The sequence below is a fragment of the Dipodomys spectabilis genome, unplaced genomic scaffold (assembly GCF_019054845.1).
Source record: "Dipodomys spectabilis isolate Male_0828 unplaced genomic scaffold, ASM1905484v1 ptg000517l, whole genome shotgun sequence".
NCBI lineage: Eukaryota > Metazoa > Chordata > Mammalia > Rodentia > Heteromyidae > Dipodomys > Dipodomys spectabilis.
The window spans coordinates 735,894-806,631 of record NW_024871194.1 but is presented as its reverse complement, the minus strand read 5'-3'; the positions used below and the strand labels follow the sequence as shown (position 1 = coordinate 806,631).

The window sequence follows — 70,738 nt, the reverse complement described above, 5'->3', positions numbered from 1 at the left end:
TCCACCCTTGCTCATCACCCCACTCTGGGCTGCATCTTGGGGTTCACTCATCAAGACATTGTCAGAGCTGCGCAAGGCATTTTCCCTTCCCCCACACTGACACAGCCCCAGCCCTGCATTGTCCCAAGCTGGAGGACCCGTGAGAGGCCACGGCCGCCATCTTCCCTCTCATCTTGGTCCTGAGGTTAGGGGGCCATACAGACTCGGGACAAGTAGGTTTGTTTGCATCCATCCATCCATTCATCCATCCACCCATCCATCCACCCACCCACCCACCCATCCATCCATCCACCCATCCATCCATCCATTTATGCATCCACTCATCCATCCACCCATCCACCCATCCACCCACCCACCCATCCATCCATCCACCCATCCATCCATCCATTTATCCATCCACCCATCCACCCATCCACCCACCCATCCACCCATCCATCCATCCACCCATCCACCCACCCATCCACCCATCCATCCATCCATTCACCCACCCATCCAAGTGTCCATACATTCACCCACCCACCCACCCACCCATCCATCCATTCACCCATCCATCCATCCATTTATGCATCCACTCATCCATCCACCCATCCACCCATCCACCCATCCACCCACCCATCCACCCACCCATCCATCCACCCATCCACCCACCCATCCACCCATCCATCCATCCATTCACCCACCCATCCAAGTGTCCATACATTCACCCACCCACCCACCCACCCACCCATCCATCCATTCACCCACACATCCATCTACCCATCCACTCATCCATCCATCCATCCATCCCTCCATCCACCCCCCCATCCATCCATCCACCCACCCACCCATCCACCCATCCATCCATCCATCCACCCATCCATCCATCCATCCACCCACCCACCCAACCATCCATCCATCTGTCCATCCATCCATCCACTCTTCCATCCATCCATTTACCCATCCACCCCACCCACCCATCCACCCACCCACCCATCCACCCACCCACCCATCCACCCATCCATCCATCCACCCACCCACCCACCCACCCATCCATCCATCCACCCATCCACCCACCCATCCACCCACCCACCCATCCATCCATCCATCCATCCACCCATCCATCCATTTATCCATCCGCCCATCCATCCACCCATCCACGCATCCATCCATCCATCCACCCATCCATCCACCCATCCACCCACCCATCCACCCACCTACCCACCCACCCATCCATCCATTCACCCACCCACCCACACATCCATCTACCCATCCACTCATCCATCCACCCACCCATCCATGCATCCATCCATCCATTCATCCATCCATCTATCCATCCAAGTGTCCATCCATTCACCCACCCACCCACCCATCCATCTATCCACCCATCAGCCCATCCATCCATTCATACATCCATACATCTATTCTTCCTTCCACTACCCATCCATCTATCTACCCATCCACTCATCCATCATTCTATCCTTCCATCCATCCTTCCATCCATCCTTCCTTCGTTCCATCTAACCATCTCTCCTTCTTCCTTCCTTCCTTCCTTCTATCCATCCATCCTCTATCCTTTCATCCATCCTTCCATCCATTCATTCATAGTTCTTTTCTGCCTTTCATCTGTCCATCCACACATTCTTCCTTCCTTTCCTCCTTGGCTGTTGCTCTACTACTTGAGCCACAGCTCCATGTCTGACTTTTTGCTGACTAATTGGAGGCAGGAATCCCCCAGACTTTCCCATCCAGGCTGGCTTTTTGAACCACCATCCTCAGATTTCAACCTTTTGAGTAGCTGGGATTACAGGCGTGAGCTACCAGCACCCAATGTCAACTTGATGCATCGGATCCCAAAGGCAGAGCACATGGGTGGGGCTACCCAGGGGAGAGGTGGGGGGATTCATGGGGGGACTGGCAGGCAAGCGTGGGGTCCCTGTGGGCTAGAGGGGCTCTGGCTGGGCTGCAGAGTTCATGAGGAGGTTACAGCTGGAGGACGTGGGGGAAGGCAGGGTGCCATGAGCCCACTTGGGGAAGAGCTGGGTTCAAGTCTCACGTGTGTGGGTAAGTTCGAGTTCAATGATAAGCATACAGGGGAACATACATGTTAAACATGAATGAAGATACAATCATGGTCTAAAGTATGGGGTGCACAGGGCGATCACAATGGTGAGACACCTTTGAACAGTGAGCTCATAGTTCAACAAGAACTCCAGGCTGGGCGCTGGTGGCTCACGCCTGTCATCCCAGCTACTCAGGAGGCTGAGATCTGAGGATCATGGTTTGAAGCCAGCCCTGGGCAGGAAAGCCCGTGAGACTCTTATCTCCAATGAACCACCAGAAAACTGGAAGTGGCGCTGTGGCTCAAAGTGGTAGAGCGCTCGCCTTGAGCTGAAGAGCTGAGGGACGGCGCCCAGGCCCTGAGTTCAAGCCCCACAACAGCCAAAAAACAAATGAAGAAAAGGATTCCAGGAAGCTGAGTCGTATGTTTTGGGGGACAGGTGAAGGGGAAAAGGGAGGTTGGGAGAACATAGTCACAGTACTCAATGTGCACATAGAACTAAGTACTTTTTTTTTAATTATTCAAGATCAGAACTTGAACTCAGTACCTGACTAACTTGGTAACAGTTATTTCGTTTGATTAGTTCTTTTCTTTTTTTTTGGAAACATTTTCTTTTTCTGGTGCTCTACCACTTGAGCCACAGCTCTATTTCTGGCATTTTGCTAGTTAAGTGGCATTAAGAATCTCATGGATTTTTCCTGCCCAGGCTGGCTTTGAACCTCCATCCTCCAGGTCACTTGAGGGGAGGGGTGAGGTTGGGAGACATGGGGGGGGGGGGAGGATGGAAGCGGGGACTTGGATCAGGATGTACTGTGCTCATAAACTGGTATGTTGAATTATAAACCCCACTGCATAACTACTTAAAGATAATAAGAAGTTTGTTTTTTAAACTGTCTTGGCTCACGCCTGTCATCCTAGCTACTCAGGAGGCTGAGATCTGAGGGTCATGGTTCAAAGCCAGCCCTGGGCAGGAAAATCCATGAGACTCAAATCTCCAATGAACCACCAGAAAACCGGAAGTGGCGCTGTGGCTCAAGCGGTAGAGCGCTCGCCGTGATCACAGAGAGGCTCAGGGAGAGTGCCCAGGGCCTGAGTTCGAGCCCCACCACCGACTAAATAAACAAATGGATAAATAACAAAATGTCTCCAGTCTGTTGCTCTCGGAGTTAACAATGTGGGGCAGGTGGCCTCCCTGTGACCCCAATTTCATTACTTCTAGAATCCTCTTGAGTGATGCTCACAACTTACACAAAATAACAGCAAATAACCCAGCAGGATGCTGGAGGATAAATAGCAATTTGTCTTTTCTCTGTCTCTCTGCCTCTGTCTCTCCTTCACCTCTGGTTCCTCCCCTCCCTCTTCCCCATACCACCCTCCCCCCCCCCCCCCCCAGGACCCACACCTAATTCATGGAGCTGTTGCCTTGGGGACAATGTAAGGCTGGCTGGCATTCCGTGTCCGGTGTTTATTACTGACCCCAGGACCTTTGCACCAGCAGTGGCCTCTGCCTGGCGCTCCTCCCTACTACCTCTCCCTGGTCATTTGGTCACAGGATCTGCAGGGACCTTCCCCCTCCCCCTCCCCTTCCCTCCCCTCCCCTTCCATATGCTCAACTTTACCCTGCGCCCTGTGTTTCCCACCCTGCGTGCGCTGAGAGGAAGCAGGAAGAAAGAACAGGAAAGAGGGAGGAAGTAGAATAAAGGAGGGGGGAGGGTCTTCAGAGATCCCAGAGGGGGTAAGTAGAGGCAGCGGAGCCCATCCAGGGTCAGTGGAGCGCTGGCCAGTGAGTGAAAGCGCCAGGTACTGAGTTCGAATCCCAGTCCCAGACCCAAAAGTAAAATAGAGAAAAGAGAGGGTCCTCTGCTGCCACCTGCTGGGTGCCGCGGGAAGGGCTGGCGGCCGGGGCCTGGACATGGCCAGCCAGCCAGCGCAGGCCGCGGCCACACACACACACCCCGGCACGAAGCTGAGACTGCACGCAGCACTTCCCACACCAGTCTCTTCAACAGCTTCCCAAAGTTTTTTGTGCCGGTCCTGGGCTCTGTCCTTGAGCTTTGTCACTCAAGATGGTGCTCTACCACTTGAGCCACAGCGCCACTTCCGGCTTTTTCTGCTTATGTGGTGCTGAGGAATCGAACCCAGGGCCTCATGCATGCAAGGCAAGCGCTCTACCACTGATCTCTTCTCTCTCTTCTTCTTCTTCTTCATCTTCTTCTTCTTCTTCTTCTTCTTCTTCTTCTTCTTCTTCCTCTTCTTCTTCTCCTCCTCCTCCTCCTCCTCCTCCTCCTCCTCCTCCTTCCCCTCCTCTTCCTCCTCCTCCTCCTCCTCCTCCTCCTCCTCTTCCTCCTCCTCCTCCTCCTCGTCCTCCTCCTCCTCCTCTTCTTCTTCTTCTTCTTCTTCTTCCTCTTCTTCTTCTTCTCCTCCTCCTCCTCCTCCTTCCCCTCCTCTTCCTCCTCCTCCTCCTCCTCCTCCTCCTCCTCGTCCTCCTCCTCCTCCTCTTCTTCTTCTTCTTCTTCTTCCTCTTCTTCTTCTCCTCCTCCTCCTCCTCCTCCTTCCCCTCCTCCTCCTCTTCCTCCTCCTCCTCCTTCACAGCACTATTGAAGTGTGACCTCAGGGCTTCAAAATCTCACTCGGTTGTGTTGCTCACTTGGCTTTGTCACTCTGCTGCTTGGACCACACCACTACTTCCAGCTTTTTTTTATTCTTTTCTTTTCTTTTCTTTTCCGGTCGTGGGGCCTGAACTCTGGGCCTGGGCGCTGTCCCTCAGCTCTTCAGCTCAAGGCTAGCGCTCTACCACTTGAGCCACAGCACCACTTCTGGTTTTTTTCTTTTTGCTTATGTGGTGCTGAGGAATCGAACCCAGGGCCTCAGGCATGCAAGGCAAGCGCTCTACCACTGATCTCTTCTCTCTCTTCTTCTTCTTCTTCTTCTTCTTCTTCTTCTTCTTCTTCTTCTTCTTCTTCTTCTCCTCCTCCTCCTCCTCCCCCTCCTCCTCCTCCTCCTCCCCCTCCTCCTCCTCCTCCTCCTCTTCCTCCTCCTCCTCCCCCTCCTCCTCCTCCTCCTCCTCTTCCTCCTCCTCCTCCTCCTCCTCCCCCTCCTCCTCCTCCTCCTCCTCCTCCTCCTCCTGCTCCTTCCTCTCTTCTCTTCTCTCTCCTCCTTCGTCCTCTTGCCAGTCGTAGGGCTGGAACTCGGGCCTGGACACCGTCCCTTAGCAGTTTTGCCCTCACTCGCGAGCCACACCTCCACCTCAGGCTTCTTACTGGTTCTTTGAAGGTGAGAGTCTCACGGACTTTCCTACCTTGGCTGGCCTTGAACCGTGATCCTCAGATCTCAGCCTCTCCAGTAGCTGGGATGACAGGCGTGCGCACCAGCGCCCGGCCTGACCCTTAGTGCCTGTCTGGCGCCTCAGGGCCCTGTGGATGCGCACCTGAAGAGCTTCGGTGCTCAATCCCATTCTGCAGAGGGGTAAACTGAGGCTGGGACAGGAGGAAGGCGCTGGACCACAGAGCTGGAGCTCAGTGCTACCTACCAAGGCATGCAGTGCCGATGGCCGAGCCTGCCACCCCAGGCAGCCATGACTGCCGAGTGCCGAGCTCACCGCTGGAATCCAGCCCAGGGAGAATCTCTCCATCTGTTATTAGGCCAGCCTAACCTTCAGGCTCGGGTCATAGAAACCGGGGTTCAAGTCTACCTTCCATGAGTTCCTGTGTCCCCCAAGCCAGCATGCCTGGAAAACCATAGTCTTGATTTTCCATCTTGTGTGCCTCAGTTTCTCCAGCTGTGGTCTTAGAGGAAGGTTTGCGTGCTTAGAGAAACCAAAGAAATATCCCAGGGAAGGGAAAGCCTGGAACAGCAAGGGATGGAGTCATACAGGGTGGATGGGGTCCCTAAGATTTCAGAGTCCCTCCTTCTCTGCTTCCCCCACCTGCTGCCTCTGCCCCTCTCTCCAGGCCAATCTCAGCCTCGCCCTGAGGCCGGAGAAGCCTGGATTCCAATCCATTCCTTAACGGGAAGACTAAGCTCTTTCCCCTGAGCCTCAATTTCCTCATCTGTGTGTCTGCACATGGAGTAACTTCAGCGTGCGTCAAAGCTGTTGAAGAAGCAAGGCACCCATGGCTCATACCTGTCATCCTGGCCACACAGGAGGCTGAGGTCTGAGGGTTGCGTTTCAAAGCCAACCCCGGGCAGGAAAGTCCATGAGACTCCTCACCAAACAAGCCAGAAATGGAGTTGTGGCTCAAGTGGTAGAGCACCAGCCTTGAGCAAAACTGCTAAGAGACAGCACCCCGGCCCTGAGTTCAAGCCCCAGTGTGCACATACACACATACCCCAAAAAGAAATAGAGAGTGTGGGGCCCCCCCCCCACACACACAGACAGGCAGAAGCCATGCCTGTCTCCTCTCTGCTGGATGCCCTCAGAAAGTTCTGGATCTCTGGGCATCCTGGAGCCAGAGTTGGAGAAGATACCCCAAGTGCAGGAGAGGATCAGAGGTGCAGCCAGAAGCTCTGCACATCCACCTCCCCAGGCCTGGGACCTACGTGTGTGTGTGTGTGTGTGTGCGTGTGTGTGTGTGTGTGTGTGTCCTTGGGCTTGAACCCAGGGCCTGGGCACTGTCCCTGGGTTTCTTTTGCTCTACCACTTGAGCCACAGCGCCACCCACAGCCTTTCCTGTGTCTGTGGTACTGAGGAATCGAACCCAGGGCTTCATGCATGCTAGGCGAGCACTCTACCACTGAGCCACCTTCCCAGCCCCTCTTCTCTCAATTTCTTAGTAAGATTCACAGGCCCCGGTGGCTCACGCCTGTCAACCTATCTACTCAGGAGTCTGCTCTGAGGATCCCAGTTCAAAGCCAGCCAGGGCAGGAAAGTCTGTGAGACTCTTCTCTCCAATGAACGAATCAGAAAAAGCTGGAAGTGGCGCTGTGTTCTCTCAAGAGGTAGAGCGCTAGCCTGGAGCACAGAGAAGCTCAGGGACAGCGCCCAGATCCTGAGTTCAAGCCCCGCAACTGAAAGACATAAAATAGAAATAAAAATAGTTCAGTGAAACTCACGCTTAGATCTCTCTTTTGGAGACAACGTCTCACCATGCAGTCCATGCTCGCTACCACTAGAGGGCGACAAGCCCCTGTCCTCTGGGAGGAAACCTCTTTGGGGCCTGCGGGGCCTGGCCATGGGGCATGGCCGGCTCTCCATGGCCTTAGCTGGGGAAGGCCTGGCCCTTCCCACGCCTCTCCTGGAATGCAGGGCGGCTCCCAGGAGCCCAGAGAAACTGTCGCTTCCCCTCTGCAGTTGGAGGTCACCCAGCTTCTTGAGGCCCTGGGCCAGAATTCCTTTTGTTTGCTTTGGGGCTTTGAACCCAGGACCTGGGGTGCTGTCCCTGCACCTCTCTGGGCTCATTATTAGTGCTCTACCACTTGAGCCACAGCTCCACTCCTGGCTTTGGCTGGTCTGTTGGAGAGGAGAATCTCCCCCCAAACGTTCCTGCCTGGGCCGGCCTCCAACCTCGATCCTCAGCTCTCAGCCTCCTGAGGAGCTGGCATGACAGGCAAATGCCACGGCACCCAGCAAGCTCCAGTCTTTTGTACACTGGATACAGACAGGCTCACGCCTGTCATCCCAGCTACTTGGGAGGCTGAGAGCTGAGGATGGAGGTTCGAGGCCAGCCCGGGCGGGGAAAGTCTGGGAGACGCTTCTCTCCCATAAAATACTCAGAAAAAGCCAGGAGTGGAGCTGTGGTTCAGGTGGTCGAGTGCCAGCTTTGGGCATAGAGAGGCTTGGGGACAGTGCTCAGGCCCTGAGTTCAAGCCCCAGGACTGGCCCAAGAACCCCCTCCCCCCCGAAGTCCAGCAAGTGAACGTTAGAGTGAGCTTGAACCCCCCCACAGGCCACGGGCTCCCCTCATTCCCCACCCCCCCAGCCGAGCTGGACAGGGAGATAGCTCAGTGCTGTGAGCTGAGCAAAAAAGGCCTTGTTCCAGTCAGGACCCCAGTTTTTTTTTGGGGGGGGTATGAGGGCTGCAGGAGAGCTCAGATCTGTCCAGCCAACCCCTGGGCCTGCTCCCTGCTGCCCAGGCCCCTCCTGGGTGTGCAGGCTGAGGGTCCTGGGCTTCTGTGACCCCCGGGGGTGAACACAGTCGTCTGGAAGCTTCTGGAAGCTTCTCCCAGGCTGCGGGAATGGCCGAGGTGGGGTTCTGTTCCCAGAGGTGGAGTACTCATGCTTTCCAGGGCCCTGTGTGGAAGCCAAAACCAGCTTCCGAGAGCCTGGCGAGGGGGGAAAGGGGGGGCTGCGCCCCAGGGCAGAGACACACGGACGGTTCGTGAGTTCAAGACCCAGCGGGTGGCTGCGCTCGGCCCTTCTGTGTGCTGAACCTGGCTGATCCCCCTCCTCCTCCTCCCCTCCCTCCTCTACTCCTCCTTCCCTCCTGCTCTTCCTCCTTGCCCTCCTCCTCCCTCCCCTCCCCTCCCTCCTTTCCCTCCTCTCTTCCTCCTCTCTCCCTTCTTTCCTTCTCCTCTCCCTCTCCTCCTCCCCTTCCTCCCCTTCCCCTCCCTTTCTCTTCTCCTCTCTACCTCTTCCCCTTCCTCCTCTCCCCTCCTCCCTTTTCTCCTTTCCTCCTCTTCCTCTCTCTCTTTCTTCCCTCCCTCCTCTTCTTCCTCCCCTCCTCCCTTCTTCCTCCTTTCTCCCCTTCCGCCTCTCTTCTCCTCCTTTCCCTTCCCTCCCTCCTCTTTCTTTCTTTCCTCTTCTCCCCTTCCTCCTCCCTCTCTCCCTTCTTTCCTTCCATCTTCCCTCCTTCTCCCTTCTCCTCCCTCCCTCCCCTCCTCCTCCTCCTCTTCCTTTCCTTTTCCTCCCCTTCTCTTCTCCTCACTTCCTCTCTTTCTCCCCCTCCTCCCCTTTCTTCTTTCTCCTCTTCCTCTCTCCTCTTTCTTCCCTCCCTCCTCCTCCCTCCTCCTCCACCCTCCCTCTCCTCCTTTAGCCTCCATCCTCCTCCTCTTTCCTCCTTTTTCCCTTCCCCTGCTCCTCTCTCCAGCTAGAGGGAGAGTGGGGGCTGGGCTCACTCCTGGCTCCCAGGCTGTGCTGTGTGTTTCGGGGCCAGGCCTTGGCCTCTCTGATCCCACGTCCCTGGTCTGTCACAGGGGACCTGACCAACACCTGGCCTGGGCTGAACTCCAGCTCCGGATCCATTCTCCCTGGCGCTCCACCGCGTCCACCGAGGGGAGACATTGTCTCTCCCCTCAACTCCACCAGCTGACCCGGCCGCTCCCCAGAGCTGGTGCCGATGCGGTGATGCCACACGCATGCCCAGCTTTGGTGGAGGATGGATTGTCCTGCAGGAGCCCCCCCCCCCCCCCCCCCGGCACCGAGGAGGGGGTCCCCAGGCTGGGGTGCCTTGAAGGTGCACCGCAGAGCATGGGTGGGCAGTGTGGCCCGTGTGGAAACATACATGGTCAGGAAAAAGGACACCAGTGTCACCCCTGGGCCCCCCGAAGCCTCAGAGCCGTGCTGGCTCCAGCACGTCTATTTTGGGGTGTTGAGGGGTCCCCCTCTCTGGGGAGACTTTGAGAACAGAGGCTGCGTCGCCCGTGGCTGTGACTGGCTCAGGGGCTGGGCCGCTCGCTCCAGGGGACTGGAAGGACCAATACGAAGATAAGATCCTTTTTTTTTGTCTGGAAACTTCTGGGAAGATGTAGAACAGTGACACCATGTAAGTTAGGAGGCACAGCGGCCATCTTGATGGACACAGAAGGAGAAGCTGGCCAAAGGGCCACAAGCCAGAGCAAAGAGCTGAGAGACACAGGGAGAGGCAGGCGCGAGAGCAACCCAACGCCCAACGCCCAACGCCCAGCGCCCAACGCCCAGCCACCCTGACAGCAAACCACTTCCTGGCCTGAGCCAACGTTCTCCCCGCCCCCACCTTCCACCTCTGCCTTCCTCCCTCCCTCCCTCCTTCCCTCCCTCCCTCCTTCCCTCCCTCCCTCCTTCCTTCCTTCCTTCCTCCCTCCCTCCCTCCCTCCCTTCCTTCCTTCCCTCTCTCCTCTCTCCTTTCTTCTTCCTTCCTTCCCTCTTTTCCTCCTTCCTTCCCTCCCTCCCTTCTTCCTTCCTTCCCTCCCTCCTTTCTTTCTTCCTCCCTCCCTCCCTTCCTTCCTCCCTTCCTTCTTTCCTTCCTTCCTCCTTTCCCTCCCTCCTTCCATCTCTCCTTCCTTCCTTCCTCCCTTCCCTCCCTCCTTCCTTCCTTCCCTCCCTTCCTCCCTTTCTTCCTTCCCTCTTTCCCTCCTTCCCTCTTTCTCTCCCTCCTTCCTTCCCTGCTTCCTTCCTTTCCTCCCTCCTTCCTTTCTTCCTCCCTCCCTCCCTCCCTTCCTTCCTTCCTTCCTCCCTTCCCTCCCTCCTTCCTTCCTTCTCTCCTTCTCTCCTTCCTTCCTTCCCTCTTTCCCTCCCTCCCTCCCTCCCTTCCTTCCTTCTTTCCCTCCCTCCCTTTCTTCCTTCCCTCTTTCCTTCCTTCCTTCCCTCCTTCCTTCCTTCCCTTCCTTCTCTCCCTCCCTTCTTTTCTCCCATCTTGTCAGTACTAGGACTTGAACTCAGGGCCCTAGCTTAAGTCTGGTGCTCTACCACTTGAACCACATCTCCACTTTCAGCTCTTCGGTGGTTAGTTGGAGAGAAGGGTTTCTTGGGTTTTCCTTCCCCGGCTCGCCTCCAGCTGCGCCTCGCAGGGCTCAGCCTCCTGAGTAGGTAGGGCACAGGCCTGGCCCTTTCCCTTTCCCTCTCCTTTTTCCTCCCAGTGCCAAGCCAGCCTCGTGAAAACAAACCAACGAGCAGATGAAAACCTCTGGGGAATTCTGCCTCCCGGAAGGGAGGCTGAGCTGGGGGGGGGGGGGCAGGCTTGTGATCCCAGGAACCATGGGAAGGAAAGATGAGAACCCTAAAATTAGGTGGAAAACCAAACTCCATCTTAAGCCGAGCGCCGGTGGCTCACGCCTATAATTCTAAATACTCAGGAGGCTGAGATCTGAGGATCACAGTTTGATGTCAGCCTAGAGAGACTTCCTGCTCCAATTAGCCACCAAATACAATAATAACAATAACAACAATAACAATAATAGTAGTAGTACAACTGTGGCTAGCCTTGAGTGAAGAGCTAAGGGACCGTGCCCAGGCCTGACATAGAACCCCAGTACTAGCACAACAACAAAAATCCTTATCCTAAAAATAACCACCAAAAAGCAAGGCTGGGCAGCTCCTGAGTGAGCGGCCCTGAGTTCAAATCTCTACTACCTTAAACAAAAAGTGGCTGGGTGGTGGCGGCTCACGCCTGTCATCCTAGCTACTCAGGAGGCTGAGATCTGAGGATCTTGGTTCAAAACCAGCCCAGGCAGGAAAGTCTGTGAGACTCTGATCTCCAATGAACCACCAGAAAACCGGAAGTAGAGCTGTGGCTTAAAGTGGTAGAGCGCTCACCTTGAGTGAAAGAGCTCAGGGATAGCTCCCAGGGCGTGAGTTCAAGTCCCATGACCGACGCCCCCAAAAAAGGAGTAAGAAGCCTGGTGCATCATGCAAAGGATACCTCATGTGAGCAAGAAATGAGCCTTGGTCTTGAGGGGGCTTTGCCCCTATGTAAGGCCTTGGAGGACAGCACTGTTTCTTTTTGTTTGTTTTTTGTTTTGCCAGTCCCGGGGCTTGAACTCAGGCCCTGGGCGCTGACCCTGAGCTTCTTTTGCTCAAGGCGAGCACTCTACCACTTGAGCCACAGTGCCACTTCTGGCTTTTTCTGTGTCTGTGGTACTGAGGACTCGAACCCAGGGCTTCATGCATGCGAGGCCGGCGCTCTACCACTAAGCCACCTTCCCAACTGTATCATTGTTTCTGATACTCAGTGCCACCAAGACTGAAGTCTGGGAAGTGAGGAAGAACAGGCTTTTTCTTCTTCTTCTTCTTCTCTCCCATTCCGGAGCCAAGAGTTGAAGCTCTACCCAGGAATCTGGGCCTTAAAAATCCTGGCCTGGAAGAGGCCCAAGCCCATCGGTCAGCCTGGCCTGGCCTCTATTAGGCCACTTAGAACTCTTATCTCCAACATGCCTAAATTTGGACCTCAAACCCACAGACAATCCGCCTGGGAATTCCTGACAGAATTCCAGCCAGGGCCAGCTGTTGGCGTTCATTTTCTGCAGGGCAGAGAGAGAATTCCTTTTATTTTTATTTTTTTCTCCTACCCCCTAAGTCCCAAGTTGAAATGACCGTTCATCCAGACTCGTTGTAGACAATGTTAAAAACAAAACCCACAAGAACATTACCCACAAGCCACTGCTCATACCACACCCATGATCTCTGCTGGTTTCCTGGCTGTTCTTTACCACCTATGGTTGGTCACTTTTTTTGTTGTTGTTGGTCGTGGGGCTTGAACTCTGGGTCTGGGCGCTGTCCCTCCACTCTTCAGCTCAAGGTGAGCGCTCTACCATTTGAACCACAGCCCCACTTCCGGTTTTCTGGTGGTTTATTGGAGATGAGAGTCTCATGGACTTTCCTGCCTGGGCTGGCTTTGAACCGCGATCCTCAGATCTCAGCCTCCTGAGTAGCTAGGATGACAGGCGTGAGCCACCAGCGCCCAGCTTCATGAGACTCTTATCTCCAATTAACAACCAGAAAAGCTGGGATTGTGGCTGTGGTTCAAGTGGTAGAGTGGTCGCCTTGAGCAGAAAAGCAGGGACAGCATCCAGGTTCTGAGTTCAGGTCCTAGGATCCCATTCCCACCTCCATTTCCTCCTCATATGAGTTAGCATTTTCATCTATGTATGTATGTATGTATGTATATTTAGAGAGACAGCCATTTTCAAAGCTCTGTAGACACTTATTTAAGGCCATCATTTGGTTCCCACACTTCTTTCCCCCAAATTGGATGATGCCAGGAGGATTTTAAAAATTAGGTTCTGAGCCATGAGCTAGTAGCTCACGCCTGTCATCCTAGCTCTTCAGGAGGTGGAGATCTGAGGATCACATTTCAAAGACAGGCCCAGGCAGGGGAAAAAAAAAAAATCCACAAGGCTCTTATTTCCAATGAACCACCACCGAAAAGCTGGAAGTGGAGGCGTGACTCAAGCAGCTGAGCACCAGCCCTGAGCGGAAGAGTAAGTGTGCAGGCCCTGGGTTCGAAGCCCCAGTACAAGCGAAATAATAGCTCACTTAAATGAAATGAAGAAGCAGCCCCAGCAAAAACTGAGATCAGAACAGATTTTTTTTTTTAAACATGTCCAAGTTGTATTTGTTTTCCAAACAAGAAAATGATGTTCATAGAAAACAGATTAAAAACAGAACAACAAAAAAATCAGAACACACAACACACAAAAGCACAACACACCCAGGCCAGGGCCAGCCCTCCCCAACCCGTTTCCCCCCCCAGGTGTAAAACTTGTTTTTATTGAACCTTATTACAGGTGTCCCCAAAGATTAGACTGGTTTGGTGAGGTCAGAGGTCACAGCAGGGTTTATAAAGGTCGGTACGCAGGTCCCCGGGAGTCACCCGGGAGTCAGAGTGGGGAACCGACCCTCCACCACCTCCCCAACTGCAAGGCTTTTTTTCTCTTTTTTGCAAGAGTCAGTGATTTCACCTCAGGTTTTTCTAGAACCTTCCATGTCAGCTGGCTCCCCTCCCCCGTGGTCCGCTTGGAACATTTGCTTTTGTGTGAAGAGGATAGAAAGCCAAGATGCTTTCATTAAGGCACAGGCAGATGGTTGTAGGGGTCATCTCGGTAGGAACTTGGGGGGGTGGGGGGCTAAGGAGGGCAGGAGTCTGCGTGTTCCTGAGCCGGTTTACTCCGGAGGGGGGCGAAGGAGGGGGGCAGTGGTGGGGGTATCATCACCTCTCCATCTTTGTTGTTTTTGTTTTTTCCTTACAGTCCTGGGGTTTGAACTCAGGGCCCTGGGTGCTGTCCCTGAGCTTCTTTTGCTCAAGGCTAGCGCTCTACCACTTGAACCACAGCGCCACTTCTGGCTTTTTCTGTGTCTGTGGTGCTGGGGAATCGAACCCAGGGCCTCAAGCGTGCTAGGCGAGCGCTCTACCTCTGAGCCACAGGCCCAGCCCCTCTCAATCCCTTTTTTTGCCTCTCATTTGCTGAGTCTTAGCTCCGCCCCATTTTCCCCTGGAGCAGGCTGGCCAGGGACTCCCTGGGGAGCAGGTGGCCATGGGTTACCCCGGCCCCCCCCAGGGAGTGGGCAGGGGTGGGCGGAGCCATTTTGCCCACGTTCAGAACCCACAAGTTGGTTGAGTTGCTAATGTAGAGTGAGTTCAAAGCACTTGGAAGATTCTAGGCCAGGAAAGAATCGGTTTGGACCTCCAGAGATCCAAGCTAACAGGCTGGCCAGGAAAGCCCAGGAGAAGCCGGGTGCTGGTGGCTCACGCCTGTCACCCTAGCTACTCAGGGGGCTGAGATCTGAGGATCGGGGTTCAAAGCCGGCCAGGGGCAGGAAAAAGTCCGTGAGACTCTTCTCTCCAGTGAACCACCAGCAAACCAGGAGTGGTGCTGTGGTTTAAAGTGGTAGAGCACCTGCCTTGCATGAAAAAGAACTCAGGGATAGTGCCCAGGCCCTGAGTTCAAGTCCCACTACCACCACCCCCAACAACAACAAAAGAAAGCCCAGTAGATCCCATGCTTAAGCTCCGTTACCCTCTCTAGTTACCACGTGTGTCCTGAGCTGGGAGTGGGGGGCACATCTTCTTTGGTCAGCCTCCCAGGACCCCACAGCTGGTGGCTTGTAGAATGGCTCTTCGTATTTTTTATGGTGTGGTTATTTCAGATCCTTAACACATGGATGATCTGGCTTCTGGTATCTTCTACCATCTTTTACTGAGCACCTACCATGAGCTAGCCTAGGACCTGACCCGAGGTCGAGCAAGCAGGGTTTCTAGCCCCGCTGTCTCCTCCAACGTGAGGCCTTTGTGGGCTTTGATGGAGGTCCTGGTTTTGAACCCAGAGCACAGACCCATACTGGTGAGGGACCGCCCGATCGATCCTTACCAGTATGTGGGCCGTGGAGCTCAATCCCAAGAGTCTCACTCTAGAATGAGCTGCGAGGTGCTGCTAGTGCACACCTGTAATCCCAGCTACTCAGGAGGCTGAGAAGGAAGGATCATGGCCTGAGGTCAGCCTGGACAGCGACGTCCGTGGGACTCTTATTTCCAATTGGCCAACCACAAGCCCGAAGCGGAGGTATGGCTACAGAGCTGAGTTTTGAGCAAAGACAGTGTCCGAGGCCCTGAGTTCAAGTCCCAGTACCAGCACAACACAAAGGAGCTCCCTGGGCCTTCAAGCCTGCTGTTTTCCAGGGTGCTCTGAGTGGACAGGAACAAGACAACAAACGGGGTATCTTCTGGTCTCCCCGATTCTGCCCTTGAGGTGGTGGCCACAGAGCTCAGGAAGGTAGGATGAGGTCCCCAGCCCCTCGGGAGGGCACCCCATCTAACAGAAAACATGGGGCTGCAGCTACCACTTAACCCAGCTTGGAAAGGTCATTTGGTCCCTCCAGGGGGCGTAGAGAACCTTCCACACAGGTACAGGCCCCCAGTGTCTAGAAACCGTCCTGCTGGCACACCCTGGTGTGGCAACCTAGGGTTACTATTGGCAGTGTTTTCTAGGCACCACAGGACAGAGTCTTAGAGGCGGAGGGTTTTAGATGGGGTCCTGAGGCCTTGTAAGACCTGCCTCGGGGTTTGACGCATGCTCGGATGGTAAGGCACTTAGTTAGGTGCAAATAAGACACTGGTTCCTTTGTCTGTCCTGCCTGCTTCCCCAGAACCAAGCTGTTGCTTGAACCTTACCCAGGGCTGCAGCAGGAGATGGAGGACTTTTCCCACCCCAGGCTTCTGCTCTTTTCGGCTTGTCCCCAGGACTATGTCTGGTCCACTCTCCCCAAGGGCCCTCAGTCAGTGACAGCAATGGAATGGTCAGCCTGAGGCCAAAGCCTTGGGGAGGAGCCACGGCCCTTTGCCTTGGCAAACATTGAGAGGCCGGTAGCTTCTTAGAAGATTCAGCTACCAGCCGGGCACTGGTGCTGACGCCTGTAATCCTAACGATTCAGGAAGCTGAGGGCTGAGGATCACGGTTGGAAGCCAGCCCCAAGCAGGCAAGTCCGTGAGACTCTTCTCTCCAATCAACCAGCCAAAAACCAAAAAGCCAGGAGTTGGGGGGCATGGCTCAAGGTGGTAGAGCGCCAGCCATCCGAGAGAAAAGCCAAGGGGAGTCCTGAGTTCAAGTCCCAGTACTGGCACCAAAAAAATAAAATTCAGCTACAAAGTTAAAAGGAGATCATCTTTCCTGAATTCACCAGGGAAAATCGAGCGATGGAAGGTTCTAGGTGGGGTGAACACCAGGTCAGAACACGGTGACACTTACAGCAAGAGAATCATTTGGCTGGAGACCATCCCAGGGTGAGGGGCCTAGTGGGGCTTGACCTTGGAAGGGGTTGCACCCTGCAAAATGATTTATTACTTGAATCCATAACCCCCTGAGAATTTTCCTCCCCCCTCCCCCCCTTCTTTTTCTCATCTCCGAGCAAAGATGGGTGAATTGACTGTGAGCAAAAACAAAAAAAACAAAAAAAAACGAACACAAAAACAAGTGTTCTTATTTCTGCTCTGATCCAATGGAATGGAAAAACAGAGAGGCCAAGGAACTCCCTTAAATGGATCAGCAGGGAGTGGGGAGCTGGTGGCTCGTGCCTGCCATCATCCTAGCTACTCAGGAGGCTGAGATCTGAGGACCCCAGTTTGAAGCCAGCCTGGGGGCAGGAAAGGCTGGCAGACTCATCTCCAATTTAACCACTAGAAAACCCGAAGTAGCAGCTGTGGCTCAAAGTGGGAGAGCCTTGGAGTTGAGGAAAAATAGCCCAGGGACAGAGCCAGGAACAGCAGGGGGTAGGAAGAGGTGGAGCTCTTTAAGGGGCTCCAGCCAATGAGGAACGAGGCAGTGGGTGGCCAGGCCAGGGTCCTGGGACAAGCCAGCCAATAGGCGCAGGGGAGGGGAGGAGCCCCAGAGCCTTCACACACTTAGCAACCAATCAGCTCAGGCCTGTCATCCTAGCTACTCAGGAGCCTGAGGTCTGAGGATGGTGGTTCAAAGCCAGCCTGGGCAGGAAAGTCTGTGAGCCTCTTACCTGCTGTGAACCACCCCCAAAAAGCTGAAAGTGGATCTGTGGTTCAAGTGGTAGAGTGAGCAAAAAAAAAGAACAAAGAAAGCTCAGGAACAGTGCCCAGGCCCTGAGTTCAAGCCCCAGGACACACACACACACACACACACACACACACACACGCGCGCGCGCGCCATCAGCATGGGGTAGGGTCTGGAATACTGGAATCAAATGATTTGATGGATCATGATGGGGGGGGTTCTCCTGGGAACACCCTCAGTCCTCCTGTTCTTTGGGGAGCCCCCACAGATGAACGCAGCTTTTTATCGGGGCTCTGCAAGTGGCCTCTGTCCAGCCCAAGTCTTGGTCAGCCACCTGCTTCCCTCCCCCAGGAAAAGAGGAGGGCTCTGGCCTTTTTAGCTGGAGAGCAAGAGAGCCCTTCGGGCAGGCCTGCAGCACCGAGGGGGCGGGGCTGGGGGCGGGGCCGGGAGGAGGAGGGCCCCCGTGGCCCGTCCTGGGGGGTGAACCAGCCATCAACACAAGCCTCCAAGTCTGAGTAAGAACTGAAAATAGCCAGTTGTTCTCCGCCCATTCGGAGCTGTAAACAATGAGTTATTTTTTGCCTTCTCTTTAGAGACAATCTGCCTGCCCCCCCCACCCCCAATCTGCCCCCCTTGTGTCCCCCCTACACCATCCAAGGGAGTTCTGGGTAGGTTCAGGCCTTGTACATTCAACCCCCCCCTCCCCAAAACCTAGCGTTATCTCGGAAAACCACATCCCAGAAAGTGAGCAGGTTGCTGCTGCTGCTGTTTTCTAGTGGTGTCAACATCTGGAGTCTGGCTTGTGCATTCCAGCGAGGGAACAGCTGGAGCCCCGCATCTCTGCCCCTTCCTCCTTCTGCTCCCACTCCACTTCAGAAAGAAGCATTTGCACAGATGAGAGGACGCTGTCTCCCCAAAGTGGGCCTTTTGGGGTGTGTGTGTGTGTGTGTGTGTGTGTGTGTGTGCGTGCGCAAAGCACTTAGGAGCCACAAGCAATCCTTGCCTGGCCTGAGCTCCCCGGGGCCTCGCCTCTGCACCTGCCACTGCTGTGTCCGGCCCAGGAGAGCTGGCTTGTGCCCTCTGCGCTCCTTGGCGACCAGGGGTGTCCTCTTCCCAGCGGTGAGCTTGCTGGTGGCCGGGCTAGGGCCTGTAGATCTTGATGACGTCTTTGATGGGCCGCCGGCAGATGGGGCAGCAGGCCCGCGCCTGCCTCTTGAGCCGCAGGCCGCAGCTGTGGCACAAGCACATGTGTCCACACGTGTAGATGACCGTGTCCACCTCGCCGTCGAAGCACACGGTGCACTCGCCGTTCTTGCTGGCCGCGGGCTCGGGTAGGGAGAAGGCTGGGGACACCAGGGGACTCAGTGGGGAGCTGGGGGCTGTCACTGCCAAAAGGGAAGACACCACACCCCTTAATGCATGAATGGTGGAGCTACCAGGTGCATTCTCTTTCTTCTTCTTCTTCTTCTTTTTTTATTTCCTGCCAGTCCTGGGGCTTGAACTCAGGGCCTGGGCGCTGACCCTGAACTCTTGCTCAAGGCTAGCACTCTACCATTTATGCCACAGGGCCACTTCTGGCTTTTTCTGTGTATGTGGTACTGAGGAATGGAACCCAGGGCTTTGTGCATGCTAGGCCAGCACTCTACCACTAAGCTACATTCCCAGCCCCACCAGATTTTCTGCGCGACTCTGAGAAGGTGTCACTTCTAGAGAAACTGGTGTTTTGGGGTGAGGGATCTGAGGAGATGCCAACTGTAGTTTAACTTTTTTTCTTTTTTTAATGTGGATTCTGGGACTTGAACTCAGGGACCTGGATGCTGTCCTTTAGCTTTCTCACTCAAGGCTGATGCTCTACCACTCGAGCCACAGCTCCATTTCTGGTATCTCTTTTGGTGGCTCATTGGACATAAGTCTCACATTTCCAAGGCTGGTTTTGAATCTAGATCCTCAGATCTCATTCTCTTGAGTAGTTAGGATGACAAGCATGAGCCACCAGCTCCCTGCTTGGCTTAACTTTTTTTTTGGGGGGGTCTGGTTGTGGGGCCTGAACTCTGGGCCTGGGCGCTGTCCCTCAGCATTTCAGCTCAAGGCTAGCGCTCTACCACTTGAGCCACAGCACCACTTCCAGCTTTTTTTCTTTTTGCTTATGTGGTGCTGGGAAATCGAACCCAGGGCCTCAGGCATGCAAGGCAAGCGCTCTACCACTGAGCCACCTTCCCAATCCCATTGGCTTAACTTTTTGAAACAGGTTTTGTGCCTGGTGCTGGTGGCTCATGCCTATCATCCTAGCTACTCAGGAGGCTGAGATCTGAGGATTGAGGTTTGAAGCCAATGGCAAGAAAGGCTGTGAGATTCTGATCTTAAGCATAACAGTTCAAGGATAATACCCAGGCCCAGAGTTCCAGCCTCAGGACTGGTGCGCGCACGCACGCACACACACACACACACACACGCACACACACACACACACACACACATTTTTGTATCTTTCTTCCTTTGGTATGCCATGTCTTTTGTGTTTCCACCGCTCCCTGGGTAGAGAGGAGGCCAGGCATCGATGCTGGCATGCGTCAGGCCTACCCCAGGTCCCCGAGCCCTTGCTGGGGTCCCCTTTTCCTTACCCAGGGATGACTCTGACTCAGAGGAGGACTGATTGACACTGAAGGCCATGTCGGAATCGCTATCGTCCTGGGAGCCGCTGAGGGATCCGGATGGAGTCGTGGTTGCAGGACTGGACTGTAGCGTACCTGGGACACAAGGAGCCTCCGTCAGGGGCAGCAAGAAACTGGCTTGGGTGCCATTTTGCACCTCAGTTTCCCCATCTGTCCAGTGAGAGGACATGAGTCACCTCCCAGGGTTCTGTGGAGGACCAAGGAGCCCGTACAAGTCATTGTTTCTGCATCTGGTCTCCACCCCAGTGAGAACTTCCACGCCTTAACACCACTATAGTGGTCCAAGGAGGAGCCTGAATCTAAGGAAGCCCATTGAGGTCAATTCTATAATGTCCAGTAGCACAATCGGGACCCATTCCCCTGGGAGGCGGGAGCCACCCCAGTGGGTGGCCTGCCGGCCTACCTGAGCGTGCAGCCAACACAGGGCTAACTTGAGTGTGGAGACTGAGAGCTAGGCGTCTCATGCTATCAACACCTAGATCCAGCTGTTCCTGAATCCCTTCAATACACTTCCAGACTTCTGAAGTTCTAGTTGCTTAGGACACTGGGTATCTCCTCCTCCTCCTCCTCCTCCTTCCTTCTTTTTTGGGCATAACTCCCTGATCCTGGACTGCTAGTATAGTCCATATTGAAGGAGTTTTCTTTCTCAAGCTCTTGTGATGAGTTCAGGCCCTAACAGCTTCTTGCTTAGCATGAAGACAGCTGCATCTCTTTTAGGTTACCGAGGAAGGATGGTGGTCAGAGAATGGGGTGCAGGGTGGCTCTGAGATTCAGGATCAAATGAACAGCTTTCTGGTCTTCAAAAGCAAGGATTTTCCTTCTTTTTCTTCCTGACCATTTGAATCTCTTTCTCTTACTCAGGGAGCGCAGGGGTGGGGTTGGGTGAGGAAAGGTTATAGACTTAGTTTCTGCAAAGCTGAAATTGTGGCTGTGCCTGATCGTTCTCCAGACACCCCAAACCAATATATAAGAAGAACCCAGCAGATAACCACCCCTGACACCCTGTTCCTCCTCAGCCTGTGTCAGATGCCCAGTGGCTGCTTTAACTATGGTTAGCACGCCCAGGAGAAACTGAGGCTCAGGAGGGTCTGGGATTTGTGTCACATCCCCATGGCTAACCAGCTATGGATGCGATTCTGGATTGTCACACAATCAGATTTTTAACTGTCTGTGGATAGGAAGAATGACATCAATCTCCTTGGGAGCATACAAGGAGAGGAGGCAATGCATGAAGTGTTGGCCATTTTTGCTAATAGCTGGGCCTTGTCTTGGGGACCCTGACAGGAGATCTGTGCTCTCTGGGATGACTCATGCCCCACAGCTGGAGGAGAAGGTTGGCACGGCGGCCCTACCCGGCGTCTATGAATTCCTTCCATAGAAAGGTGGGGGCCCTATTCTTGGTATTAAGAGCCAAGGGAGAGTCCTATCAAAATGGGATGGCTCAAGGCTCCACGATGATATTTCGATTCTTTTTTGCATCTGCCATTGAATTTACTTCCTACGCTTGATATTATGCATTGCATCTGAATACAGCAAACTGTAACAAGGGGAGTAATCGTGGCGTTCTCCGCCACCCCCTCCCATTTACAGACAGCCTTTCTAGATTGGTGGTTTACTAAGTGTGGCATATGAAGCGCCAGTATCTTGGGGCACCCGGGGTTGCGTGAGTGACAGGTGCTGGAGGCTGAGACCCTCAGGCCTGGGGGAGAGACTTGAATAGAGGCAGGGTCTGGAATGGAGAAGTGTGCAGAGGGGCGGAGGTGGGGGCTGGATGGGGGCGGTACCAGGATGAGGAGGGGTGGAGTCTTCGGCGGGGCAGGGCCAGGCAGGGGCGGGGCCTGTGGAGGGCCAATGATGGGGTGTGTAGGGAACGCGGAGGGGCAGGACCAGGGTTGAATCTATAGGAAGGCATGATGTGGGCGGGGCCTGGGGTGGAGAGGGAGGGGCAGGGTCTTCTTCGGGGTGCAGGGGGGCGGGGTCTGTGGCAGGGCCGGGTTACACCGGGTGTGACTTCTGCAGGGGTGTGGGGGCCTATAGTGCGATGAACTCTAGCATGGGGTGGGGCACGAGGAGGGGCGGGGCATGGTCGGGAGAGGGGCGTGGCCTAGTGTGAGATGAGGCCTGGGTGGCAAGGGGGGAAAAGGGGCGTGGCCTAGAGTAAGAGGAGGCCTGGTACGGGGTGGGGCATGGAGAGGAAAAGGGGCGTGGCCTAGAGTAAGAGATCTGGTATGGGGCGGGGCATGGTGGGGAGAGGGGCGTGGCCTAATGTGAGATGATGCTTGGGTGGCATAGGGAGGAAAGGGGCGTGGCCTAGAGAGGAGGCCTGGCATGGGGCGGGGCATGGAGAGGAAAAGGGGCGTGGCCTAGAGTCAGATAAGGGCCGGTGTGGGGCGGGGCATGCTGGGGAGAGGGGCGTGGCCTAGCGGAGGCCTGGCACGGGGCGGGGCATGGAGTAGAAAAGGGGCGGGGCCTAGAGTGCGATGAGACCTGGCGTGGGGCGGGGCGTGAGGAGAGGCGAGGCGTGGGGGGGGGGGGGGGGTCCCGCGCAGGCGCAGCGGGGCAGGACTCACCGAGGAGGCGCAGCTGGCCCGCGGCGCCGCCGCGCACGGCGAAGAAGGCCCAGAGCGCCTGCGAGGTGTCCACGCACAGCAGGCGGCCGCGCGGGCGCCCGTTGACGCCGAGCAGCACGTCGCCGCCGGGGCGCAGCGTGAAGCTGAGCGCGTCGCCGCCGCAGGGCACGGGCCCGGCGCGCGCCACCACCCAGTACTCCTTGCGGTCGAGCAGCGCGTCGGGGTCGGCGGGCAGCTCGGCGGGCCGCAGCGCGCCGGGGTCGCACGAGGTGATGCCGAAGGCCACGGCGCCGGGCGCCGCCAGCCCCGCGCGCCCCACTTCCACGCAGAGGCTCTCGCCGGGCCGCAGCGGGCGCTCGCAGAACACGAGCGTGCGGCCGCCGTCGGGCCGCGGCGCGCACGCCAGCTTGCGGTCGGCCGACAGGCTCACGTCGGGCCCGCGCGTGGCGTGGAAGCGCAGGTCGGCGTCGAGCAGCGCGGGCGAGGACGCGGGCCGCGGGCGCTCGCGGGGCCCGCACGGGATGGCGGGGGCCGGCGGGCCCGCGGCGCGGCCCAGCGCCAGCTGCCCCAGCTTGGCCACCACCTGGCTGTTCTCCAGCTCGTTGTTGTCGAAGTTGGCGGCGTCGTGGCTGCCGGGCGGCGGGCAGGCGCTGAAGCGGGCCTGGCCCAGGCGCGCGGGCGGCAGCGTGTCGGCGAAGGCGCTCTCTGCGGGACGGGGGGGGGGGGGGGGACGGGGTGACAGGTGAGGATCGGGGGGTGGGGGGAGGATCGGGGCTTCGCGCGCCCTCCCGCACCCCGGCAGGGACCCCGCCTCCCCGCACTTCCGGGACCGGCACCCCCTCCCTCCTCTCAGCGCCCCTCCATCCCGCCACTTCCGGGGCAGTGACCCTCCCACCCTGCAGTGGTTCCCACCTCCCCACACTTCCGGTGTAGTGACCCCCCACCTCTGGGTTCCCATGCACTTCCGGTACTGACCCCCCCCCCCCGCCGTGGTTCCCACCTCCCCACACTTCCGGTGTAGTGATGACTCCCCACTTCCGGCACAGTGATCCCCCCCACCCTGCAGTGGTTCCCACCTCCCCACATTTCCGGTGTGGTGACCCCCCCACCTCTGGGTTCCCATGCACTTCCGGTGTGGTGACCCCCCCCCTCTGGCGCAGTGACCTCACCCTGCGGTGGGGTGCACTGGTTCCCACCTCCCTGCACTTCTGGCGCAGTGACCTCCCACCTCTGGGTTCCCATGCACTTCTGGCGCAGTGACCAGTGGTTCCCACCTCCCTGCACTTCCGGTGCAGTGATTCCCCCCACCTCTGGGTTCCCATGCACTTCCGGCGCAGTGATCCCCCCCACCTCTGGGTTCCCCGCCACCCCTGCACTTCTAGTACAATGACCCCACTTCTCAGTCTCCCCCCTCCCCTTCCCCTGCCCTTCTGGTGCAGTGACCCCCGCCTCTCGGTCCCCCTCCTGCACTGCACCTCCGGTGCTGACACTCCCCCCCCCTTCACCTCCTGCCCCCCCCCCCCACCCTTCCTGCACGTCTTGTGCAGTGCTGGACCTGGGGCTGGAACTCAGGGCCTCGCGCTTTTGCTTAGCATTGGAAGGCCTAAGGCTGGTGCTCTACACTTGGGCCACACCTCCACCTCCAACTTTTGTTGGTTAATTGGGGATACAAATTTCACAGACTCAAATCCAGGCTGGGATTTGAACCTGGATATTCAGTCCCCTGAGTGGCTAGGATGACAGGCCACTGGATGGTGTAAAATGTTCTTGATATGATTGTGGTGTTTTTGTCTCATTTTGTTTTTTGGTCAGGCCCGGTGCAAGTGGCTCACCCGTCATCCTGTCTGCTCAGGAGGCTGAGATACGAAGATCTCAATTTGAAGCCAGGGCTGGCAGGAAAGTCTGAGAGTCTTTATTTCCAGTTAACCACTAGAAAACCAGAAGTGGGCACCATGGCTGAAAGTGGTAGAGCTCTAGCCTTGAGCCCAAAAGCTCAGTGACTGCAGCCAGGGTTGTGAGTTCACGCCCCAGGGCCGACACACACACACACACACACACAGCAAAATACTTGTTAGTTTGATAGTGCAGATCTCCACACTTTAGTGGGTTATTTCTTTTCTGTCTCCCCAACTAGACTGAGTCTGGGGGGGGGGGGTCAGCATTTGCACCTCACCCTGTGTTCAGGGTTCAGGAGAGGCAGGCCAATCAGCCTTCAGCAGTCACACTGTACTGGATACATTAATGGGAGAAGTTTCTAGAAAACCCAGAGGGCCACACTGCATAACAAACTTATCAGGGAAACAGTCATCCAAAATATTTGGAAGGGTTTATAGTGATAAAACATATTCTTGTTAAGCATGATAAATACCCAAGAAAACATGTTTCTCCAATTTTTCATGCTGATCTCTCTAGCCAGCGCTTTGTTACATATTACTAATCTGTAGTTTGTGTCATGGGAAAATTCTTCCTCTTTAGTTTTCTAAATATACACTGAACTCATAATAATGGATAGGTTTAGCTGGGCACTGGTGGCTCATGCCTGCAATGCTACTTACTCAGGAGGCTGAGATCTGAGGATGGAGGTTCAAAACTAGCCTGGGGTGGAAAAGTCCATGAACCACCAAAAAGCCAAAAGTGGAGCTGTGGCTCAAGTGGTAGAGGGCTAGCCTTGAGCAAAAAAGCTAAGGACAGTGCACAGGCCCTGAGTTCAAGTCAAAACAAAAACAACAAAAAACATGCTTATTCAAACCCTGTATGTCCCTTAGATGTCCACTTCTCAATGTAGGGAAAACTAGAAAAGGCCTGAGCTCTGGCATACTTGCACAGGGCTAGGGCAGGTTAGAACCAAGTACAAAATTCATAAGTGAGGTTCTTGTTTGTGGGAAACTGATGCATAGGAAAATACTAGAAAGAAATAGATAATTTGAACTGGGCACCTGTGGCCCATGTCTGTCAGCCTAACTACTCAGGAGGCTGAGATCTGAGGATTGCGGTTCAAAGCCAGCCTGGGCAGGAAAATCCTGTAAGCCTCTTATCTCCAATGAACCACCAGAAAACTCGATGTGGCTCAAAATGGTAGAGTGCTCACCTTGAGCTGAAGAGCTCCGGGACAGCGCCCAGGCCCAGAGTTCAAGCCCCACGACTGACAAAAGAAAAAAAAAATTGAAAGTAGCTGGTTGTTGAGGAGAAACTTCTAGATTTCTGATGTTCTCGTTTTTTTTTTTTTGTTTGTTTGTTTGTTTTTCTTTTCTTCTGTTAGATGTATACTGGTTCTGAGATCAGAAAAAAAAAATCTCACTTTTCTGAAGTTTTCGAGCTGTGTTTGTGGGAGCCTCTTGGTGTAGTGAACTTTCCCAGCGCCTCTCCACCCAAAGTTGTCCTGCCAGACCAAGCCCTGGGGCGTTGGCCCGGCGGTGCCGGGGGGCCTCCACCCGCCCTGGCCCTGGCCACGTCCCTCAGCGCCTCCCGCCTGCTCCCATCGGGTCCTGCCAGCCTGGGCCTGGGCTCAGTGCGTGGCAAAGCTCGTGGCCTGCGTGGACGGCCCAGCTTCGCCCTTCTGAGCCATGTGACTTTGCATACATCATTTCCCTTCGTGATGCTGCAGCTGCACATGGAGTTACAGGGGTAGCTGGCTCCCCAGGCCTCTAACGGAGATTCCATACTCCATGCACATTGCCCAGCGCATGGCACCGATCTTGACACCAAGGCTCAGTTCCCAGAATGCCCAGAGTGCTGCCCCCCCCCCCCCCCAGAGCATCCTTTCCAGTGGGAGACGGAAACCCACGAAACTTCCTGCAGGAAACCAACAAGCTCCCCTCAGAGCCAGCATCCCGGCGCAGCGCTCCTGGCTCACGGCCTGTCAGCCTACCTACACAGGTGGCTGAGATGGGAGGATCCCGGTTCAAAGCCAGCCTGGACCAAGAAAGTCCGTAAGACTCTTTATGTCCAATTAACTAGCAAAAAATAAGAAGCAGGAAGTAGAGGGTGGCTCAGCTTAGCATTGAGCATAAAAGGGAATCAATTCGGGCAGAACAAATGGGGCCGCTTGGCATCAAGCACAGAGTAGGTCTTCAGGAGCTCTTGGTAGGACAGGCTGGTGGCTAGGGAGAGGAGGGCTCACCCCAGATTGATGGGTGCACAAAGGTCCTCCCACGGAGGCACCCCTAAGCTACTGGTCATCAGACTGAGCCCGCAAGCCCCTGCTCCCATCTCTGGCCTTGCCTGCTGTCTGCTGTGGGGCACCGGGGCCAAGCTGTGTGCGCAGAGCCAAAGCTTCAGCTTTGTTACCAGTTCTAGAGCCACTGTTATGGGGGCCAGGCTGTTCCCCCTCATGGCCAGCCGGCACCTGACGATACTGTCCTGATGGTGCAAACATCACCCCCCCTCCCCCCCAAAAAAAAACGTTATCTGAGGCCCGGTGAGGTTGTTTACTCCAGTAAGTGAAGATCAGGGATCACAGTACCAGCACCAAAGTTAGGGAGACTACATCTCAGTGGTGGGTATTGTGGTACAGGCCTGTGGTCCTAGCCAGGTAGGCGGCATAGCTTGTGTGTGTGTGGGGGGGCAGGGGGTGTCACAATGGAGGCTGGTCCCTAGCAAAAAAATTCAAAATGCTATTTGAAATATAAGAAAAAAAGCCAGGCGCCAGTGGCTCACACATGTCATGCTAGCTACTCAGGAGGCTGAGATCTGAGGATCACGGTTCAAAGCCAGCCTGGGCAGAAAAGACCATGAGACTCTGATCTCCAATGAACCACCAGAAAACCGGAAGTGGCGCTGTGGCTCAAGTGGTAGAGCGCTCACCTTGAGCTGAAGAGCTGAGGGACAGCACCAGGCTGAGATCAAGCCCCACCACCAACACATAAAAAAATAAGACTAGGAGTCATGACTCAAGTGGTGGAGCATCTGTTTAAGAAGTGCAAGGCCCTGAGTTGAAACCCAGGGTGCCCCCCCCCCCCCCCCGTACCCCATGCCCAAGGTGGTTTCCCAGTTGGATAAACAGCATCGTGCCAGGTCCTTGGAGGGCTGTGTTTTCTGCCTGCCTGGCACCCACTCCCCCGTGGATACCCACATCGAGTTTTCCGTTCCAGGTTCGGGCTTAGGTTGGCTGGAAGGCTACTGGTCCTGAGCCTTGGGGGGAAGCAGCCATGTTTCTGGGTGGGTCATGCTGGCAGGACTTGAGGCTGGAGCAGATGGTGACCTGTCCCTCACTCCCAGGGCACAGTATGGCCCAGGAGCCAGCCCATGAAGTCAGCAGCCAAGCAGCAGTGTGTGTGTGTGTGTGTGGGGGGGGCGTTGGACAGCTGCTCAGCAGTTGCTCCCCGAAATTCAGTGCACCACACACGATGCCCCCTTAACACTCTCCAAACAAGGCACCTCGGAGTTTCTGTCACTTGCGACCACAGACCTCTGCGAGCTGCGCGGGATCCACTGAGAAGAGGAAGGAAGCAAAGCCTCTAGCCTCTGACTGCGTCCAGGAATTTCCTTCCTTCCTTCCTTCCTTCCTCCCTTCCTCCCTTCTTCCCTCCCTTCCTTCCTTATTCCCTCCCTCCCTCCCTCCCTCTCTCCCTCCTTTCCTTTTTCCTTCCTTCCCCCTTTCTTTTCTCCTTCCTTCCTTTCCTCCCTCCCTCCCCTCAACTTCCTGTCCCCTTTCCCTTCTCCTTCCTTTCTTTCCTTTTTCCTCCCCCCCTCTTTCCCTTCCTTCCCCTCTTCATTTTTCTTCCCTCCTTCCCTCTCCTTTCTTTTGTCTTCCTCTTCCCCTTCCTTCCCTCACTCCTTTTTTCTTTCCTTCCTTCCCTCCCTTCCTTCTTTGCTTCCTTTCCTCCTCCCTCCCTCCCTCCCTTCCTTCTCTTTCTTTTCTCCTTCTATCCTTCTTCCTTTTCCCCTTCTCTTCTTCCCAGCAATGGAACCCCAAGCCTGCTGTCTATTCAGCAGGTGCTGTACTCCTGAGCCACACCCCCTCTCCTCCTCTTATTTTATTATAACCTCCCCATCCCATTTGTTTCCAAATCCTTATCTTGGGAGGAGCAGCAGAAAGAAAAATCGCCCCTCATCCTTCTACTCTGATGTAACCAAAGTCAACTTGCTTTTCCCTGTGAAGGAAACATGATCAAATCCCAGTTACATGTCAGGAACTTCTCATAGCTTTCTGAAAATAAGTTTATTATTCTGACTGTAAAATGTGTATGTGTGTGGGAAGGGTGACTCCAGGTTTGAAGCCACTCTAGGAAGAAAAGTCCGTGAGTTGGGTTTTCACAGCTGTCATCCTAGCTACTCAGGAAGCTGAGATCTGAGGATCACAGCCAGGGAAGGAAAGTTCATGAGACTTTTTTTTTTCTTCTTTTTTTCTTTTCTGGTCCCCGGGCTTGAACTCAGGGCCTGGGCGCTGTCCCTCAGCTCTTCAGCTCAAGGCGAGCGCTCTACCACTTGAGCCACAGCCCCACTGCTGACTTCTTCTGAGTAGTTTATTGGAGAGTCTCATAGACTTTGCTGCCTGGGCTGGCTTTTAACTGTGATCTCAACTTCCTGAGTAGCTAGGATGACAGGCGTGAGCCACCGGTGCTGGGCCAGCAAATTAGCGAAAAGAAGCCAAAAGGGGAACCGTGGCTCAAGTGGTAGAGTGCTAGCCTTGAGCAAAAGAAGCTCAGGGACAGCGTCTAGGCCCTGAGTTCAAGCCCCAGGACTGGTACCCCCCTCCCCGCCAAAAAAGATCATGAGCCAGGTATCTCCAATGAACCAGCAAAAAGCTGGAAGTAGAGCTGTGACTCGAATAAGAGCGCTACTAAGTCTTGAGTGAAAAAGTAAAGAGACAGTGGCCTGGCCCTAAAGACCAGGACCGGCACAGGGTGTGAGCGTGTGCATGCATGTGTGTGCATGTGCACACACACACACACACACACACAATGTCCAAGAAACCCTCCATCTTGGAGCATCCAATCTGCACAGTCTGACCTGCATGAGCCTAGGATCCACACACCTGTGCTGCCCCCTTGAAACGACTTCTTAGCTATTTTTCAATATGCTCGGCCCTGTGTGGCACCCCATTTTATACATAGCCTCTTTTAATCCTGCCACAAACCCTGTGATGGGAGCTAGCGTGAACTCATAGATGAAAAAAAAAAAATCGAAGGCACCGAGAGGTTCTGTCACCTGGCTAAAACCACACAGCAATTGGAAGTGAAAAGCCAGGTCTCTAGAGAAAGGTCTTGGTGTCTCCCAAGCCCTCAATGGCGCTGAGCCATGAGGAAATTTTTCTTTGGGGGACATGGGGGCAAAGAGAGCTTGGCTCTGGGAATCTTCTCTCAGGCCCAGTGGTAGGGCCGAAGGGCAAGGAGCCCAAGCCAGGCTTTCCCCTCAAGATCCAGGGCCAAGAAATCAGAAATGGTCCAAACATTCACAAACACAAACCATGGGGTCCATGATGGAATTTTACTCAGCAACGAAAAAGGAACAAACTACCGAAAAAGACGCGGCAAGCACGTGGATGAATCTCACCACGGTTAAGCGGAGGTGCGCCATGCACAGGTGCGCACACCCATGGCAGGATTCTCCTTGCACGAAGTTCAGTGACAGGTAAAAACAGCCTATGGCCCAAGATGAGAACGGCCCGTGCTGCATGCCCGTCGTGCCTGTACGATCTTAGTTATGCAGGAGGTTGAGATCGGAGGTTGGCCCCATTCCCCCATCTCCAGGGCGCATAGGGACCCCATCTGTCCCTTCCCGATCGGCCCAGTGTGCCCCTCCCCACGGCGGCGGTGGCGCGGCGCGCGCGCAAGACCCGATCTTCCCCTCCCTGGGGCGCAGGGGACCGGATCTGCCCCCTCCTGGGGACCCATGCTACCGGATCTGTCTCCTCCTGGGGCGCACAGGGCCCGATCTGCCCCTCCCAGGGGCGCACAGGACTCAATCTGCACCCCTCCCCACAAACCGGTGCACAGGGCCCGATCTGCCCCTCCCCAGGGCTCGCAGGACCCGACCTGCCCCTCCCCAGGACTCGCGGGACCCGATCTGCCCCTCCCTGGGGCACACAGTGCCTGATCTGCCCCTCCCCAGGATGCACACGACTCCATCCCCCTAGGTGCCTGTCTCCAGGGTGCACAGGGGCCGATCTGCCCTTCCCCAGGGCGCACAGGACTCAATCTGCACCCCCCCCCCCTTCCTCCCAACCCAGTGCACAGGGCCTGATCTGCCCCTCCCCGGGGCAAATGGGACCCGATCCGGACGCGCACAGGCCCCCGATCGCCCCCGGAGCCCCTTCCCGGGGCGGATGGGACCCGATCCGGACGCGCACAGGCCCCCGATCGCCCCCGGAGCCCCGCCCCGGGGTGGATGGGACCCGATCCGGACGCGCACAGGGCCCCGATCGCCCCCGGAGCCCCGCCCCGGGGCGCAGGGCCGCGGCCTACCGAGCAGCTGCACCTCGTCGGTGATGCCGTAGACGTCGATGAGCGCCCAGAGCGGGCCGCCCACGGCCACGCCGCAGTGGAAGAGCACCGGCTCGCCGTCGTTGACGCGGTAGAAGACGCGGCCGTGCCGGTCGGCCCAGTAGGCCAGCACCGTGTCGCGCAGCGCCAGGCTCTCGGGCAGCGCCTTGGCCCAGTAGCCGGGCCGGGTGACCAGGTCCGGGCAGGCGTACTTGGGGATGTCCTGCGCGCTCATGAGCGAGGGGTCGTGCGCCGTGAAGCCGAAGCGCAGCGCGCCGCTCCAGCCGGGCCGCACGGCCACCAGGCGCAGCCGCACCTGCTCGTACAGCCGGATCGGCCGCTGCGTGAACGTCACCCCCGTTGCAGAAGCTGTTGCGCCGCGTGGCTCGCCGCGAGTGGCCGTCCAGGCGCACGTTCTTGCCCTTGGCCTGCGCGTGGAAGCGCGGGGCTTCGCCCAGCACCGGGTGCCGCTGCGGCTGCTGCTCGAAGCCCGGGCCGCAGCACGGACGCGGGGTCAGGAGGCGCGTCGGGGGGCTGGAGTCTGTGGAGAGACGACAGCGAGGGGTCAGGGGAGGGTCCCCCCCACCCCAAGAAACAATCCAGCATCCACACATCAGCTTTTCTCTTACGGTCACTTTGTGCTCTTCGGCTGGTGCTCTACCACTTGGGCCACGGCTCCACTCCAGGCCTTTTAAATTTTTGCTAATTAATTGGACATCAGAGTCAAGCCAGACACTGGGTGGCTCAGGTCTGTCATCCCAGCTACTCAAGAGGCTGAGATCTGGGGACCCCAGTTCGAAGACAGCCCGGACAGGAAAGTCCGTGAGATTCGTATCTCCAATGAACCAGCAAACTTGAGAGCAAAGTGGAGGTGTGGCTCAAGTGGGAGAGCGCCAGCCTTGAGTGAAAAAGCTAAGGAACCGTGTCCTGAGGCCTGGATTTGAAGCCTCAGGGCCGGTGCACACGCACACGCATGCACACACACACACACACACACACGCACGCACACACACATCTCAGATTCGTTTGCTGAGCCTGGCTTCAAACCGCAATCCTCCTATCTCAGCCTCCCGAGCAGCTAGAATTACAAGGGTGAGCCACCAGCACCTGCCTCACAATTCTTCTTCTTACTGAAAATGCCATCTTAATCAGAAACCAGTTTATCAAGGATAACCTGTGGAAGCTTCCATGCTCCAGCCAAGGGGAGATTTCCCACCCCCTCCATCTCCTTGTCGCAGACGACTCTGTGTACCCATGTCTCAGGTTATGCAAACTGAGGCTTCACTTGGTGTACGTGTGTGTGAATGCCATGCGTGCACACTGGAGCTGTTCCTCTCTCCATAGCCAGCACTAGTGAGCTTATCAACGCTGTCCTGAGGTTCCCACGACTTCTGCATCTCCATCGGAGCTCTCCACATCTAGGAGCTTCCTTCTAGGGCAACAAGGACCCCTGGATTCTTGGGGAGGAGGGTGTTGGTGGAGGGGTGTGTGGCTGCTGTTCTCGGGGTCATGCTTGTTTTCCTTTTCCCTCTCTCCCTCCCTCCTTCCCTCCCTCCCTCCCTTCCTTTTTTGGCCAGTCCTGGGGTTTGAACTCAGGGCCTGGACTCTGTCCCTGAGCTTCTTCTGTCCCTGAGCCCCTTTTGCTTAAGGCTAGCACTCTACCACTTAGGCCACAGTGCCACTTCTGCCTTTTTCTATGTAAGTGGCACTGAAGATTCGAACCCAGGGCTTCATGAACGCGAGGCAAGCCACCTTCTCAGCCCTGGGTCATGCTTTCTCTTGGCGGGGGGGTGTCTCTCAGGTGAGCCAGGGGACCCTGTTTTGTGGCTCTTGCTGGTTGGCGGTGGTAGGTTTGGTTCCCTGGCCAGTACAGAGGGCGGTGCCAGATGATCACGTGGACGAAACGCTTAAACAGCATCACACGGTGTAGTTGGTCACTAACAATCTGGTGCTGTTATTCGCTGAGGGTCCAAAACACAGCCAGGCCAGGCCTCTGGGACTCCCCTCCCCTCCCCCAGCCAGAAACACAGGTCTTGGGCACCAGATGACTTTTCCAGAACCTTTCCCCCCCCCCCCGGGGGCTCATGTCTATGGAAAGGTCCCAGCAGTGGACGTAGCTGGGAGAGAGCGAGGAGAGGGGTGACACTGTCCAAAAAGAAACGCGCTGGTTCCCTGGCCTATGTCATGGAAACCCTGCTGCACATCACCTTTAGCCCAACAATCAAAAATTCACGAAAAACAGTGACACCAACGGAATAAAGTGACTTGATCACAGGTAACTGGACATGCGGGTGTCACGGAGGGGGAGGGCGTGGAGCTCACGCCTGTAATCCCGGCCACCCAGGAGGGGCGCCTCCTGGTTGCGAGCCCCCCCCTCCTCACCCCTGCCCATCCCGGGGTGCAGTTCTGGGGAGGTGTGGCGGGGGGGGGGGGGTTCACTGCCCACATCCGGGCTGCTAGAGCGCCTGAGCCCACTGTCATCGCAAGTTCCACCCCAGGACGGGGTGTGTATGTCCCCTTCCCTGCAGGGAATGGGGGCCACTGTGTGTGGGGGTCACCCTTCCTGTGACAGGCACTGGGGGCCCTGGGCACGGCAGGGATGGAGGGGACAGGCTGAGTAAACCCAGAGGCGCGCAGGAGTTCCGTCTGGGCATGCAAGCCACGCCCCCGGAAGACAAACCACTCAGAGACAAGCCACGCCCCCGGGAGACAAGCCACTCAGAGACAAGCCACGCCCCCGGGAGACAAACCACTCAGACAAGCCACGCCCCCGGGGGGGACAGGCAACACCCGACAAGCCACACCCCCGGAAGACAAACCACTCAGACAAGCCACACCCCCGGAAGACAAACCACTCAGACAAGCCACGCCCCCGGGAGACAAGCAACATCTGACAAGCCACGCCCCCGGAAGACAAACCACTCCGAGACAAGCCACACCCCTGGGAGACAAGCCACGCCCCAGAAGACAAGCCATGCCCCCGGAAGACAAACCACTCAGACAAGCCACGCCCCCGGGAGACAAACCACTCAGACAAGCCACACCCCCAGAAGACCAACCACTCCGATGGACAAGCCACGCCCCCACAGAAAAGCCACACCCCCAGAAGACAAGCCACGCCCCAGCAAACAACGCCCCGACAGGCAAGCTCTGCCTCCAGAAAACAAACCACACCTCAGACAGAGCCACGCCCCCGGCACACAAGCCACACCCCTACAGGCAAGCCACGCCCTCTCCTCCCAGGAACCTTTAAGAGGGCTTTTCCATCTCTGAGGAAGGCAATGTATGGGTGGAGGGGCCCAGAGATGCGCTTTAACTTCATCAGGAAGCACTGGGCCCTTGGAGGGTAGATTGTAACCCCTTGCACAACTCGTGAAGTTCAGAAAACATAATAATAATAATAACCCCAGAAGACACTGACCCACAAGACACAAAGCATCTCAAAGATCACAGCCCCGCCGGGCGCTGGCAGCTCACGCCTGGCATCCTAGCTTCTCAGGAGGCTGAGATCTGAGGATCTGGGTTCAAAGCCAACCCCGGGGTGGGAAAGCTGTGAGACTTTATCCTCAAAGAAGCACCAAAAAGCCGAGTGGAGTTGTGGCTCCAGTAGTAGAGTGCCAGCCTTGAGCACAAACGCTTAGGGACAGTGCCCCAGGCCTTGCTTTCAAGCCTCCAGGATTGGTACTAAAGAAAGTAAATAAAGAACAAGCCAGGTTTCCACAGTGGAAAAAGACCTCCGGGGACCTCAATCATTTAGTCACTTAACAAACATCCGATCACTGAGCAAAAATTAAGTGCAGCCAGCCAGGTTTAGTTTTTGCAGCTCAGGGAGATTCTGGCTTCTAAGCCAGGGTGAGCTGGGTTTCTTTTCTTTTGTCAGTCATGGGGCTTGAACTCTGGGCCTGGGCGCTGTCCCTCAGCTCTTCAGCTGAAGGTGAGCACTCTACCACTTGAGCTACAGTGCCATTTCTGGCTTTTTCAGAGTAGTTTATTGGAGACAAGAGTGTCATGGACTTACTTGCCTGGGCTGGCTTTGAATCATGATCCTCAGATCTCAGCCTCCTGAGTAGCTAGGATGACAGGCGGGAGCCACCAGCATCTGATTCTCTGGTCATTTCTACACATCAGAAACAGCCCAATCTCTGGCGGGGGGGACCCCCTCAGGTCCACCACAGCGGGCACACAGGGGCTGGGGTGGGTTAAGAGGCAGGACCCTGCTAGAGAGGAATTCCAGAAGGCAAGAACCCCATAAGTGGACTCCTATGTCCAAGCTGTGGGCAGAGGCGGCTGCGGCGGTGGGTGGAGGCTGGTGTGTCTGCAGCGTCACCTTGGAACAAGTTATGGCTTCTTCTGCTGCCCATAGGCCAAGGTCCCTGCCTCTAGCGTGGCCTCCAGGAAACATTAAACAGGCCCAGAGATCAAAGCCTCAGCTCCAAAGTACCACATAATTACCATTTTGTGTGTGTGTGTGTGTACTCGAACTTGAACTCAGAGCCTGAGTGCTGTCTCTTAGCTTTTTAATTTATTCTGGCTCAAGGATGATGTTCTACCACTTGAACCATACTCCTACTTCTGGCTTTTTTTTGGTGGTCCGTTGGAGAGAAGAGTCTCAAGAGATGCTCCTGCCTGGATTGTCTCCAAATGAGGATCCTCAGATCTCAGCCTCCCGAGTCGCTGGGATTCCAGGCGTCTGCACCATGACTTGTATCTCCCCTTCTGGTTAAAGGTGGCACCCCATCTCTCTCTGTCGGTCTCCTTACCCAGATTGTGGGTGCATGGTGGGTGGGGTGTAGGCAGATACCTGCTTACTCTAAGGGGAAGTTTCCTGCAAAATTGGCTGTAGGGAACTGTGGTGAAATTGGCATACTTGTTTAATCTCCATTCTATGATTTGATTTCCTTCAGGAAGTCAGGGTTGGGGGGGGGGGAAATAAGCCATTATTTCTCCCGGCTGTGGGTTAGAGTCCTGGTGGAAGCTGCTGGAAGATCAAAGATCAGCCAGTGGTTCTGGCGTGTCATCCTAGCTACTCAGGAGGCTGAGATCTGAAGATCGAGGTTCAAAGTCAGCTCAGGCAGAAAAGTCGGTGAGACTCTGATCTCCAAGGAAACACCAGAAAACCGGAACTGGCGCTGTGGCTCAAGTGGTAGAGCGCTCGCCTTGAGCTGAAGAGCTGAGAGACAGCGCCCAGGCCCAGAGTTCAAGCCCCATGCCTGTGGGGGTGGGGATGGGGGTGGGTGGGGAGATTTACTGCGGGGAGAGAGGTGTGCCAGTGACCCTGGCTTCTGCCAGCAGCTTTTCCTCTGTATCCAAGGACAGAGACCTATTTTTAAGCCATTCTAACAGACGGGTACTGTGCCCCCCCCATCTCTTCCTTTGATCTGAAAAGGGCTGGAAAAAGTGACATTTCCTGCCAGGTGTGCAGGGCCACCAACCATGGCGCTTTGGCTCTGGTCTGCAGCCCGTGGGGGGAAGGGTCTGGCCTCTCTCCCCCGCCCCTCCCTCCAATAGCCACAGGCTACCACCTGCTGGCATCTGGCAGAGTTCTGGGTGTGCTTGAGGCCTAGAATTTCAGCGCTGGGGTGGGGGTGGGGTTTAGACTCTGGGATCACCCTCTAGGGTTGGCTTGTTGGATGAGTGAGGACCTTGGCTTTCCCCAGACAGCGGCTGGGACTTTGGGTCAAGGTGGGGGTGCAGGAATAGCTTGCTCAGGGCGCTGAAGGCAGAACACAGACACACTTGGGCTCCATGCGCATAGCCCTGCGCTCCATTTCGGGGTGTTCAGGACCCTTAACTCCACTATCCTTGAATTGTAGACTCTGAGTGGGGAACTTCTGCTTCCAGAGACAGAGGCGATAACACAGTGTGTGTGTGTGTGTGTGTGTGTGTGTGTGTGTGTGGTGTAGACTGTGTCTGGTGGTCTTGGGTGTGTTTCAGCGTGTCCTGCATGCATGTTCCCCTTTGCGTTGCAAACAACCCCCTCAAGTGCATGGGGATGGGAGGTCGCCCTCTGCTGGCAGGGGGAGGGAACGCAGGGAGCTGCAGCCTTTAGGGCCCTGATGGGGGGCAGGGGTTGTATTACCAAGGGTCTAAAGGGCTAGGCAGGGGAGGTTAAAGTCCTCTAGCAGGCTCGGGAGACGGCCGAAGGGTTTGGAGCTGAGATTCACCCCTCTGAAAAATGGCATTCGAACTCCAGGTCTGGCACTCAGGAGCGTGTGTGTGTGTGTGTGTGTGTGTGTGTGTGTGTGTGTGTGCCAGTCCTGGGGTTTGAACTCAGGGCTTGGGTGCTGTCCCTGAGCTTCTTTTACTCAAGGCTAGCGCTCTACCACTGGAACCATAGCTCCACTTTGGGCTTTTTCTGTGTATGTGGTACTGAGGAATCGAACCTGGGGCTTCGTGCATGCTAGGCGAGCACTCTACCCCTGAGCCACCTTCCCAGCCCTGTTTCACACTTTTGTCTCAGAGGAGGGAATTTTGGGGAATCTTAGACCCCTGGATCCCCTCTTACAGGGTGTAGTACAGGGGTACGTGTGTGTGGGGGGCTGCTTTTGCTCCAAAGCAGAAGAACTTTTGCCCCCACATTCCCCCCAGTACTCAGGACTGGGTGATTTCTGGCAAGTGGAGAGCTAGGTAAATTCAAGTAGCAGTAGAAGCTAGTTTCCAGCAAGGAAGATTCTGGAAGGAAGGCTGTGGTTGGGGGTGGGGTGGGTAGACCCTGGCCATCGTGTTTGGAACTGTGAACAAACTCTACTTTGGGGGGGCCCTTGGGGATGGATAGAAAGCAAAGCAGGTGCCTGGTCACTGCTGTTTTTTGGGGGGTGGGGAGTTGAACCCATAATAGCGGTTCTGAGATGGCAGGAAAGCTGCCACACAGCCAGGAAGTGTTGGTGCTGGCATGGAAGGTCAAGGGTGAGAGCGGAAGATGCCACGGCTGCCCCAGGCACAGAAACAACAATAATAATAAGACAACAACAACAACAACAAGACAAACAGAGGCGGGAGCCCAGCACACAGTAGGTCTGCTGAAGTCCTACTGTGTGCAGCTCTGAAGCCCCGGGGATGATTCTGGATCGTCTCTATCTGACACAGCTTGCTCTCCTCTCCCCATCCATGTATTTTTTTTTTTTTTTGGTCGGTGGTGGGACTTGAACTCAGGGCCTGGGCGCTGTCCCTCAGCTCTTCAGCTCAAGGCAAGTGCTCTACCCCTTGAGCCACAGCACCACTTCTGGTTTTCTGGTGGTTTATTGGAGATCAGAGTCTCATGGGTTTTCCTGCCTGGGCTGGCTTTGAACTGCGATCCTCAGAGCTCAGCCTCCTGAGTAGCTGAGGTTAGGGTGTGAGCCACCAGTGTCTGCTGGCCTTTCTATTCTTTATCGTCACTGGGACCCATTGCACAGAGGGGGACATCAGGCTCCGAGCCAGGATGGGCCGGCCAAGGTCACAGGCAGCTGCTGAGCAGGGTCTGAATTCGACTCGCACCTGAACCCCCAAATGCCCCCAAATGCCCTTGGCTGCTGTACGGAGTGGCTTCCCACATAACCAGCTGCCACCTCCACCACCAGCCATGAGATGATCTGTCCTGGGGACTAGAGACACAACTAGAAGACGCTTCCAGTCCTGGGCCTGCCTCTCACCCCTGTCAATCATCTGGGCTCCAGTCCTAAGGCCCGCCTCCCACCCCTGTCAATCATCTGGACACCAGTTTTAAGGCATGCCTCCAACCCCTGTCAATCATCTGGGTTCCAAGTCCTAAGACCCGCCTCCCACCCCTGTCAATCATCTGGATTCCAAATCCTAAGACCCGCCTCCCACCCCTGTCAATCATCTGGATTCCAAATCCTAAGACCCGCCTCCCACCCCTGTCAATCATCTGGGTTCCAAGTCCTAATGCCTGCCTTTCCCCCTGTCAATCATCTGGGCTCCAGTCCTGAGGCCCACCTCTCAGCCCTGTCAATCATCTGGACAACAGCCCTAAGGCCCGCCTAACACTCCTGTCAATTACCTCAGCAGTTCAGGTTTTCCTCACTTAGTAAATGGTAGTGGTCACTCCTTGCTGGCCTCTGACTTTTCACACATCTGTTTATTCACCATCAGGACCCCATCAAGGACAGAGGTACCATGGGAAAACAGAGGCTTAGAGAGGGAAACAGGCTCGCCAAAGCATCACACAGCTTAGAGATGATGGAACTGAGATTCGAACCCAGGACCGCCTCCCACACCAGTCAGGGATCCGGTCTGTAATTCCTGTGAGACCTTGCATTAGGGGCCGTTTGGAGATGACCTGAAACCCTGATTCCTTCAAGGCAGCAGCCTGACGTCAGATGGCGTAGGTATGTCGTCATACGGGCTCTGTGAAAAACACATGGAAATTTGCCTTCCCAAACAGCCTGCTTAGGAGACAGGCTGGGGGCGGGGGCGCTTGTGGGAAGTTGGGGATGTCCAGCCAGCTCATCAATTCAATCCATCATGCTGGGGTGAGCAGAAGCAGCAATGCGGCCTCCTTGTGGTCTAGACAGCTTGTGATCGCCTCTGAAGTAGCTGTGGGTGCTGTGCCCCAAGTCTAGGCAGCAGAAACCCTCCACCGCACACCCCCAATCGATCGCTCATTAAAGAACGCTCCCCTGATTGCCACAGAAGAGGATGGAGGCCGAGGCAGAGTCCCTAGGAGTTAGGAAGAGACAGACAGAATAGGGGGCCTGTCAGCCATCGTAAAGCGGGGGTGCTCTTCCTGGCCCTGCTCTGGAATCGAAAGAGCTCCAGGCTGGGAGATCAGGAGGAAGGAAGGGGCTGGGGACAGAGGCCTCAGTGTGCCTCAGTGTCCCGATCTGTCACCTGGGCTATGTCGCTCAGTTGTGTAGGAGTTTGGAGGAACTTCGTAGGGAATTTCTCCCCGCAGACACTGGGGTTCGTAAGGCTCCTTTGAGGACAGTTCATCCAGAAGTCTGCCCAGTGGCCTCCATACCCTGGCTCCCACAGCCTCTGCGCCGGATTTCTCCACGTGACGCCCCCCTGTGCTCCCCCTCTGTTTCCCCCATGATCTTGCAAGGTGGGCGCTGTGGACTTTGCTCCCCTAGGGGTGTTGGTAAGGCTGGAGATCAGACCTCCGGGGATATTGGGTGGGGTCCCCCGTGGGGACTTCCACAAGCAGCCTGGAGAGTCTCACCCCTGCCATGCCTTAGAATGGGATGAGGGGGACACAGCCAGTGCACCCCCATTCCTTCTCCTGTGCTTGGAGACCAAAAACGAATCTGGTGGGGTGCCCGGGGCTCACGCCTGTCATCCCAGCTACTCAGGAGGATGAGATCTGAGGATTGAGGTTCAAAGCCAGCCTGAGCAGACAAATCCATGAGATGCTGATCTCTAATTAACTAGAAAAAAGCTGGACATGGAGGGATGGCTCAAGCAGTAGAGCATTGGCCTCGTGTTAAACAAACAGCCCCCCCCAGAAACCCTCAAGATTTGAGGTCCTGAATTTAAGCCTCAGGACTGGGCACAAATAAAGCAAAAGAATCTTCCAGGCATCCATGACACATGTCTATCATCCTGGTTCTTCAGTCCTGGCTGAGATCTGAGGATCACTGTTCAAAGCAAGCCCAGGGCAGGAAAATCCTTCAAACTTTGATCTCCCATGAACTATCCAAAAGCTGGAAGTAGAGCTATGGCTCAAGTGGTAAAGTGCCCAGACTTGGAATGATAAAGCCAAATAAAAGCACGAGTCCCTGAGTTCAAACCTCACATACTGGCATCTCACCTGACAACCCTTTCTGTTAACGAGGATCTAATCCTGCACTCTGCAGGAGGTGCTGGGTGCTTGGTTGCTGGGTGCTTAGTTGCTAGGTGCTGGGTTGCTGGGTGAATTCACAATCCAAACCCACAGTCATGTGGGAATGGACATCACCCTGCCGCTCAAGCCAGAAGGGGAAACTGAGGCTGAGAGTTCAAGTCATTCCTTGGGCTGATAAGAAGCTCCCCCCCCCCCCCCCCATGCAGGATTAAGCCAGTGGATCCAGAGTGGAAATGACCTCTTGTCTTCCAGCTTTGAATCAAATGACAAATGTTTTTACCACCTCGTTGGGTGGGGGCTTGGTGCCCACAGATCAAGGGATGGCCTGTGGCTCTGGGTGGGCAGAGTTGTGTGTGGGTGTGGGGTGTCTACAAGTCGGGGTGAAGATACAGGACAGGGCTTGGAGTCTGAGTCCCAGATTTGACCACGCTGAGCCTGAGCCTCTAGGCCTGTGACAATGGGGCGGGTGGCGATCTTGGGTGGGTGAAGCTGATAGAAAGCCCTAGCACGGGACACGCAGGGGCACGTGGCCATTTGGGGGCAGGCCACCCGGAGGGACTCCAGCATGGCTTTGAACTTGAAACCACAGGACCCAGCCGCTGGGATTCTATTTTAAGCCTTTGGAAAGAAAGCGCGACTAAATACAGAAAGCCTTTTGGTCCCAAAAGGGCTGAGCATGAACCACCTTGGTGAGGAACTCATCTGCACAGAGCCTGGCTCAACCCCTCCATCTCCATGTCCATGGGTCCACTGACCCCCGCAAAACCCCACAACTCCATGTCACGTCCTCTTGAATCTTGGGGCCTCTTGAATCTGGCATCCCTCTGTCTTGAACAGCTTTTTAATCTTCTCCTTTCTGGGTCTGCCTCTTCCAGGAAGACCAGCACCCCCACACCCCCCCACCCCGGATTTTCCTCTCTGCCATTTCTGGTTACTGTTGTGTCCTGAGTACAGGGCTGTGGCCCCTGGACTGGTTCAGAGCTGGGCCTGGAGATCTGGTCAACCTGGCCCGTGGGTGCTGGTGGTGGCTCACACCTGTTGTCCCAGCTCCTCGAGGCTGAGATCTGGGCTGGGAAGGTGGCTCAGTGGTAGAGCGCTTGCCTTGCATGCTTGAGGCCCTGGGTTCGATTCCTCAGCACCACATAAGCAAAAAGAAAAAAGCCGGAAGTGGCGCTGTGGCTCAAGTGGTAGAGCGCTAGCCTTGAGCTGAAGAGCTGAGGGACAGCGCCCAGGCCCAGAGTTCAAGCCCCATGACCGAACCCCCCTGCCCCCCAAAACAAGAGGCTGAGATCTGAGGATCTCATGGTTCAAAGCCAGCCCGGGCTGACAAGTCTGTGTAACTCTTGTGTCTAATGAACTACCACGAAGCTGGAAGTGGAGGTGCGGCTCTGTGAAAAAGCCTAGGGACAGTGCCCAGGCTCTGAGTTCAAGCCCTAATACTGGCATGAAACAAACGAACATACTAAATCAGAAATCTCCCCAGAAATCAGGGTGACTGGGGAGTGGCCCCAGGAACCCCTCGAAACCTGTGCATGTGAAAAGGAGCCTCCAAGTGTCCCCTGTCCTTCGGGCTCAGCCACTGGCTGCCTGGGGCAGTCATGTCTGTGTTACTGGGACATCAGGGGCGGGACTAGAACTGTGTTGCTATAGCAACGATTAAACATGGCGGCCCCCTCCTGGGCATTGGGTCAAACTCTCTTAGCTTCTGTCCACTCAATTCTCACAGGGCAGTGCTCACTGAGAGTGCACAACCCACACCAACACACACACGTGTGCACGCACACACATACCACGCTTGTGCAGCTATAGTTGTGAAGCAATAATCTTGCTTTCTCAGCACACTCTTCCTCCCTCTCTCCCTTTCTTTTTTTCCTTCCTTCCTTCTTTCCTTCCATCCCTTCCTTCCCTCCCTCCCTTCTTCCCTCCCATCCTTCCTTCTCTCCCTCCCTCCCTTCCTTTCTTCCGTTTTCCCTCCCTCTCCTCCTTTTTTCCTCCCTCCCTCCCTTCCCTCCTTCTTTCCTCCATCCCTTCTTTCCCTCCTTCTTCTTTTCCTCTCTCCCTTTCTTTCCTTCCTTCCCTCGTTCTCTCCCTCGCTCCCTCCCTTCTCCATTCCCTGCACTTGAACTCAGGGCTTCAAACTCCCTCAGCTTGCTTGCTAAAAAGCTGGCGCTCTACCACTTGAACTACATCTCCAGCCCAGTCTTTCTTGCTGGTTAATTGAAGATTTAAAAAAAAAAAAAGCCTCAGACTTATCTGCCTGGGCTGACTTTGAGCTTCGGTCCTCCGGGCCTCTCCCTCCTGAGGAGCCGGGATTACAGGTGTGAGGCACTGGCCCGCCCTTTTTCAGCTGTATTCGGTGATCGAAATTTGAAAGCGGAACTGCAGAACACAGGACCCACTTTGGTGATGCAGACCAGGGTGCTGGGTGTCCCCCCCCTCCTCTGTTTCCTGGAAGGTCTCCCCTCTGTTTCCTGGCAGCGTTGCTTGGCGTTTGGGGCCTGTTCTGAGAGCAAGCACTGTGATCAGAGGCAAGCTGGCTGTTGATCGCACTTAGACTGACCCATTTAGATCGTGCCTGCCATCCAGGAGGTATGGGTGGCCACCGGGGACTGAGCCCCAGAGGAGGGCAGAGGAGATGACGCTCAGGGGTACAGGGCAGACACCTCACTGAACTATCCTCCAGAGATCACCTCTTCCAGGAAGCCTTCCTTAAGTTCCACAGCGAACCAAATACAGACAGAATCTGAAGTGACAGCAAAGGGAGACAGGAGAGACCCCAGCTTCTCCTGGTCCCAGACTAGAAGTGCATCACTTCTCCACTGTCCCCGCACACTGGACAGACCCGTCCCAGGGCTGAGGAAAACGGGGTGCAGGGACACCCCCCTCAGGTAGCAGTTGTCTGGTTAGCGCAGGTCCAACAAAAAGCCAGAGCCCTGTCCAGGGCCGCAGCCACAGGGCCTCTGTGAGAGGTGTCCAGGGCAGGTACAAGTGCACCCCCTCCCCGCTTTTTATGGTCAGTTGTGGGGCTTGAACTCAGGGCCTGGGTGCTGTCCCTTAGCTCTTCAGCTCAAGGCTAGCGCTCTACCACTTGAGCTACAGCGCCACTTCCGGTTTTTGGTGGTTTATTGGCGATAAAAGTCTCAGGGACTTTCCTGCCCAGGCTGGCTTTGAACCGTGATCCTCAGATCTCAGCCTCCTGAGTAGCTAGGATGACAGGTGGGAGTCACTGGGGCCTGGCTACACCCCCTTTTTGAATGGTGCTGGCATAGATCCTTTAGATCAAGAAATGGGGCGCTACCTGTAGCCCAAGCGTGCTTCTGACCTTCACCTGTCCGAGCCTGTCTGCTGGAAGATTTGGACAGACATGGCCCCTTTAAATCAGGAGTGCGAAGCATCAAGTCCTTATAAGGCTTATGAAATCATTTGACAGATAACTGTACAAATATATATGTTATATTTGCAGGGGGAGGGGGAGATGCTAGGACTTGAACTCAAGGCCTGGGCACGGTCCCTGAGCTTTTTTTCCCCCTCAATGTTAGCCTTCTACCCCTACTTGAGCCACAGCACTACTTCCGGCTTTGGGGCGGTTCAGTAGAAATAAAGAGGCTCATGGACTTTCCTGCCCAGGCTGGCTTTGAACCACGATCCTCCAGATCTTCAGCCTCCTGAGCCAGGAGGATGGGCGTGGGGCCATGGATGCTTTTCCCAAGCTGCTTGGGATAGATCTATCTGTCTGCCTGTATTGATCATTTTGTACAGCCCCAGCACAATGGTATAAATACCCCAAGAGCCCCCACTCCCCATTTGACTAAAGGTTCTGCACCCCCCCCCCCCCCCCCCCCGCCCCCTATAAAAGGCTTGCTCTGAGCTGGCAAAGAAGGCGGCGTGGAATCCGGCTGGGCACACAGCTGAGGCTGGCACTCGATCTGCACCGGGAGCTCCAGGACTCAGGTGTCACTGAGCCAACGCTGACAAGCCGTTGGCTGGGCCAACTTAATGATTAAACCCAACCTGCCCGTTTGAATTTTTGCCTTTTAGCCAATCAGCGCGGCAGACAGCCGCAGAGGCGCCAAAGGAAAGAACTGGAATGTGCTGATGGGAGGTGGAAAGGGAACAACTCTCCCTGGGCTCATCGCCCCCCCCTCTTCCAGGCTTCGTATCCCCCTTTCAGAAGGAGAGGGAGGGAGGGAGGGGGAGAGAGAAAGAGAGAGAGAGAGAGAGAGGACCAAGTAGTATTACAAACCACACAGATCTTGTTCAACACGCGACACCCCCTCCCACCACCCTACACGCCCTGCCACCTTCTCGATCACGTGCAAGAGTTGGGGGTGTCTTTAGCTCTGGGTGTCTCTGCGTATTGTGGCTGGCAAGAGGAGTTTCCGCAGTCACGCCCAGCACTGAGCTCAATATGCAAATGAGGTGGTTGGTTGCTAAGGGACTCCCCTAGCAACAGTCACAGGGACTCCCTCCCCCTCCCTTTTTAAAAAAAGTATTTCCTGATTATAAACCCTAGCCTAATCACGTGTCAGGTGGGATACCTAATAAATGTTAATAAATGAATTCAGCGTCCCCTGAATGGGCCGGGAAGCTACTGCTTCTACCGGACTTTGGAATTAAGCAAACATTTAGATTTCAATCCAAGCTTTTATCAACTAGATGATTGGCATGGTCGATTGGGGTGGTGTGTGTGTGGGGGGGGCCAGACACACAAGACATTTGCCCGTCTTCAAACCTTGATGTGTCACCTGGAAAATGGGGGTGATGATTCTTGTATAGTTTGGTTTTTGGCAGTCGTGGGGCTTGAACTCTGGGCCTGGGCGCTGTCCCTGCGCTCTTCAGCTCAAGGTGAGCGCTCTACCGCTTGAGCCACAGTGCCAGTTCCAGTTTTCTAGTGGTTTATTGGAGAGAAGAGTCTCACGGACTTTCCTGCCCGGGCTGGCTTTGAACCCTGATCCTCAGATCTCAGCCTCCTGAGCAGCTAGGATGGCAGGCGTGAGCCATTGTGCCCAGCTGGGGACGATGATTCTCATGATGCGAGACAGGAGAATTCGATGCCTTGATGCATTCGGTTAATGAATCTAATCGATGGATTTAATTGCCTATGGAGTACACACAATGCCTCTTCCCCCTCTCTCTCCCCACCCCTTCGCCTTGCTTTTGAGCCTTCATGTACAGCAGTGACACAGATCAGGTAGGGAAACACTTACCTGGGGAGACAAGACAATTAATGGCTAGCTGGCCACATGGATGGACAGACAGCGATCCTGCAGATATCCACACTAAGCAGACGCATAGGAGTGTAGTACAGGGGGTGGGAAGGAAGGGGGACCGTGGTGGAGGCCCTGTTTTGGAGCAGAGAGAACTGACAGGTGGAGGTCTGGGCTGGTGGAATGTTCCAGGCAGGGGGAGCCGGAAGTACAGGAGGGCTTTAAGGAGGAGAAGCCGGTACTCGGTGTGCCAATGGAGGCGCATATGTGGGGCAGGGCGGCTGGCATTGGATCCAGGTGCTTTTGCAAAATGCCAGCTCTCTATTTCCAGTCTTGTAGCATGGACCCCCACGCATGTGTCTGTTCCGGCGAGCGAAGGTACAAGGAGAGGAAGAGACCGGAGCCATGTGGAGCGCGAAGGCAGCGTTTTTGAACGCCACATGCGGGCTTTGATCTCCTGCCAGGCCGCAGGCTCTGTGAAGGGCGACCTGGCATCTAAAGATGTGATCAAGGCTTTGGGGAGCCGGGGGTTTGTTCTCGGCGGTCTCAGGGAAGTGGTGTGGAGAGAGACAGCCAGGACCCTGGGTAGGGTGGCTCCAGCTGAGCCACGCGCGTGTGCGGGGTGGGGGCCGGGGAGGGTGGGCAGGGGTGGCTGTGGGAAGAGCTTTCTGAACTGGATTGTTTTGAAAGCCAGACTAGACAAGAAAGAAATTATTCAACCCCCCACTCCACCCCCCCCCCCCCACATTGGGGTGTGAGGAGATTCAATAAACAGCAGTGTCTGAGAAATAAGTAACAATGTGATCGAGGGAAGATACACAGCTCTTCCTCACACTCAATACACGTGCCCAACCACACAGGATCTACACTTACACTAGGCATATGTGGCTAGCCTCGAACCCAGCCCCCAGCCCAGGGAATGCCATCCACAGTGACAAGACCTAGTGGCATGCACACTGTGTGTATCTCCAGCCCTGTGCAGTTGCCTGACTGTGTCTGACTCTTTCCCGGGTCCAAGGCTGAGCAGAATGACCTTAATTAATTAATTCATTCATGTTACCTAGAATAGCACAAGCATTTCTTTTCTTTTTTCTTTTTTGGCCAGTCCTGGGGCTTGAACTCAGGGCCTGGGCGCTGTCCCTGAGCTTCTTTTGCTCAAGGCTAGCACTCTACCACTTGAGCCACAGCATCACTTCTGCCTTTTTCTGTGTCTGTGGTACTGAGGAATCGAACCCAGGGCTTCATGCATGCTAGGCCAGCACTCTATCCCTGAGCCACCTTCCCAGCCCAGCATAAGCCTTGCTTCATGAAGAATATGAATAAACAGGCTGGGTACCAATGGCTCACACCTGTCATCCTAGCTGCTCAGGAGGCTAAGGATCTGGGGCTGACGGTTCAAAGCCAGTCTGGGCAGGAAAGTTCCCTCAGACTCTGAGCTCCAATGAATCAGGCAATGTTTGAACTGTGAAGCTGTGATTGGCTCCAGTGGCAGAATGCCAGCCTTGAGTGAAAAGGCTAAAGTACAGAGCTCCAGGCCCTGAGTTCAAGCCCCAACCAGCACATACATACACACACACACACACACACACACACACACACACACACACACACAGAAGGATGGGCAAAGGAGTGTCTGCTCAACATGATTCGAGGCTCAGAGACCACCTGCCATCTTTTCCTCCACCTGGAGCCCCTCTAATGGGGGTGGCTGGGTCTCCCCACCTCTTTCCCCACCTACCCTAGTCTGCCATGTGCACAGGAAAGCAGAGGCTAGACTCTAGGAACAGGTCCGGAGACAGAAGTTCCTTCTGCTGCTAGCCTGCAGGTGACTGCACCAGGCACATGTCCTAAAGTTGCCAAGAGGTTTATCAGGCAGAAGTTGTTTCCCTGTCCATGAGCTACGGCCTGGGGGACCCTAGAGTTCAGTATGGTAATCGATCTCTTTGGGGCAGAGGGAGACGGGTTGTATGGGTGTGTGCCCCAGTACTGGATTTTTTTTTTTTGTTTTTGGTCACGGGCTTGAACTCTGGGCCTGGGCGCTGTCCCTCAGCTCTTCAAGGCAAGCGCTCTACCACTTGAGCCTCCTTCCCAGCCCTCTAGTACTGGATTTGAACTCAAGACCTGGGTGCTGTCCCTTACCCTTTTCACCCAAGACTGGCTCTCTACCACTTGAGCCACAGCTCCACTTCCTGCTTTTTTTGTTTTTCCTGGTCAATTGGTGAGAAGAGTCTCACAGACTTTCTTACTGGGGGTGGCTTTGAACTAGCCTCCTGAGTAGCTAGGATGACAGGCAGGAGCTACCACTGCCCAGGACATTTGTAATGGGAGATTTCTTTTTTTTGATAACTGCATGTGATAGAGCATGGGGGTGAAGAGAGAAGGTGCAGCAAGGGGTGTCCATCCGATGGGAGGTGGGGTGCTTAGTCACCTGTCCAAGAACCCTCAGAATACATTCGACCCGAAGCAGAGCTAGATTTCTTCTTCATGGAGCTAAACCTTTGTAACACACAGACACACAGAGACACACAGACACACGCAGACACACACACACTCACACTCACCTTTATTTTGCACAAAGGATTTTGTAAAAAATGACCGGCCTCACACCAACATGTGTTATAAACGGCTTGTGGGCTTTGGAGAGGGTGGGTGGACGGATGGATGACGGACAGACGGACCAACGGACGGACAGACAGACAGGGCCACAGCCACACTCTCCCGCTGTGGCCTGCATGACCTTGCCTGAGTCACTTCCCCCTCTAAGCTGCATTTCCACCGTCCATCTGGACGCATCTCCATGGTGGGGCCTGGCTGCACAGGCGCTCACCCTGGGGTACGCTGGGGGGATCCCCAGGAGGCCGAGCTGTGGGTGGGGGGGGACCCACACCAGTTCAGGCCTCCTCTGCCCCCCCCATCACCCCTTTCCCTTGCCCCATCCATGTCCCCATGTGGATCCCAGAAATTCCAGCCTAGGGGGCGATGCGGAGACTCGGATGGAGCTGGGGGGGGGTGGGGACCCCCCGCCGCCGGGGGGGGGACCCCGAGGGGTGCAGCCGGGGCGCCCACGGGGACCAAGTGTGGGCAGCACGTGCACGGGAAGTGGGGACCCCCCCCGCACCCCTTCCTCCCTCCCGGGCAGCTTGCGGCCGTCGGAAGCTGGGGTGACCGAGGCGCCCCCCTCCCCCCCAAACGCGCGCACCCCGCGTCGCCCCGGTTCGCCCCGGGCTGGAACAATGGCGGGGGGGGGGCGCGTCGCCCCCGCGGCGGTTCGGTGCACCGGGCCCCGGCCGGGCGACCGAGGATGGGGGTCCCCAAGGTAACGGGGACGCGGCGCCCGCCCGCCGGGCCCCGGGGAGGCACCGGAGACCCCGCGCCCAGCGCGTCCCGGGGGTCGGGGTGGGGGCCCCGGGTGGGGGCCCCGGTGGACGGGCGGAGCCGGCGCCCCCTCTCCCGCAGGGGCGCCCCGCGTACCTGGCGAGGTCCGGTGCACGGTGTTGCCCATCGCTGCTGCGGTGCGAGGTCGGCGCCGCGCGCCCGGTGGCTAATCCCGGGGCGGGCAGTCGCCGGGGGCCCGGGCCGGGGCGGGGGCGGGGGTCGCGCTCCGGGGCATCGTCGCCGCACCCGCGAGCCGGCGGCGGCGGCAGCTGGGCGCGCGGGAGGGCGGCGGCGGCGGCGGCGGCGGCGGCGGCGGCGGCGGCGGGTGGAGGGGGCGGAGCCACCGGCCCGGGCTCGCAGGCCCCGCCCCGGCCCCGCCTCCATCGCGGGCCCCTCCAGGCCACGCCCCAGACCACGCCCTCAGGCCCCGTCCCCGCCAGGGCCCCCAGGCTCCGCCCTAAGCCACGCCCCAGGCCCCGTTCCCCGCCACGGCACCCCAGGCCACGCCTCCATGCCCTCCCCACTAAGGTGCTATTGGCCACGCCCACGGAGACCACGCCCCCACTCATTGCTACACCCAATCAGGCAGGGGCGGGCCGCCGCGGCCGCCGCGTCTTTTGAAAGTTTGCGCCCGGCTGTCGGCGGGCCCGGCCCGGCCCAGCCTCTGCCCTGGCCGCTCCCGCGCCCCGGGCCCGGCGCCCGGAGCCCGAAGGCGCGCGCGGGGGCAGCTGGGTGCCAGGCTCCTCGGGGCCTGCTCGGCCTTTCCCTCCCGCCTGTGATCTCCGTGGGAGCTGGGCCTCGGGGTGCCCGGGGTGGGGGGCGTTGCGTCCCCCTGTGGGGTGCGGGGTGAGGGGGGGCCGCGCACCTTGCAGGGTCGCCCGGGTTGCATGATTTGGGCCCTGCCTGGCCGGGCGCTGGCGCTCATGCCTGTCTGTCATCCCAGCTGCTGGGAAGGGAGGCTGAGCTCTGAGGATCGAGGGAGGCAGAGCTCTGAGGATCGCCGTTCGAAGCCAGCCCCGGCAGGAAAGCTTCTAACCCGCAAAAAGCCGGAAATGGAGCTGTGGCTCAAGTGGCAGAGCCCTGGCCTTGAGCAGAAAAGGTCAAGGACGGTTCGTTGGCTCTGAGTGTACGTCCCAGGACCAGCACACACAAATCCATCGTGTGCTGTGTGTGGGGGGGTGTTGGGGGGGGGCTGGCCACATTGGGGGGCAGGGAGAGAGAGAGAGACAGAGAGCAAGCTCATATTCCCATATTCATTAATTCAGGCACTAGTCAATTCAGGAATGGCAGGCAATTAAGACAGTAGAATACAGGAAGTGAAGGTGTGGCTCAAATGGTAGAGTGCCAGACTAGAGTGGAAAACTAAGGGATTGCACCCAGGCTCTGAGTTCAAGCCCCAGTACCAACACACACACACACACACACACACACACACACACTCAGACTCTTAGCTGGTATTGGTGGCTCACGCCTGTCATCCTAGCTACCCAGGAGGCTGAGATCGGAGGATCCAGTTCAAAGCCAGCTGGGGAGGAGGCAGGAAAAGTCTGTGAGATTCTTATCTCCAGTGAACTGTCTAAAAGCCTGAAGTGAAGGTGTGGTTCAAGGGGTAGAGGGCTAGCCTTGAGCAGCAAAACTAAGAAACAGCACCTAGGCACTGAGTTCAAGCTCCAGGACTAGCAACTCCCCCCCCCCCAAAAAAAAAGAATCCAAACATATGATACAATGATTAAATCTAGAAGATAAAACAAAATTGAAACTGATCATGTGAAGAAGATGGAAAGTGCTGGAAAACGGCAGGCAGTGCTAATAGGCATTCACTCACCCACTTTACTGAGCCCCTTTCCTGTGTGTGTGGGGGGTACCCAGGCCACATTTAGGGGAGTAAAGCTTGTTGGCCTGTACCCTAAAACATTGAGGCCTAGGAGGTACAATGACTTGTCCAAGAAGACCCAATTCCACACCAGTTTGTGTGTGTGTGTGTGTGTGTGTGTGTGTGTGTGTCTTACATTTCCTTGCTTTTAGTCTTTCTGAAATATGATTAACTGCCCTTCACACATAGGGGAAACTGAGGTGCTCAGAATGAAAACGAGACACCCAAGAGAGACCTCCCACTGGACTGGTAAGGGCAAAGTCTGGCTTGGAGCTAGGCAAATAAAGAGGGTGTATCAAGAATCGGCCTTGCCTATTTCCCCCTGGTGCCCTTCTGTGTGCTGGCATCTCAGAGGCTTTTTTCAAGGTCACAGCAAGGTCACAGCTCTGGTGCCCAGAGCTGACCCCTCCCCCCTCCTCCTCCTCAGACTCTTAGGTGACCTTGGGTTTGGTTTACTGCTCTCTGGGATTATAATTACTTAACTTTTAACCCTGTGGCTCTGGTTGGGCACCTTGGGGTTCTGTGTACATTGAACACATGGAATGGAGACAGAAATCAGCACGGTCACGAGAGGAGACAGGCTCAGATAAGCAGAATCCGTATGACTTTGTAATGAAGATTCAAGGACGTGTGTGTGTGTGTGTGTGTGTGTGTGTGTGTGTGTGTGTGTGTGCCAATACTGGGGCTTAAATTTAGAGCCTAGGTATTACTGTCCTGTAGCTTTTTCTGCTCAAGGCTGGTGCTCTACCACTTGAGCCAGGCTTCCACTTCTGGCTTTTTGGTGGTTCACTGGAGAGAAGAGTCTCACGGACTTCCTTGCCCAGGCTGACTTTGAACTATGATCCTCAGATCTCAGCCTCCCCAGTGGCTGCCCTTAGGCGCTCTTTTACTTGGTTCCCTCCTCCCACCATGTCTGGGGTGGTTGATTGCCCCTCCTTTGCCCCCTGCCCCTGTTAGGATCTGCAGAGTCTCGTGGGTAGGGGGGCGTCTTTCACCAATAAGCCTCACAAGGACTGGGTAGTGGGGAGGGCCCGGCTTATCTGAGGTATGCCTTGGCAGGCCCTACCTTCGTACTAATGTCAGTCAAGCATAGCTGGGCAGTCACCTTGAGCTGAGGGAGTGGAGTATGTCCACTACAGGAACCTGCCTAAACTTGGCTGCGTCTTCCAACAGGTCCACCTAAGACTCAGAAGCCGAGATTGCGGGCTACACGTAGAGCCCCAGCCTGGGTTTCCAGACGCTATTGCTGCAAACCCTGCTGCTAAACCATGCATTTTGAAACCTGGGCTGCTGAGGGAGACAGAGACAGAGATAGAGATAGAGACAGAAGACAGAGACAGAAAGACAGACAGAGACACAGAGAGACAGAGATACAGAGAGCCAGAAAGAGAGGTAGGAGGCGGAAAGGAAGGGGGAGGAAAAAAGGGAGAGGGGGAGAGAGGAAGGGAATCTGAGACTTCCCAAAGCTAAGAGGTCACCCTCAGATGAAACTCTCAGCCAGACACCTGCCACCCTAGCTACTCAGGAGTCTGAGATCTGAGGATTATGGTTCAAAGCCAGCCCACTCAGGAAAGTCCCCATGAGACTCTTATCTCCAATGAACCACTCAAACACTGGAAGTGGTGCTGTGGCTCAAAGTGATAGAGTTCTAGTCTTGAACACACAGAGGATCAGGGACAGTGCCCAAGTTCTGAGTTCAAGACCCACAACTGATCCCCTCCCCCACCAAAAAATAAAGCCAACTGAGGGCCAGAGGCCCAGAGTTCTAGCCCCAGTACTGGCACAATTAAAACAAACAAACAAAAAGAAAGTCCTTGCTGGGCACAAGTGGCTGTGGGGCAAGTTGTAGAGTGTTAGTCGTGAACAACAACAAACAAACAGATGAGAGTATGAGGTACTGAGTTCAAGCTTCTGAACTGTGCACACACACACACACACACACACACACACACACACACACAGGTGATCTGCACTTCAATGAAGAAACTACTTCTTGGTATAGAATCTGGGAACCATGCACCTGGCAGCCAAGGCAAAAAGGGAAAGAAGAATCACATGTTTTTCTTTGTCTTGTTGGCTTGCAGATGCATGCTTGGTCCTGGAGCTAGTTCCAAAGGAAGCTCATCTTAGTGGCCTAAGAAAGCCTCGTGGGCAGCTTTGATACTCACTAGACATTATGTTGAAAATGAAGGATACAACTTGTGGGGGAGAGGGATCAGGAGGGAAAAACTAGGAGGAAAAAAAGTATTCATTACCTGACTTATGTAACCCTGTACATGACCTTAACAATAACAATAAACAAAAAGAAAGAAAACCACTTGGACAAACTTCTTCCCAAGTTTGCACTAAGACACAGGAACAATGTTCAGACACAGGATGAGTTACTATTTGAAGACACCCAAGGCAAGTTGGATGTCGGTGGCTCAACTCTTAGTCCTAGCTACTTTGGAGGTAAGATCTGAGGATCATGGTTCAAAGCCAGCCTGAGCAGGAAAGCCTGTGAGACTCTTCTCTCCAATTAACTGTCAAAAAAAAGCTTGAACTGGAGGTGTGGCTCCAGTGGTAGAGTGCCAGACCAGCTCAGGGACAGTGCTTAGGTCCTGACCATTGTCTTTAATGGTTGTGCCTGAGACTGGTGCTCAGCCACTTCAACCACATGTCTGCTTGGGGGCTTTTTGCTGGTTCATTGGAATTTCACAGATTTTTCTGACCAGGCTGGCCTCGAAGTGAGATCCTCAGATCTCAGCCTCCTGAGGAGCTAGGAGGACAGGTGTAAGCCACCAAGGCCTGGCTACTTTGTGTGTGTGTAAATTTCCCAGGGAAGAGCCTCCTATGAAAGAAAAGAATCATGGGAAGGGCAGACAGCAGCCTACGAACCAAGAATCATGTCAGACTCCAGCTACCCAGGCCCCCGACAATCTAGACAATTCTAGGTCTTACTCCCAGAATTCAGAAGTGAGATCTGACCCAGAAATGCCCCAGTGGGATTTTACTTTTATTTTTTTGCCAGTCCTGGGGCTTGAACTCAGGGCCTGGGCGCTGTCCCTGAGCTTTGTGCTCAAGGCGAGCGCTCTACCACTTGAGCCCCAGTGCCACTTCTGGCTTTTTCTGTGTCTGTGGTACTGAGGAATCGAACCCAGGGCTTCATGCATGCTAGGCAAGCACTCTACCACAGAGCCACCTTCCCAGTGCAGATGAGGGGATTGCTTTTAAAGCATTTATTGGCTCAGAACATGGCAGAGAGAAATCACAGCTTCCCATCTATGTGTAGACTGAAAACAATGGAGATCCAACTACAAATGTTTAGGTTTGGAAAGTCTCTAGGGGGATTGCGTGTTACCCCCCCCTTCCCCCAGTTAGAAAGATGGCAGGAAGGGCAGTGTGGGGGTGTCACCCAGCCCTGGAGGGGTGCTGGTGGTGGGGTGCCTCATTCAGGTTGAGCTGGGGGGAATGTGGAGGAGGAAAGATGCCAGCCTGGACTGTCAGGGTTCGAGGATGGGAAGCAACGGGAAGCTGGGGAATGGTGTTTAAACACACACACACACACACACACACACACACACCCAAGGTCAGAGGCCTGCCGGTCCCTGGAGGAACAGGTGGCCCAGCACGTGTGTAAGAAGAAAGCAAAGAAAGAAAAGAGGGGGCTGTGTCTGGTCTCCCCCATTGTGTGTGACCAGGACCCCTGAAAGGACTCAACAAAGCACGCTCCTGTCCCAGCAGCTGCTTTGACAAAGCCCCCAGCCACCCATCTGCCACCTCCCCACCCCCACAGCCAGGGGTGGGGGTGGGGGAGGAGGGGCAAGGAGACCAGATTTGGGGGCGGGGGGGGGGGGGGGGGCAGACAGGAGGCCACTTCACCCTGCCACCTCGCCCAGCTCAGAGGCTGAGGGAGAATCACACAGCAGCCCCTCGGCTTTGCTTTGCTTTGCTTTTTTTTTTTGGTTTGTCGTGGGACTTGAACTCAGGGCCTGGGCGCTGTCCCTGAGTTCTTGTTCCTCAAGGCTAGTGCTCTACCACTTGAGCCACAGCGCCACTTTCGGCTTTTTTCTTTTTGCTTATGTGGTGCTGAGGACTCGAACCCAGGGCCTCAGGCATGCAAGGCAAGCGCTCTACCACTGAGCCACCTTCCCAGCCCTCCTCTAGCTTTTCTATCGTGCTTCAGAAAACTGCCAATACAAAAGATCTCTCTCTCTCTCACACACACAAACCCTATACTTTATATTATGCATTATATAACATTAACATCAATTATAATATATTATAATATATAATTATATATAATAAAATAATTATAACTGTAATTTTGTGTAATCATTTGAACATACTCATTGTGTAATAATTTTGTGTGATCATATGAATTCTATACTATACTATATTATACATTATATAATATATATTGACATTAATTATATTATATACTTAATACATACACAATTATATAAAATCATGTAAAACCTAATAGTATATTATAAAACATGTTATAACAACATTGTTAATTATATGTAATATACTTTATTTATTTATTTTTTATTTTATTTTATTTTTTATTGTAAAGAGGGTTACAGTTACATGACTGAGGTAATGAGTACACTTCCTATTGAGCATTGCTACCCCCTCCATTGTTTTCCCCCTACCATCCCTTCCCTCCCCTACCTTCCTCGAGGTTCTTTTTTTTTTTTTTTGATTGTGATTAAGTGATTACATAATTTCCCGAATTTCACAGTATTGTGGAATAATGATGCTCATTTAAAGTCACAAGTTCATGCTAACTTTCCTGGAGCCAATTGCCTATCACAGTCTGTAATTTATAACGGTGTTCACATGTTATACACCATACATGTGATCAGCAGCATGGGGATATTTAGTAGTGGTTCGGCCAGATGAGTTATATAATTATGTTTGTGTGTGTGTGTGTGAGTTACTAGGCTTGAACTCAGGGTCTAGGTTCTGTCCTTGAGCTCTTTTGCTCAAGGCTAGCCCTCTGCTACCTTGAGCCACAGCTCCATTTCTGGTTTTCTGGTGGTTCATTGGAGATAAGAGTCTCATGGATTTTTCCTGCCTGGGCTGGCTTCAAACTGTGATCCTCAGATCTCAGCCTCCTGAGTAGCTAGGATGACAGGCGTGAGCCACTGGTAATTTTACACACACACACACACACACACACACACACACACACACACACAGACATTATATATCTCCAATAAAGACTATCATGGCGTAAAGATCCAGGGGGACAGGTACTCTTTAAGTCTTCCCTGACGCCCGTTGGCTTTGTGTTCTCATCTCTTTGCTGTCCAGCTAGCGCTGTGTGACCTCCGACAGGTTCTTTACCTCTCTGAGCCTCAACTCCTCATCTGGGAAACGGCTGGGAACGGCACCATCTACAGCGTGGGCCCCCTTTCCATGGCCTCCTCCACCACGGCTGCAGGTGGTGGCTATGCCAGGGGGGAAAAGGGGGGAGGAGGTCACCGGTGATCCCCGTCCTCCTCGGTTCACAGGAGGGATCCGGGCGACCCAGCGGGGCAAGGGGAGCATCTCGGGGCCACCTAGGGGCCGGCAGGGCCAGGGCTCCCCTGGGCTGGACTGGGGATCCCCTGCCCAGCCCGGCTCAGCGGTGAGGCCTGCAGTGCGTCATCTCCACGGCCAGGAGCCCGGCCGAGGGCTGAGTGAGCGCGGTGAGATGGACCAGGGACAGTGGCTGAGTATTTGTGAATGAGAGCACCGGCGTGAGGGGCGTGGCCTAAGAATGGTAGGATGCAAGGGGCGTGGCCGGGCAAATGAGCTCGAGGGGTGTGGCCTAATGAATGACAGGACAGAGGGGCGTGGCCGAGCAATGAGCTCAAGGGGTGTGGCCTAATGAATGACAGGACACAAGGGGCGTGGCCGAGCAAATGAACGCAAGGGGTGTGGCCTAATGAATGATAGGATGCAAGGGGTGTGGCTGGGCAAATGAGCTCGAGGGGAGTGGCCTAATGAATGACAGACTGCAAGGGGAGTGGCTTAATTAATGACAGGTGGAAGGGGTGTGGCCAAGCAAATGAACTCAAGGGGCGTGGTCAAGAAAATGATGTAAGGGGAGTGGCTTAACGAATGGCAGGATGCAACGAATGACAGTGGCCTAACGAATGACAGGAGGCAAAGAGTGTGGTCAAGCAAATGACCACAAGGGGCGTGGCCTAACGAATGACAGCATGCAAGGGGCGTGGCCAAGCAAATGTGCAAGGGGCGTAGCCCAGTGAATGACCAGCGGCAAGGGGCGTGGCCTAGTGATTGACAGCCTACAAGGGGCGTGGCCAAATGAATGCATGCCAGAAGCCTGGTCCAATGACAGGTACAAGACCCAACCAATGAAAGCGAGGGGAGTGGCTGAATGAATGGATGTCAGACTATTGGCGGGAGAGGCTGAATTAATGCATGCATGAAGGAATGAATGAGGGCAAGGGGGTGGCAGGTGATGGTGGCTGCTTCCTAGAGACCTAGCTGGGGTTGGCGCTGGGCCTGAGAATTTATGGAGCTGTGGCTGAGCCCCAGGGAAGAGCCTCCCTGCCCCCCAGGAGGGGCTGGGAAAGGCGGGGCCAGATTCCAGACCCGCCCCGCGAGGATCCCTCTACCTTTAGCTCCTCCTACCTGGGCCTGATGAATGCCTTAAATAAAGCGGCCGCAGGCTGGCATCTCTTGGCGTAGAAATACACCGCTCCCCGGATTTTTAATATCACGGGCACCATCTGCATCGTTTTAACCCGGGAGCTTTTGGCTGCGTGAGTCATTGTTTGTGGATGTCAGGAAAGAGGGAGAGGGGGGTGGTTTTTGGCCCCTGGTGCTCAGTCCTGGCTTCTCAAGACCATTTAGACTCTCCTGGCCTGTTCTGAGCATGCTCTAGCCAAGCCAGCTTTCTAATTTCTTCCTCATGCTGAGCTCCATCCTACCTCAGGGCCTTTGCACCGGCTGTCATCCCCTCCCACACAACACCTGTTGTTCCCTTCCCCCCCAGATCTCCTAAGAGGCTTCATTCATCTTGTTGCGAGTATCTTAATTAAAGCGTTGCTTCCTCTGAGATTCCTCTCCCCACCAATGTTTTGACCATCCCAGTTAGATAGACTTGATCTTTCAGTTCTCTTCATTTCCCTCAGTTTTGTTTCCTTTTTTTTTTTTTTCCTGACATATCTTGATGGGTTGACTCCTTCCTTGCCTTCCTTTTGTGGTGAAATCTATGTGGCACCTAGTAGGTGCTCAGTAAGTTACCGTTCTGCAAACGAACAAACAATGATTCCTCAAAGCAAGTCTCAGCACAGACGCTTGCTTCACTCTTTCTATTCTAGAAAGGGAGAAACTGGAGACTCAGAGCTGCTCCGTGACTGGCTTAAGATGTCACAGCCTGGGGCGGGGGTAGGGATTGTCCCCCAAATCATAAACTCCAGCGCAGGTCCAGGGATGAGAGTCAGGATCTGAGATGAAGACAGTCTCATCTGCTCATCCTAGCTCCCGGAGAGCCTGAGATTCAAGGAGGATTGTGGTTCGAAGCCAGCCCAGGGAGGATCATCCCCCAGGCTCTTACTTCCAGTGAACCAGGAAAAACAGCTAGATGTGGAGCTGTAGCTCCAAGTGGTAGAGCACTAGCCTTGAGTAGAAAAGCTCAGGGATAGCGCCCAGGCCCTGAGTTCAAGCCTGAGGACTGACAATCAATCAATCAATCAATCATCAATCACTACTACTTAGGTAAGACTGGGCCATTAAGTGGCCCTTCCACACCCTGGCTCCACACAGCCTTCTGCTGGGACACCACTGTAATTTTGGGGAGCTCCCCCCAAAAAGGGAAGGACTAGTATTACCCCTTTTCTTTTTGTATTGAACTGGGCTTGAACTCAAGGCCTTGCTTGGCCTTTTTTGTTTTTTTAACTCTAGTCTGGCCCTCTACCCCTTGAGCCACACATCTCCTTCTTCTGTTTGGCTGGTTCATGGGAGATGAGAATTTCTCAGACTTTGTTGCCTGGGTTGGCTTTGAACCATGATCTTCAGATCTCACCCTCCTGAGTAGCTGGGATGACAGGTGTGAGCTCTCAGCATCGAGCCTTACTAGGGCTCAGAGAGGTAAAGTCACTTGCCCAAAGCCACACACAGCGAGTATTGGAGCATTTAGAGGCTGTTTTCTGTAGTGTGTGTAGCAATACACAGTAAAAGTCTCCCAAATGTGCTTATTTTTGACCCAGAAGTTAGAAATATAATCAGACAAGGACAGCCACAACTCAACTCTATAATAATTTTCATAATTGGGAGACAGTGGAAGCCCGAGTTCAACCATAGGCAATTTGTTCAATAAACTCCAGCCATGCAATACTACTCAGCCATGAAAAATAAAGTCTGAGCGCCATTTCTAGAAAGGTAGCAACAACATTTACAAATAACAAAGCCAAGATGGAAGTCTCTGGGTTCCTGTCCTGGGTCAGCAACTCATTAAACTTTCATTAAAAACAAACAACAACAACAACAACAACAAAATGAGAGAGAGAAAGCCAGGCACCAGTGGCTCACACCTGTAATCCTAGCTACTCAGGAGGCTGAGATCTGAGGATCGAGGTTCAAAGCCAGCCCTGGCAGGAAAGTCCATGAGGCTCTTATCTCCAGTAAACCACTCAGAAAACCGAAAGTGGCGCTGTGGCTCAAGTGGTAGAGCACTGGCCTTGAGCTGAAGAGCTGAGGGACAGCGCCCAGGCCCAGAGTTCAAGCCCCACGACTGACAAAAAGAAGAAGAAGAAGAAAAAAAAAGAGAGAGAGAGAGACAAGTCAAAAGTATTAGAACTTTAATAAGACTTGTAGGAAGTAGATGAGCCAATATATGGAAACACATTAGTAGCTGAGTCTCAGCAAAGAACCTGTCAACATTAGCTATTATTGTGTCATTAGGTTTGGAAGTTTTTAGCCATTATTTCTTCCTGTCCTCTGCTCTTCTAAATACACATGAATTAAGCTGTGTCTCAAGTTCACTGTTGCTTTATTGATTTGTGTGTGTGTGTGTGTGTGTGTGTGTGTATGTTGGCCCAAGGCCTTGAACTCAGGGCCTGGGCACTGTCCCTGAGTTTCTTTTGCTTGAGGCTAACACTCTACCACTTCAGCCTCGGCCACACTTTGGCTTTTTCTGAATAGTTTACTGGAGATCAGAGTCTCACAGACTTTCTTGCTCAGACTAGCCTTGAACTATGATCCTCAGAGCTCAGCCTCCTGGCTGTTAGCATTAAAGGCATGAGCCACCAGCACCCACCTTGACTTTTTTTTAAAATTACCTTTGCGGGGATGAGGACAAGCGCTCAATCGTGGAGCACTTGTCAAGCATGCATCCCATCCCCAGCACTGCAAAAAGAATTAAAAAAAAAAATTGGTCAGGCCCTGGTGGCTCACGCCTGGTCATCCTAACTGCTCAGGAGGCTGAGATCTGAGGATCACAGTTGGAATCCAAGCTGGGGCAGGAAAGCCCTAAGAGCGTCTTATCTCTAAGTAATCAGCAAAAAAAAAAAAGCTGCAAGTGGAGCTGTGGCTCAAGTGGTAAAGCACCAGCCTGGAGTGGAAAAAAAAGCTAAAGGACAGTGCCCAGGCCTTGAATTTAAGCACAAACAACAAAAACAAAGCAAACAGACAACAACAACAAAAAAAGCCAAGAAGAAAATAATAGAGTTGTCTTTGTGTTTCCTTTTGGGTAGTTTTGACTTCCATGCCCTTTTGACTTTAGGCCCTCTGGGAATGTGTGTGCGCATGCGTACATGTGCGTGCGCGCACCTACACGGGGTGTGCGCATGCGTACTGGGGTATGCGCAGGTGTACATGGGCGTGCGCATGCGTGCGTGGGGGGTGTGCGCATGCGCACGCGTGCCTATGTGTCTGTGCTGGGACAGAGCCCAGGGCCCTGAGCCCGGATCTGCCCTGGGCCTGGCGCCCCGCCCCGCCCTCTTCCCTCTGCCCTCTGCCATGCACCTCGCCCTGTCCATTTCCCGCTCCAGTTTCCCTGTGCCGCGTCCAGGGAGGGGTTTTGTTTGTTTCTGAAACCGCTTTGGGGAACGTTGAGCTGACGGATCAAGATCGTGTTTAAGGTTTGCCCCCGGGGATGTGTTGATACAGGCTTAACGCGGTGGCATGAGTGAGGCTCGTATGGATCATCGCCCAGATTCATCTCTTCTGGCGGGGACACTTGTTTATTATCCTGTGTTTGGTGCCAGAACTGGGGCTTTGAACTCAGGGCCTGGATGCTGGCCCTTAGCCTTTGTGGTTGTTCAAGGAGGGTGCTCTACCACCCGAGCCACAGCTTCACTTCTGGCTTTGGGGTGGTTCGTTGGAGATCAGAGGCCCGGGCTGGCTTCGAACCTTCACCCTCAGATCTCAGCCTCCTGAGTGGCCTAGGATGCCAAGGCGTGAGCCTCACCCTTGGCTGGTCCTTGATAGTTAAGATCCTACTCTCGGCAGTTTCAAGCACAGGTAGTATGCATGGTTGTCCGTGTATATGATATTAAAGTGACATTCTGAGCGGTTCTATGAACACCTCCCCCACTCTTCCACCCCTCTGGCCTCCGGGAAACACTGGGTCTCTGCTTTGGTGAGTTTGGCGGTTTCAGATTGCACGCATCAGAGCTGGCCGCCTGTCTCTCCGTGTGTCTGGCTTATTTCATGGAACCCTGCGTGCTCTGGGTCAGCTCTGACAGGCATTCCTTCTTATTAATGTTAAATCTTATTCCATTGCACGCATGAGCTGCGTTTCCTTCATCCATGCACCCATCTTCTATCTAATGCACCATCCACTGTCTGTTCATCCATCCATCCATTCATCTGCCATCCACTATCTATCCATCCATCCACCATGGATCCATCCATCCACCATCCATTCACTCATTCATCCATCCACCCACCATCCATGCACCCCATCCATCCGTCCATCCACCATCCATCCATCCATCCACCCACCATCCACCATCCATCCACCCATCCACCCACCATCCACCATCCATCCATCCATCCATCCATCTATCCATCCATTCACCATCCATCCATTCACCGTCCATCCATTCATTCATCCATCCATCCATCCACCCACCATCCACTATCCATCCACCATCCACCATCCATCTATCCGTCCATCCATCTATCCATCCATCCACCATCCATTCATCCACCATCCATGCACCCCATCCATCCATCCATCCACCCACCATCCATCCATCCATCCACCCACCATCCATCCATCCATCCACCCACCATCCACCATCCATCCATCCATCCATCCATCCACCATCCATCCATCCATCCATCCATCTATCCACCCACCATCCACTATCCACCCACCATCCATCCACCCACCATCCATCCACCCACCATCCACTATCCATCCACCATGCACCATCCATCCATCCACCATCCATCTATCCATCCACCATCCACCATCCACCATCCATCTATCCATCCATCCATCATCCATCCACCCACCATCCACTATCCATCCACCATCCATCCATCCATCCACCATCCACCATCCATCTATCCATCCATCCATCCATCCATCCACCATCCACCATCCATCCATCCATCCACCATCCATCATCCATCCATCTATCCATCCATCCATCCATCCACCATCCACCATCCATCCATCCATCCACCATCCATCATCCATCCATCCATCCACCATCCACCATCCATCTATCCATCCATCCATCCATCCACCATCCATCCATCCATCCATTTACCATCTATCCACATATCCATGCACCCATCTTCTGTCTATGCACCAGCCACCACCTGTCCATCCACCATCTGTCCAGGAACATCCACCACACCCTCTGTGCTGCCACCACCATCCTGCCTTTATTCCAGTCACAGACACCTGCAAATGCCACAGACGCTGCTCAGCGCGCCTGGGCAGGGCACAGCTGGCCTTGAGCCACCCCGGCTGAGGTAACTCCTTTATGGTGTCTTTTCTGTGTCTCTGTTTGCTCAATGTTAGTCATTCTTACGAGATTCCACACACTCCATGAGGAAGGTCCAAGTTGGACAACATTGAACCTGGAAGATGTTTTACAGATACACAAGATCCACCCCTTGTCTCCCTGGAGAGATGGAAGGCCTGGCCGGTGCCAGTCAAGTCCTGTCACCTCAGTGCCCCATCTGAGAAAGGGGGTGAGCCTCCTGGGGGGACAGCCCATGCAAGGCTTGCCGGGAGAATTAAAACCAATGAATGCATGGTTAGTGTCCAGCAGAGAGTCCAGTACAGAGAGTAATGGCTGATGGTGGCTATGATCATGATCTCATGAGCTCATCGAGGATGGTGACACCCCATTAGATTCTTCTGGTTTTCTTTTTTGTGTGTGTGTATGTGTGTGTGTGTGTGTGTGTGTGTGTGTGTGTGTGTATGTGTGTGTGTGTGTGTGTATGTGTGTGTGTGTGTGTGTGTGGTGTGTGTGTGTATATGTGTGCATGCTGCTCCTGGAGCTTGAACTCAGTGCCTGTGTGCTGTCTCTGAGCCTGTGTGCTCATAGCTAGTGCTCTACCACTTGAGCCACAGCTCCACTTCTGGCTTTTTTGTCTGATTTTTGCATAGGGAGGGGAGAGGGCTCCTGCCTCCTGTACTTTCGGTCCTTACTCATTTTATTCCTGTTCGAGACAGTTTCAGGAAATTTTCAGCATAGAGCCTTCTATCCATGCATTCATATGACCATCCAACCATCCATGCAACCATTATCATCCGATCACTAACCATCTGTCTGTCTGTCCATCTGTTCATCGATTCATCCATCCACACATCCATCCACATATTCATCCATCCATCCATTCACTATCCATCTGACTTTCTGTCCATCCATCCTCCATCTCTATCTGTCCATCCATCTATCCATCCATCCACCATCCATCTGGCTATCTGTCCATCCATCCTTTCATCCATCTATTCATCCATCCATCCACACATCCATCTATCCATCCACTCATCCATTCACCCACTTACCCATCCATCCATTCATTATCATCAACCCACCATCCATCTATTCATCACCCATCCATCCATCTATCCATCCACCATCCATCTGGCTATCTGTCCATCCATCCTTTCATCCATCTATTCATCCATCCATCCATCCATCCATCCACCAACTATCATCCATCCACCCATCCATCCACCCACTTACCCATCCATTCATTCATTATCATCAATCTACCATCCATCTATTCATCACCCATCCATCCATCCATCCATCCATCCATCCATCCATCCATCCATCCATCCATCTGTCCACTCTAACCACCTGTTTAACCATCTACCCATCGATCCATTCATCAGTCCATCACCCATCCATCCATTATCATCCATCCACCCATCATCTATTCATCCATATATCCACCCATCCACCACCCACCCACCCACCCACCATCCATCCATCCACATATCCATCCATCCATCCACACATCCATCTACCCACAAATTAATGCCTTTGAGTTTTCAATTCAACAACAAGGAATTGCTCAAATGCGAGCATTTGCCAGGGACTCTAATTTCAAGCAAATTAAGGAACAAACACGGCACAGTACACTTTGCTTCCCCCATCTCAGGATTTGGCTACTGGCTGTTGGATGGATTGTCTGATGTCATTTCTCTTCCTTCATCGGCTGTGTGCGGGAAATGCGAAACGCATCTGGTGGGCTTCCTCTAAGCCATTTCTCTACCCCAGGCTTCTCTGTTCCCTCAGCCTAGAGGGCTTTTGTCACACCTCTTTGTCCGATCACTTCATTTCCATCAGTTCCTTTGGGGATGAAGTGGGCTGATTTCTTCCCAAGGGAACCGTGTGGCTCCGCCCAGCCAAATCGAGGATGCCTTAGCCCTGTTCCTTCATGGACTTCCCATGGATTCCATGTGTTCCTATTGGCCTATTTATCAGTGTCTTCTATGAGACCAGGAACTCTGTAAGGCTGGGGAGGTTTTACAGTTCTGAGCATCAGCAGTAATAGCTTCAGGGTGGAACTTAAGGAGTGATTGAGGCGGGACTTCCAGGATGATCGAGGTCACTTTTAGCTAATGCTAAAGAAAGTCAGTCGTGGGGCTGTCGATACTTGGGAGAGTTTTAGCTTGGAACTAGGAGATAGGTGGGAGCCCAGGTTATGGATTTAATAGTCAGTGTTCCAGGCCTTGTCCAGCAGTGGTATGGCTGTGAAGGGATGATGAAGAAGGGATAATAGTATTTCCCTTGTACACTCGTGTGTACCCCACACATGCTAACTAGTTTGAGAATTCTCTTGGGTAGCAGGCTTGTTCAAATGGCACAGTCATCGCATCTGGCCAAATTTCTCTTTTCATCCTGGCTGCTAGGGAGCTCAATATCGATTTCATGACTTGGTCATAACAAATGTTATAGGATATGAATGTGTGTGTGTGTGTGTGTGTGTGTGTGTGTACTCATGCCCTCTCCTCCCCAGCTTTGTCATTCACTTCTTTTCTCGCTGTATTACATATGTAACTTGCTCTACTACAAGCGCCCTTAGAGATCACCTTCAGTCTTTCTGATAAGTGACTTGGTATCTTGGATGAGAGGTTTCTGTTTGCACGAGACTCATTTTGTCTCCTTAATGAGACTGGAGGTCCCTGGAGAGTGGGGTTTCCCCCGAGGGGGGGGGGAGGGGACTTTCTGATTCCCTCCATAGAGCATGGGTTGTCTGTCCTAGGCTGTCTGAGTTTAGAGACTGGAAGACGGGCCTGCCTAGACCACAGGAGAAGAAATAACTGACCCCAAGCCAGGCACCTAGGGGCTCACACTTGTCATCCCAGCTACTCTGGTGGCTGAGATCTGAGGATCACGGTTCAAAGCCAGCCTGGGCAGGAAAGTCTGTGAGACTCTTGTCTCCAATGAACCACCAGAAAACTGAAAGTGGCGCTGTGGCTCAAGTGGTAGAGCGCTTACCTTGAGCGGAAGAGCTGAGGGACAGCGCCCAGGCCCAGAGTTCAAGACCCACAACCACTAACAACAACAACAAAATAAAAAATAAAGATTCCTGATCCCAGAGGCCTCCACGGCCTTGATTTTCCATACAATTGAAACCAAGTGCATGTAGGGAGGCCAATGTCCAGGCCAAGGATTTCCTGGGCTTACCAGATCACAGAATTCAGTGAGGATGCCCTGGAGAGTGGAGGTGGGCAGGAGAATTGGGGGAACCCCAGCCACACACACCCTGTGGGGTCCACCACAAGGAGATTCCTGTCAGTGGCAGAGACCCCAGGATTTGCAGACTTCCTGTCAAGCTCTGTATCATTTTTTCCCTGACCATGCATGTTGTAGGCCATGTTGGCTGGGCTCCAAGCAAAGGATTGTGGGTGAACTGTTCGTGAGGGCCTTCAGCTTGGGCCACGTTCTCACACCCTGCAGTGGACTCTGCGATCCGAGCTGGGGATGAGGGTGGGGGTGGGGGACAGTGTGAGTGGAGGAACCCAAGGAGACCTACTATGCGCACACAGGAGAGCCTGGCACATAGTAGGTCTCGTTCGTTTGTAAACCAATCAGCAATCTTGAGCTGGATACGACATCTGGAGAAAAAGGAAGATGACGCAGAGGTATGAAGGAACCTTCTCTGCTAATGGAGACCTGTTCTCTGGCATCTAATCTCCTGCCTCTGTAGAAAGACTTCCAAGAAACAGATGTTGGCAACTGAAAGTTTCTTGTTCACATGTACTGATTTGATTACTATTTTTTTTTTTTTAATTTTTGCCAGTCCTGGGGCTTGAACTCAGGGCCTGGGCGCTGTCCCTGAGCTTCTTTTAAGTCCGGCGCTCTACCACTTGAGCCACACTGTCACTTCTGGTTTTCTGGGACTTCATTGGAGATAAGGGTCTCATAGATTGGAGACGAGAGCATTGGAGACTTGGCTGGCTTTGAACCTGGGCTTTCAGAGCTCAGCCTCCTGAGTAGCTAAGGATGACAGGTGTGAGCCTCAGACACCCGGCCTGTGTGGATAAATCTTACTTCTGGCTCTTTGTTTTCAGTGTGTGTGTGTGTGTGTGTGTGTGTGTGTGTGTGTGATTCCTGCTTCACTTGCAGAAATGCATATTGCATTTCTGCAATATGCATTTCTGAGTACAATCAGAAGGGGTTCTCGAACCCCTTCTGGGGGGGTTCAGGGAAAGAGGAAAAGAAATACACAGCTTTCCCAGAATTCCATGGCTTTTTTTTTTTTTTTTTTATTGGGAATGAACCTCAGGCTGGGGATGGAAGGCCAAGCCCAGTGCACCCAGGGGCCTGACTGGGAGCTGATGGCTTTCTAGAAGCGAGAAAAGGCCAGAGTCAGGGTCAGGCCCCTGTCCCCCACATTTGGGCTTCACATGGGCCGCCGCCGCCAAGCCTGGCATTTCTGAACACATCAGAGTCACAACTAACTCCAGCCCTGGAGCACGTGGGGACCTCGGCTGAGTTGCGTTTGGCCCATGGATTTTTTTTTTTTTTTTTTTAGAGCTTTTTTTTTTTTTTTTTTTTATTGTAAAGCTACTATACAGAGGGTTACAGTTACATGAGTGAGGTAATGAGTACACCTCCTCTTGAACATTGTTACCCCCTCCATTGTTTTCCCCCTACCATCCCCTCCCTCCCTCCCTTCCCCGAGGTTCTTTTTTTTTTTTTTGATTGTGATTAAATGATTACATAATTTCAAAGTCACAAGTTCATTCTAACTTCCCTGGAGCAAATTGTCTATCACAGTCTGTAACATGTAACGGTGTTCACATGTTATACACCGTACATGTGATCAGCAGCGTGGGGATATTTAGTAGTGGTTCAACCAGATGAGCGGGAGTTCTTTGTTTCTTAAGTCCTGTTAGTTTTGTCGTATCACCTAACCTTTTGGATTTAGCATCCACTTATCAGGGAGACCATGTACCGTTTGTCTCTTCGTTCTTGGCTAACCTCGCTCAACATGATTCCTTCTAGCTCCATCCATTTCCCTGCAAATGCCATTATTTTGTCATTTCTAATGGCTGCATAATATTCCATTGTGTATAGATACCACAATTTTTGGATCCATTCATCTGTGGTGGGGCACCTAGGTTGTTTCCGTATCCTAGCTATTGCGAACAGTGCTGCAATAAACATGGAGGTGCACGTGTCCTTGTATATTGGTTCCTGTTGTTCAGGGTAGATGCCTAGAAGTGGTATGACTGGGTCGTAAGGGAGGTCAATCTTTAGCTTTCTAAGGACCCTCCAGACTGCTTTCCAAAGTGGTTGTATAAGTGTACATTCCCACCAGCATGGCCCATGAATGTTTTCAAGAAGTGAGTGAAAATAAAAATCTTATTTTTAGTGCTCACAGTTTTAGATTTTTCTATTAGTTTTAAATCTCTTCCCTCACTCCCTCCTTCCCTATCTCCCTTTTTCCTTCCTTCATTCCTCCCTTCCATTTTCCTTTCTTCCTTCCTTCCTTTCCCCCCCTTTCTTTTAGTTTGGCTCATTCATTTTTAAGAAAATCAAGTGACTAAGTTAACACCATTTGATTAATGAACATTTTGTACCTTTACATTTTTTAAAAATTAGTTTTTCCTCCCTCCCTCCTCGTTTCTTTCTTTATTTCAAAATATTTTAATGGTTATTTTTCCTTTTATTTTATTAATTTTATGCGTATGTGATACCAAGGACTCAAATCCAGGGCTTCATACATGCTAGGTAAACACTCTACCGCTGAGCTACCTTCCCTGCCCTGTGAGGTTTTTGTTTGATCAGAGAAATGTATTTATTTATTTAATTTATTCATTTAATGACAGTCCTGGGGCTTGAACTCAGGGTCTGGCAGCTGTCCGTTAGCTTTTTCTCTCAAGGCTAGCATTCTACTAGAGCCACAGGTCTACTTTCCTGCCCTGTGTGTGTGTGTGTGTGTGTGTGTGTTTAGAGATCAGAGTCTCATGGACTTTCCTGCCCAGGCTGGCTTTGAAGCTCGATCCTCAGATCTCAGCCTCCTGAGTAGCGAGGATTATTGAGTGTGAGTCACCAGGGCCTGGCTCCATTTTCTTTCACGTCAGCACTTGCAGGGGGGGTTGGGGTTGGAGGGGCTTGAACTCAGAGGCTGGGCACTGGCCCTGAGCTTTGTTTTTGCTCAAGGCTGGTGCCCTACCACATGAGCCACACCTCTGCTTCTGGCTTTTTCCTGGTTCATGGGAAGTCAAGAGTCTCATGGACTCCTCTGCCCAGGCTGGCTTTGAACAAGGATCCTCAGATCTCAGCCTCCTGAGCAGCTAGGATGACAGGCTGTGAGTCACCAGTGCTCAGCCTGGAACTTCATTTCTTTAAACAAATAGCTCTTGTTTCCTATTTTTCAAATGAAAATTTAGACAAACAAGCCAAAGCACATGATGATGGCCTTCACCCCCCCTCCCCCCCAGTGCCTGTGACTCCCCCGTCCTGCAGGTCATGCCAGAGGAGAAGCCCCTGCCATGCATGGGGGTCACCTCCACACACCCCCGTACTGGCCAAGGGATGGCCAAGCTGGCTTAGTGGACCAGCGGGCTGGTCCCCCAAGTCCAGCGAGGACCCCAGAGGAGGACTAGTTGGTGCGGATCGGGCATCACAACAAAAGTCCCAGCCTTCTTTGTTCCCCCCAAGTGACCCTGGCCTACGAAGCCATGATCAGCTAGACTGATATCCTGGGGTGTGGTGTGGGGGGGTGGATGTCTCACCCCTAAGTGTCCCAGAGCTGCAGCCCCGGTCCCCACAGGTTCCCCGTGGGAAGGAGGTTTGTGCCCTCCCCAGCCTGGGCCTCCATCCTCGGCCTCCTCTTCTGTCATTGCTGTCTGGACCAGTGAAGGGGAGCCGGGAGCAGGAGGAGGGAGGGAGTCGCTGTGGTTGCTTGTAGGATTTTCCCCCCTCAGAGCCCGAGATGCACAGGGAATCTGTGCTCCGTGGGCGGCTGCCACGCGGGCTTCTGCCTAATGATGGGGATAAAAGCAGAGGGGAAGGAAGATGTGTGTGTGTGTGTGTGTGTGTGTGTGAGAAACATTCACACACACACAGAAACAGAGAGGTAGAGACAGAGAGAGAACAGAGACAGAGAGCTAGAGACAAGGAGACAAATATAGAGACCGAGAGACACACACAAAGAAACAGAGACAGACAGGGAGACAGATCCAGAGACAGGGAGAGAAAGACAGAGACAGAGAGACCAGGGGAGAGACAGAGACAGGAGAGACAGAGAAACAAGGAGAGAGACAGAGATAGAGAGACAGAGAGGCAGATAGAGAAGAGACAGACAGAGTACGAAACAGGAGAGACACAGACAGACAGACAGACAGCAGCAGGAGGTGGGGGCTGTGGATCTGATCGCTGTCACATTTCTCTAATTTGGGGTCTTTCTGGGGTGGGGTGGGGTGCATGCTTTTCCAGGGTTTACTCTGAGCCTGTACGCATGCGTGTGGCTGATGGCCTGCTGCACAGCGTGTTTATTTTGGGGGGGAGGGAATGATGGGGGTCTGCTTATGGAAACCATCCAGCTGGCTAGATCGGGGTTTGCCAGCTTGCCTGACCCTCTTTGGGTCAGCCTCAGTCTTCTCCCTGAGTCTGTGGTTTGCTAAAGTGGGGGACACTGGGCTAGAGGAAGGTCCAAGCCTGGAAAGCCTGGGGCATGGAGGGAAGGGAAGGGAAGCAGAGGGGACCAAGGGA

General features: G+C 54.2%; 1 protein-coding gene across 1 annotated transcript; it reads right to left on the bottom strand.

Moving 5' to 3' along the window:
* Window positions 1–17,864: 17,864 nt before the first annotated feature.
* Neurl1b (neuralized E3 ubiquitin protein ligase 1B) lies at window positions 17,865–49,413 on the bottom strand. Its single transcript, XM_042670078.1, is given in 6 exon segments — window positions 17,865–18,570; window positions 19,807–19,932; window positions 22,428–23,132; window positions 30,833–31,208; window positions 31,210–31,391; window positions 49,310–49,413. Coding segments are annotated over 6 exon segments (1,665 nt in total). The 5' UTR covers window positions 49,341–49,413; the 3' UTR covers window positions 17,865–18,325.
* Between the last annotated feature and the right edge of the window lie 21,325 nt (window positions 49,414–70,738).